We start from the raw sequence: 72089 nt of genomic DNA on the forward strand, positions 1-72089 counted from the left end.
ATTATTTTCAATTAAAATTTTCTTCTCCGACGAGACAGAGAATAAAAATAGCTAAATACACTTATTAAATAGAGATTAGTAGACAGTGAGTGGGTTTATTCCTAGAATAAATAAACAAAGAACATCGATGGAGAAGCTGATGAGTTGAGAAGGCTTGGACAAAGCCACAGAAGAGTAGAGAAAAAGTCATAAAAACAGTAATAAAATGATTTGAATATAAGTAGGTAAGTATGTATAAGAGTCAAAGAGTAAGCGTAAATGGATAAAGTGTCTCGAAGCTTTCATTCAAGCCCAACAACATAATGATTCATTATATTGGTTTCTTTAAAAAAACCATTTGCGGAGCGGATCAAACTTAATGACGTACATTTTTTTGTAGGCGTTATCAAAAGCACGCAAGTTACTTAAGTTTTTTGTGAAGTTTTTATGCGGACGTGAGAGTATGTATGTAGGTACTTTTATGGTTAAGAAGTTATCGCACTAAATGTAAAAGAGTTCTTATTGGGATAGGTCGGTTTCAGCAGCTGATACTCAACGACAGCAGAACTTACTCATGTGAAGGAAAGACTGCCAGATTATGCTGTGTCAGCATTTCTTTTCGTTTGTAGCGACTCGTGTGGGTAATTCCGTTGTGATTTGAATAAAAAAAATGCTCGTGAATATTTACTTATGGTTTATAAGTGCAGAAATATGAATGAATTAATAATGTACAATTTTTTTAAGATATGGCAACACTTTGACTATATCATTATAAACCATTAATAGACCAATGATATGTATGAAGTTGTCGTGAAAGCCTATTCTTCTAACTAGTTAATTAACTCTTCAACTACAATCCACTTAATTAATATATTAGCGTATGTTTCTTAGCGTTAACGGGTCTTCAAAATTTCTAATGTCTAATTTTTATAAAATTTATGACTTTAGCATTGCTTCGCGACCGTTAACTCTTTTGTTTTCTCTACTTGAAATTCACCAAAACTCAACTCACCTATTAACCCATAACTCAAGGGAGCTCTATACTATATACACTTATATTATATATAGAGATTTCTATATAAACATGAAACATGTTGTAGCGCTTAATCTGATGCTGATTCATGTTTTCGGAAACTGATCGAAGAAATCACAGCTGCCTGACTTTCACCACTACCGACCGGCTTAGGTGTTCGGGCATTAGCAATACATAGTTTCAGCTGAATTGACACTGATGATGATGCTGTGGTTTGGGAAATTAAAAATTACAAAATCTTGCTTTTTTATGCTTGCTGGCTTGATGACGAAAGCTTTTAAGAAAAATATTAACAATGAGTCGTGTTTTTTTTCATATTTATTTGCGCAACCGAAGTCAGCTGGAGTGAGACTCAGAAGCCGAAAAAATGAAATGAGCGCCAATCACGGCTAATTAATGACCGTAGGCAGATACTCAGCGCGTATGCCATTATATTTTGAAATACAAGAATTTTTATCGTAGAAACAAAATTATTAAAAACAAAAAAGAATTCTCCACTAATGTCTTCTTCAAGCATTGTTTAATTTATTTAAATGCGCCAAAAAACAATGTAAAGGTCATTGCGCGTTGTGAAAGATTTTACGAAAATTTCTGTACCGCTATAACTGATTTAACGCGACGCATACAGTTAGTTAGCATAACAAAGCTGAGAATTATGAGCCATTAAATTAAAATAAATGAAAAATTCTAGCTAACAGTTTACAGCGCCTTTTGTGCTCGCTGCGAATTAACAAATTCCAAAAAAGCGACGTCAGCATTATTGTAAAATTGCAAAAATAAAATTATTTACAGCTACAGCTAGCGCGCGTCGCTTGCCGCTCACTGTGTTGCGCGCGCGCATGCGCTGTTTACTCAATCAGCTTCACCTTATTCAGCGCGTGTACTGCACTCAGCTGCGCGCGACCGCTGGTACTGTGGCGCCCCATAAAAGTGCTGATCTCGGTTGGCGCGCATTAGCCGCTTTGGCTTGTTGTTTGGCCAGCACGTGGTGCAACTGCGCGCGCTGGTCTGCTGTCCGCTGGCCGCTGGTCGCACAAACTTTCCAAACCACATTCTTCGCCTGGCTTATTTATGGGCGTGCGTATTTATAGTTACCGCTGTTTGTATTTACATAGGTGGAATATGCATTGAATTTGAATATTTAGTTTCTTGTGTTTCTCTTAAACTCTGCTGTATTGTTGTCGCCGTACCGTAGAATTTTGTGCGCATTTTAAATAAGTTATTAATTAGCATATATTTAAACGCTGATTTGCATATGTCGCGCGTTTGAAAGTCAAACGGTTAGTTGTTGATTGGTTGGAGACCCCTTAGGAGCAGATTGTTGCTGTTAGAGAGACTGACTTTTCGCACCAAAGATCGGAGTTACGAAGTTTACTTTGCAAGGTGATCTTTAAGTGGCGATCTTCGAAAGTTCACATTTTAATGCAAAATTTAACCGTTTCGCAAAAAAATATTTTTAAAGTAGTACGATGTGTGTTCAAAAAATAACGGGAATTTTTGGAGTTTGAAAAAAAAATATTGACTCATCTTCAAAATAGTCCCTACTCGATTGTACGTCCAAACACTTCTCAAACTCGTATGTTCATCGTTAGATCGCTACTTATCCCGAATTAGAAAAAGGAAGGTCAACTATTTTTTTTAATATAATCGTTTTTCGAAAGAATATACATATATAAAGTAGTACGATGTGTGTACAAAAAATAACCGGATTTTTTGGTAAAAAAAATATTGACTGATCTTCATTAGTGCTGCTGCCTTTAAAATAGTCCCCACTCGATATTATTCGTCGAAACACTTCTCACACTGAGATGTTCATCGTTAGATCGCTACAGATCCTGAACTAGAGAAAAAAATATAAACTATTCTAGTTTCGGGAAGAAGGTCCTGTCTGTAATAAGTATTGTTTAGACACAATCTAAATGAAAGCATTAATTAGTTGCACAGAGGATTTTCTTAAATTCACATCTAACCATTTCACCACAAACTTTACTCTCGAAGAAAGACCGTCAAATTTTGATATGAATCAGTAAGTGAATGGGTTGGAAACAGGAGTGTGATCTATACCAAATATTTGATATCACTCAGAAATTAGTCAACTCTTTTCTATAAGTTCCCATGTTACATAGTGATCTCACAATATCGCTCATCAGAAAACATATAAAAATGAATTAAAGTTCATACTTATAAGAAACCTCTTGAGAACATAAAAACTTGGTAGGTGAAGACGATGGCCCTCGACACACTTGAAACAGAAAATGTGCTGATCCACATATTTCAAATCTGAACCAGTGTCGGATATCGATCAAAGATTTCTTGTTGAGATCACCAAGGAATATTTTATTGAGAATAATCTTAATGAAGAGTTCTTTGATTTTATAGCCTTCATGGAATTATGAAGTGAGATCAGTGAGACTTATCCTTCGATCATCTTTCTTAAAGTCGGTTAAATATATTGGTTTGCATCTGGGGATGACCAGATATTTGAAGTCAGATACTGTTTAGTATTAAGAATAAGTATTTTAGTAACTCATATGTGTCTAAAAACTAGTTCTATTACGGAATTAATCAAAGATTGAAAGATCAGTGATGAAAATCATTGATGCTACCAACTTATATACTTTTCAGCCGTATAGTGGAGCTTATGAAATGTTATTTCACTGATCCAAGTCTTCTGAGAACTTGTGTAATCAAGAGTACCTACCATAACCCGCCCATAAATCCGATGTTGTAAAATTTATATATATATATATTTTCCCAAATTTCCTAGTTGGAACACTGGGCCTCTCAGATTCAGTCTTCAAAATGTCTAATATAATTCATATGATATACACAGCCTCTCCGAACACACACCCTTCACTTTTCCTGCAGGGTATTCCATAGGTAAACTGCTTTGATTCAATTTCTTCAGCATCGATGATTGCTGTGATCCGCGATTAGCAGAACAAGTTTGTTTATGCCTGGGAATATTATTTTCATGGGAGCGTTTCTATTTGTACCGCTTGTTGTTGTTGTTGTTGCTATTGCGCTTGTGACATTTAAATCTAATGTTTGGCTATTGTTGACTGTATTGGAACTAATACGATTGTTGAGAAACATTAGTATTGTTGCTGTTGCTGTTGTTGTTGTGAACGTACGACAGAATTTGGGTGTTCGATAGCGACGGTGTTGTCACGGGTTTACAATGTTGGTGTGGTTGTTGTAGGCAGGTGATTATTTCAAATGACGCTTGTTGTAGTGTTATTAGTATGCGTTGTTGTTGTTGCTCATTGATATGTGTATTTGTTGTTTGAACTTATTATTATTGCAACTACAATGTGTTGAGCGTAGCCGCTCCGCCGCTACTTTGTAGTTGTAATGGCTGTTTAGCGTGCTTTTGTTGTTATTACTATGGTTGTTGTTGTTGTAGCTAATATATTTATATGCGGTGCTTGTGTTTGTGCTGCTGTTATTGATTTTGTTGTTGTTGTTCTGGCGGTGTTTAGTGAATATATTAAGTATTTTTGTTGTTGTTTTACGAACTTTTTTATTTATTTAATTTCTATTTCTATTTCGATTTCGTCTTGTCAACAACACTTACAAAACTAAAGCGGATGAGCGACAGTATTCAGCATTCAAATTCAAATGCAATATTCATATGTAAATTTGATTTTCGAAAACATTTGGGCCCAACCGCTGGCAGCATCATCGCGGCGCGTTCTCACAAATTTCGACAAGTTCGTTGCTTCAGTCTTCGGTGCCGCTTCGACGCGTCTGGCAGGCGTTTAATGACGCTTATTCACTGTAATATTGAAATTACTTGAAAGCATAGAAAAACATTTTGAAGAAAACAAGGAAAATACGAGTTCAATTATAATTGAAAGCAAGTAAACAGCCGGAAATAATGAGCTTAGCTTAGAACGCGCAACGCAAAAAAACAAAAAAAAACTGGAACATCATTAACCGCACTAACCAGCAGCGCCCTCGTAAACACTAGACAAACAGCGACTCAAAAGGAACGCACAACAACAACAGCAGTAGCTAATTAAGTCAAACAATCCAATCAGCAAAGCAGACATTGCGCATTAAACTAATCAAGAACGAACGCGTCGCCGCCTTCGCGCGCACAACACACATTTAGTACACTGTTTCGCCGCGCTAACCGCAGTTGAACGCGCGCCGCCCTCGTCAACATAAAACAAAAATGTGCAAAACGCCGAGTTCACGTCTGCTGCTGCGGCTCATAATCGATGTTGTGATTTTAATTGCGCTCTGCTGCGTCGCGCTGATTGCGCTGCCCAAACTATTGCCCACCACGCGGCGCGGCTTCTTCTGCAGCGATGTCGCGTTGCGCTACCCTTACACCGCATCGCTGTTGAGTCGCGTACACATCACAATTGCGGTGATCGCACTACCCGCCGCCATTATGCTGGTGGTGGAGATGTTGTGGGCGGCGGTGCGCGCATCACGCAAGTCTGAGACAAACACAATTTCGACGCGTCGCGCCGGCGTGCAACAATTCGTATTCGTTGGCATCAACATACCGACCTTCGTGAGTGAGTGCTACAAGATTGTCGGCGCCTACTTCTTTGGCCTGGCGCTGGTACTGATAGCAGCGCGCGCAACGAAAAACTTTGTGGGTCGCTTGCGCCCTTACTTCTTCGACGTCTGCCAACCGCAGTTGTTGGAGACACTTGGCGGTGGTTTGGCTTGTGAGCGCCCTAACGCGCCGCATGCGCTTAATGTCACCAGCGGTTATATTGAGGACTATGAGTGCTACGAATTGGCCGCCTCTGCGGAGTTGTTGGCCATGGCGCGCCAATCCTTTCCCAGCAGCTACACAGCCACTGTCGTCTACGCGATGTGCTTCATTGTGTTTTATCTGCAGGCGCGTCTCTCTAAGCGCGCGCTGTTGGTGTTGAAGACTTTGCTGCAATTCGGTTTTCTCATTTTGGCCGCGCTAGTCGCCATTGAGCGTTTCTATACGCACCAGAATCACTGGTCGGACATATTGGCGGGCGCAGTTTTAGGTTTCTTCATTGCAGGCTTTACGACGCTCGCGGTGGCGGATGTCTTCAAGAGTTTGCCGCTGAAGAAACGTAAGCCAAGAGATGATTCCAACCGTATTTATGGCTACTATGGTGTTAATCGTATTGCAAAATATTATTGATTTGATGGATTTATGTGTCAGTTTAGATTAGAAATTACGTTGGAAGTTGTGTATAGTTTTTAGCTTATATTACAAGTGCAATAAAAATATTAAAACAAAAAAAAATTGTATTTTTTATTTGATAAGTGAAAGATTTGAAAATTTTCAACGCACAGTGGGACCAAAAAGAAACTTTTTTAACAAAATTATTTTAAAATGCTTTGCTAGTTGCTGTTATTTTGTTGGGAAAAATATTTTAGAAAAAACAGGAGTTTTAAAAAGCGAAAGATGATAATCGCACAGTGGGACAAATTTTTGAATTATGAAAATAATATTTTTTTAAATTCATATAAAAGTTAAGATATTTGAAATGGATAATAGTTTAAAATTATATAGGCACAGTGGGACAAAATACCAAATTTTTGCATAAATATTTTTTATTATATATAATCGATTTATATAAATCTAATAAATACAGTTCTTTTTAAAAAATTTTAATTTCAAAAATTTTCAGCGCACAGTGGGACCAAATAACCTATTTTTTAATCAAAATATTTTAAATTCGTTTTTTATTTTATAGTAAAATTCTTTTAGAAAAGTAAGAATTAAAAAATATCAAAATTGATAATCGTACAGTGGATAAAACGAATAAATTTTATAAGAAAATATTTTTTTATTTCATATAAAACTTAAGATATTTGAAATGGATAATAGTTTAAAATTATATAGGCACAGTGGGACGAAATATCTAAGTTTTGCATAAATATTTTTTAATATATAAAAATTATTATATAGAAATCTAATAAATACAGTTTTATTTAAAAAATTTAATTTTAAAAATTTTCAACGCACAGTGGGACCAAATAACCAACTTTTTAATCAAAATATTTTAAATTCTTTTTTTTATTTTATAGTAAAACTATTTTAGAAAAGTAGGAATAAAAAATATCAAAGTTGATAATCGCACAGTGGGACAAATTAATAAATTTTATGACAAAATAATTTTTTTTTAATTTTTAAAAATTAATATATGTAGTTTAATTGAAAAATATGGTAAAATTCACCATGTACAGTTGATCGAAATATAAAATTTTTAACCAAATATTTTTATTAATTTTATAAAAATTTATTATTTTTAACTAATTCCTATAAATAATATTTTTAAATTTTTTTTTTAATTTTTCCTGCTAATATTATATTATCTTCCTAATTGTGTAGCAATTTTATTGTAATTAATATTTTACGCCACACAAAGTCACTTTTCAGCCCACTGTTTATACGGAAAAATATTGTATGCAAGTATTCAAGCAACTCAAGAATGTAAACAACTAGTCAAAAGCTTACTTATCGAGTTTCTACCGCCGAAGCTTTTCATTAAGTAGCAACACATGTGAGCGCAAGTAGAACAGCTATTATAGAACAAGAACCTAAAGCTTACGTTCCACAAGCTTCCGGGCGATCTGTTGAGACATTGAAGAAATTCTAAAGAATTAATAAAGCAAATGAACGTTAAGTAGGCACTTAAGCACAGACACATCAATTTTTTATGTGAACCGCGGCCCTCTAGCAATACCACATCTACATATATAAACGACTACTTAGACTTGAGTATATCTCATGTGTAAAACCAGTTAAACAGCAGAAACTACAAAATGCTTTAAAAAACGGCAGTTAACCAGCAGCTAGACAACAACAATACACAGTTACTTAAAACAACAGCAACAATAAAAAGCGAAGCATTTCTTAGTCAACGCGTAGGTTGTTAATGGACCCACAGTGACTTTGCTGGTGTTGACAAGTGTTCGCACGCCTTTCGGGGTCGTGGATTGTACGAAATACACAACTCAGCAGCTTATGTAAGACACATGTATGCATAATTGGCTGATCTTTTGAATGACCCGCCGGCTGCCCTAACTACACACAGTCACACACACTCGTCTGCAGCGCCGGCGCATCACTCATTGCAGCGACAGCGCCAACCAACGCCAGATGAAAGGAAGTACAATGTCAACAGCTGCGAAATTGCGGAGTTATGAGGGTGTAAATTAAGTAACGGCGGCCTTAATTCTTTTTTATTATTATTATTATTATTCATGGAGCGCTACGGAAGTCGGCAAGCCATTCTGCTGGCATTCACACAAACACACTTATGTATATGGACTGAGCGATTTGGCGCCATTGCAAAATTAATATTCTCAATGCATTATTCTCATATAATGACGCTATGCAAAAGCAGACAGCTCACTTACCAGCTTTGCTCAGTGCAGCTCATTTTTGGCGCGCTTCTGTCAAGCGCATGCAATTGTATGCCCGTGGTTGCATGCAACAAGTGACGCTGTTTACTGGTTTAGTCGTCAATTTTATTATTGTTTTTGTGTTTTACACTATGCTAATAAACAACTGAAACTTGATGATCATTTGTTGTTGTTTTTGTTTTATCGTAGTAGTAGTCTATAAGTCTCGTTCGCCGTGCTCTCGTGTCTTATGGCGCGGTCTTAATGCATAGATCTCGTAGTCAATTGAAATCTCGACAGTTTAGGCATCAAATTGAGTACAACAACAAATACATATGTATGTCGTAAATGAATTGAACGTAAAACTTAAATGGCTAGTTAAGCGCTTAGATTTGTGTGGAAAGACTTATTCAATAGGAGAAAAAATATATATAAAAAATAATAAATGAAAAAAGATTATGTATATGAAAAAAATATTAGAATTTAAAAAAAAATAAAAACAAGAGAAAAATCAAAAACAAAAAATTATTAAAAAATATGAAATACAAAAAAATTAAAACAATTTTAAATAAAATAAAGTAAAATAAAAAATATAAGAAAAAAATATTTTTAAATAAAAAAAAACTTATAAAATAATCAGAAACAATATTAAAAAAAAATCAACGAAATATAATAATTAATTTTGGATAAAATTGAAAAAAAATATTAATTAACAAATTTAAAAAGTGAATCCATATAAAGAAAAATATTTATTAAATTAAAAAATATTCAAAAACAATATTTTAAAAAATTAAATAAAAAAATGAATATATTTTGGAAAATTTCAAAAAGAAAACTTCTAAAAAAAAGTAAAAAAATAAAGAATAAAAAAATTACAAAAAAACAATTTTTTTTTTGAAATTTGAAATTAAAAAAAAATTGTAAGGAATTTTTTTTTAAAAAAATTTTTTTTTTGTCTAACAACCAGAATATAAATTGTATTTGACTATAGATAAAATGCCAGGAGTTTCATGAATAGTATTTCGAGTAGAATACCAATTTTGGAGTGAAAATATATTGCAAAGTTTATAGTGATTAGATAAAAAAATTAAAAATAAGAGGAAAAAAAAATTAAATAAAAATTAAGTAAAATAAAAAATATAAGAAAAAAATATTTTTAAACTAAAACAACTTATAAATTAATCAGAAACAATATTAAAAAAAAAATAAATCAACAAAAAAAAAAATAATTATTTTTGGATAAAATTGAAAAAAAAAATATTAATTAACAAATTTAAAAAGTAAATACATATAAGGAAAAATATTTTTTAAATAAAAAAAATATTCAAAAACAATATTTAAAAAAATTAAATAAAAAAATGAATATATATGGAAAATTTCAAAAAAAATAAAGTATACAAAAATTACAGAAAAATTTGAATTTTGAAATTTAAAAAAATTTTGTAAGGAATTTTTTTTTTTTGAAAAAATTGTTTTGTTCGAACAACCAGAATATAAATTTTATTTGACTATAGCTAAAATGCCAGGAGTTTCATAAATATTATTTCGAGTAGAATACCAATTTTTGAACATTTAAAAAATAAATATAAAAAATTATTTTTAAGTAAAAAAATAAAAAAAAAAAATTAAATTTCAAATTTCGAGTAGAATACCAATTTTGGATTAAAAATATATTGCAAAGTTTATAGTGATTAGATAAAAAAATTAAAAAATAAAAGAAAAAAAATTAAATAAGAATAAAGTAAAATAAAAATATAAGAAAAAATATTTTTAAACAAAATAATTATATAAAATAATAAAAACAATATTTAAAAAATTAAATTAATATAAATAAAAAATATAATTTTTTGTAAATAATTGGAAAAAACATTTCTTAAAACATTTTAAAAATAAATATAAAAAATAATTTTTAAATACAAAAAAATTTTAAAAAATTCAAAACAATTTTTTTTTTTAATTATATAAATAAAAAAATAACATAATTTTGAGCAATTTGAAAAAAAGTTCTTAAAAATCTAAAAATTTCATAAAAAATTTAATATTTTTTTTAATGTATAAAATTAATAATAACAAAATTAATAAATTTTTTTGGATCTTTTTTTTTATTTTTATTATTTTTTGTTCGAAAAACCAGACTATAAAAAGTTACAGGCGTTTCATAAATATATTTTCGAGTAAAAAAATACTAGTTTTGAAGTGAATATATATTGAAAAATGTATAATGAGTCACTGGTTTAAACCAAAAAAAAAAAAAAAAAAAATTAAGTAGTACATAACCTCAAAATCTCAAAAGCAATATATTTAGTGCTTTAATTTTTATTTATTTCTTTTATTATTAATAGTATATAGGGTATTTAATGATGGAACTGTTGCACAATTGAGAAACTTTTGACTGAAAAATGGATAAAAATAAGAAAAAATAACTTTAATTTTCAAAATTATTAAATGTGCCCCTGAGTAAGCACACACTACCACCACATATTCGATATCATCTATAAATTTAAGCAATTTTTGAAAAAAATTCAGTTTCATCATTTCAAAACCATTTTCTGATATTTCTTGGATAATTTTCAAGACACTAAATTAGTTGGTTTCTTATAAGAAATCGTTAATTAACTAACAACCACTAAAATGATGTAATTTTCCGCAAATTTTTTAAATTTTATTAAGGAAGTAAAATTTTCTAGCCTTCCTGCATATTTTCATACCCAAGCATACTTAAAAAAATATTAATACAACCTAAAAATAAAATACACCACCATAATTTCATTACAAACAATAAATAACACCGTGTCGATTAAATAAAATGAGAAAAATGCAACACAAGCCAAGCCTCAATACTAATTGATTAACAGACACACCGCAAAACTAACGAAAAACAACGCGCCGGCAACAATTGCACACCAAATTCCAATAAGAAGCAGAAGAAAAAAATCAGTTAATCAACAACAACGCGAACAATAAAAGCAATAAAATTGTTTGCGATTTTCCAGCAAATTATTGGCCAATAAAACGCTCATTGGTGAGCTGCTGTGCAACTTACAGCCACCAAAATCACTTTGCGCACTTGAGCGTGGCAGCTACAAACAACAGTAAAAACAACAGCGATGCTAATAAAACCAGACTACCAAAAAAATGTACTGTAGTATATACAAATAATAAATGTAATAGCATTGGAGAGAGTCGTAAACTGATACGAGGCAGTTGAGCGTGAAATACAGATGTACATATACGAAAAAAAGTAAAAGCGCTGAAGCGCATGTAGCGATCAAGTGCAAGGAAGCCGCTGCAGGTGAGCGAACACAACTTCATCCATTCATATTTATAAGAGTTTCCTACAAAGCGAAATAAAAATTCTGTTTAATTTTTATTATTTCTACACTGTTAATTGCTGTGAGTAAGCGACTTCGCCGCAAACACGTGCGCCTTAATCGATTCGAATTAATTGAGAAGTGAAAAATCATGTAATTAATAAGCTCTGTTGCGTTGGATCAGTGGAAAAGTGGTGATTACTTGGTTTCACATGATTATTGACTAAAATTTCAATTATTTTTATGTATTCTTTATCGGCTCAACATAACCTCAAAAGGTAAGTTGAGCCTTCGACAAAAATTCTTATAGACCCATTAAGTACTCCTCTCCACGGAAATCTTTAGTAAAAGGCGAAAGATTTATTCGACAACTGAAGAGAAGTCAAGGTAATTTTAACTAGCAAAATCGAAAGTTTATATGTTGCGCATAACATAAGTTGGTTGAGAATTGTTAGAATATAAGAAAATTATTGGCAAAATCCCTCTGAAGTATTTGCAACTGACATACAATTATGTAGGTAGGTTTACGATAACGAAAGTAGTAATGGACAGCAATAATCTTGCATATGTTTTAAGGGTTGATTTTCAGCTAAGAAAACGAAGATCGCTGTAGCTATATTCAGTTTTGCTTTTGGGGTGAGATTTTATTATCATTTTTTGCTTAATTTTCAGAAGTCAGGAAAAGAGTGAACTTTCCTTTTTATTTGAGACTGAGTGATGTTCAAAGAGCTTGTTCCAAAAGATTGTTCCAGAAGCTTGTCCCAGAAGCTTGTTCCAGAATCTTGTTCCAAGAGCTTGTTCCAAGATTTTGCTCCAGTAGTTTGTTCCAGTAGCTTGTTCCAGGAGCTTCTTCCAGAAGCTTGTCCCAGAAGCTTGTTCCAGAATCTTGTTCCAAGAGCTTGTTCCAAGATTTTATTCTAGTAGCTTTTTCCAAGAGCTTCTTCCATTAGCTTGTTCCAGTAGCTTGTTCCAGTAGCTTGTTCCAAGAGCTTGTTCCAGAAGCTTGTTCCAAAAGCTTATTCCAGTAGCTTGTTCCAGTAGCTTGTTCCAAGAGCTTGTTCCAGTAGCTTGTTCAAGGAGCGGTTTCTAAAGATTGTTCCAGAAGCTTGTTCCAGAAGCTTGTTCCAGTAGCCTGTTCCAAGAGCTTCTTCCAATAGCTTGTTCCACTTAGTTTACCACACATATAATGCTCCAGAAGACCTCGAACTTTATCGTTATTATAACAGTCTGTTTCCAACACATCATAACCAGAGTAAACCCCCTTATTAAGCAGTCATTTAAACACATCATAAAGTACTGCTATCAACACTTTATCATCGCGTTATCTTAGTTTAAACAATTCATAAGCCACTCATAATCTCCGTCGAAAATTAACGTCAAATTGCAGCGCATCAATTTTATCACGCCTTTGGCACTCCTCACCAACATTCGACATCATTAAATTTACAACTACGCTTTTTAAGCCTCTGCAAGCGTCATACACATACTATTTTTAATTTTCACATTAAATAATTTATATTTATTTATTTTTTATCCAACGTCATCTTCATAGCAACAACAACAATCAACAAACTCGAGTCATATATTAATTCAATCAAGCTACACTTATTCATTCAATTTGAGGTCGAGTTCAGTTTTTTAATCTAATTAACCAAACGGCTCACGCTCCCCATCATTTGCCATGCTCGCAGCTTATACGCCGCTTGTACTCGCTGTTAAACAATGCCGCTGTTCGCACCCAAACGCCAATTTACGTGTAGAAGACACACACTCAGTCTGTCAGCATTAGTAAAGAAGCCAGTAGCACAACAAAGTTAGATCGAGCGTTATGAACCACAAATTCTGACACACAAACTGGTGTTTCTCTGTAACTCGGTATGTGGTGTGTGTGTTCGTTTGTGCGCTCGTTAAAGCACTGTAGCCTAGTCACCCATTGACATTGGCGCGTATGAGCGCTCATTTACACACATCACAGTTAGATCAGCGACTTCGCACAATTATTTGTTTAGTAGTGTCGCGCTGAGAGCGTCAAGTGAGCGTGGTTTTTATGGTTGTACTTTGGTCTTCAATGTTTTGGATCTGGAAACGTTTCAGAAAGACTTCGGAATCACCGAATTTCCGAAGTCTCATATTTCAGACAAGGTGACCTATAATATCCTGAGATTCAGTTCCGCTATTCTAGAATTATTTAGAAATAAATAAACTGAAAGCTTTCCAAAGCTTTTGAATTCATTTGGTAAAGCTCTAAGCTCTATGGAATTCAAATCGCTTTAAAGTTCAAAGGTCGCTTGAAATCGCGTTATCACAGAAAGAGATTGAATATGATTTCTCCCCTTGAACGAACACATTTCTCTGGAAACTTTATTGGTACGAGAGATTTCGGAATTGCGGAAATCCGATATATTTCAGATAAGAAGATCTATAATCTACTGAGATTCAGTTCCGCTACTCCAGAAATATTTAAAAATATAACGAGCAGAAAGCTTTTGAAACACATTCTGGGGATCGCTTCAAAGTTCAAAGGTCTCTTGAGATCGCGTTATCACAGAAAGAGAAAAAGTGAGAGGTCAAATGTGATCCTCCTTGATCGTATCAATTTCAGACTTGATGTATTCTCCTAACTCTTCGTCAATCGCTTATAGAGTCTATCAAATGATGAAAGATAGTTAGGTTACAACCAAAAATAATGAAATTTCACTACTATATACCGATTAATGCAAATTTTGAGATCTAAAACTCACAATCGATCTTTTTGAGATTTAATCTCGATCAGTAACAGATCGTCTATCAGCGATTTCAAGCTACCAACAGTATTTTTTAAGTTTATAGAATCGAACGCTACGAAATCGTTGCTTTTAATGTTGAGTGTGTTGTCTGATCGATAGATGTTTTGTAGAAAAATATATATCTAGGAAGCATTGTATTTTATGATCGTTAACATCAACAAAGATCACTTTGGAGATCACTAAAGTCGCGTGAAACATTTTACTATTATTACACACCCATAAAACGATGACCATAAACGACAAGTAGGTGTGAAGTATTTATTTATAGAGGATACCCTTGACGATCAGGGCGATCAGTAGTCATAAATTTACGTATCAAAACAAACATGCGTCAGAAAGAGCGCACACACGTGAACAAGCAAAGCGCTATTGACGGAAAGAGAGTGGAAAAGAGAGCGAAAATATGTATTCGTAAGGCCAACAAGGGCATGGGAACGCATTACTTTGACTAAACAAACGTGTGACAAAGTGTGGGTGCGCGGTGAAGGCGATCTTCGGTAAGTGCGGGTGGCAGCAGGTGTCTGTTGTTAGCGCCATACATTTGTAAAGCGTCTCTTTGGCGCCTAATAGTGCGAAAAACGCTTGACAACTGTTGAACACTGACATTCGCATTTCATTACTTGCTTTCATTTTCATTGCGGTTTTGTTATGCGCGCTGCATGTGAGCTTAGCTACCATTATTTTTTTTATTTTATCCTATTTATAGCCGCTTATTAGTCACTATTGCTTTTTTAATTGCGTTCACTGCGTGGTGATTACTCATTACGCTTAGATAGTTGAAGTTATCTCTGTGTGTGCGATTTTATTATTTTCGCCACGTTCACTGCACACCATTGTGGGTGTTGTTTAACGTTTTTTAACTTTTCATCAATTTTTATTATTATTTATCATATTATTTTTACGCTTATGTTCAGCGCGCTGCTTTTGTTAACAACTGTGTGTAAACTCAAAGTTTATGATATTTGCAATGATTTGTTGTTTTTTCGCCACTGGCGCTGAGCGCGCTCAATTATCTTATCAAGCAAACTACAGTCGTAGACGAATGCACTTGATAGGTGTAAGCGAAGTGAAATCGCAAGTCATATAGTCAAAAATTAAAACCATGGATTTGTTTGAATAAGCAACGGACGATTAGATGGAGGCGCTCCGTCGACTATCGAACAGTGCGAAAGCTGAGAGAAGAAATGTACGAGCTACCACGACTAAACGTACTTTTGTACTCTAAGTTCTAAGCGCTCCCACCGTACACTCTCACTTCCAACGAGCTCTAACCGTGATTTTTGAGTAGGCAACGCTTGGATAAAATCAACGAATCCGGGTTAAACAACCAACAGTTAAGTTAACTTCACGATCAGCGGCAGTACGTTAGTCTCTGTTGTTGAATAAAAGTTTTACACACCGCCACTGAGCGTGGAGCGCGAAAAGAGCGTAACGTAAGCATATAAGCAGATAAGCACATAACTGACTGCGGTCAAAGTTTACTCATTTTTTGTTAGTAACGCGCTTATTGTTGTTGCTTTTCGTTATTGCTGTGAGCGCCGTCGCTGTATAATGGTTACGATTCTGAAATAAATTAGTTGAAAACAACTCGAATGCGCTCAGTCACAAAACGATCCTACGACGCGCATCGCTGAACGCGGAAAGCTTCGCGCTCAGTGAACGAAACGAAACGAAATACAAAAAACACAAATTGTTGTACAATATTTTTCGGCAGACACAATTAAAGTAATTAAGGAAAAATTGTAAACAACAGAATAAAGTGCCAAATTAACTAAAATAATTCATACAAGTGTATTAAAAAGCTACGTGGCAACAATAAAAGCATCACAGTGTTTAGTAAAAGACGCGCAAGAAATATAAAAATTAAAAAAAAAACAACAAAAAGATACAACGTTCTCAAGTCAACAGTTGTCAGGCGGATACCAGTTGATTCTCACATTCGTTTCGGATCCACTTTCGTCCACTAAAGCTACCAAACACAACGCCATGAAAGACACCAAACTCACCACGGACGATCGCCGTTTCCTGCGCAGCTTACTAACCGATCTGATCATCTTCGTTGTGCTCGGCTTACCGATTTTAATATGCGAGTTCGTCATCGAACCCTTTCGGCGCGGCTTCTTCTGCACGGACGAGACGATACGCTATCCTTTTCGTGAGAATACTGTAACAACCGTTTTGCTCGCTGTAATCATCTTGGTTGTGCCGGCAATTATACTTCTTGCAGTCGAATTGACGCTCTACTACCGTTGCGGCCGCATACGTGAGATGGTGCTGCTGTTCGGCTTCAAGGTGCCTGCATGGCTGGTGGAATTCGTAAAGCATGCGCTCTACTTCACTTTCGGTGGCCTGCTGACGATGGATGCCACGGAGGTTGGCAAGTTCACAATTGGGCGCTTGCGTCCACATTTCATCAGCGTGTGTCAGCCACAGTTGTTGGACGGCAGCAATTGTGAGTCGGCACAGAATTTGCATCGCTACATTGAGAACTACATTTGTGTGGGCAGCGGTTATACGCAGGAAGATGTGCGTCAAGCGCGTCTCTCCTTCCCCAGCGGTCACTCGAGCTTGAGCTTCTTTGCGCTCACTTATGTCGCCATTTATCTGCAGTACAAAATCACCTGGCGTGGTTCGCAATTGGCGCGACACTTTTTGCAGTTCTCGCTCGTAATGTTGGCTTGGTACACGGCGTTGTCGCGCATCATGGACAATTGGCATCACTGGTCGGATGTGCTGTGCGGCAGTGTGTTGGGCATTGCAATGGCCGTGATTACCGCGCGTTACATCACGAAGGAGTTTAACACGCCGCAATCGTGCTTAAGGGGGCACTTGCCGCGACAGGATACCTGCACGACGCTGAACGAGATCGTGCCAACGCCGCCACCGTACACGATTGCACATGGCGTGGGTGACAGCATGCCGTCGTTGCATCGGGAGAGTAATGGCAGCGGCACGCATAGCTTCAGTAATGATCAGTATTGCACGAAGGTGTAACTTTCGGGGGGCGCAAGTAAGGGAAGGGTTTCAAACTTTTTATTATGTGATAGTTTACAACTAAGTGCTTCAAATATTGTTACGTGCTGATAACGCGAAAGTGGAAAACAAACCACAAGAAATATGTATGTAAAGACTTGAAACGTGAAACCACATAAATTATAAGTGGGAACAGTTTTTCAAATTACGATGTAATATAAGCGTGTCATGCGTTGTAATTTATTTATAGTTTATAATATAAGTGAGAAGTTTTAATGTATTTAAAAGTGAGAACAGTTTGATTGTAACTTCAATGTACATGAGAAAGTTTTTAAGATAGAAGAAATAAGTCAAGTAAAAGTGAAATGTAAATGTTTTTTGTGTAATTTATGCAGTTATTGCCTATTTCAGTATTTTACTAGAAATAAGAAAATTTAAATGTTATAAAATAACCACTTTGAAAAAGTGGGAACAGTTTAAAATTAACATCAAACAAAAAATGATCGATTTTATACAGAAACAGTAATAAGCAAACAAGATTTGAATGTTGGGAACAGTTTTCTTAGAACTGAGAACAGTTTAAAATTAACATCAAACAAAAAATGATCGATTTTATACAGAAACAGTAATAAGCAAACAAGATTTGAATGTTGGGGACAGTTTTATTAGTGCTGAGAACAGTTTAAAATCAGTCAAATTAAAAACTATTGCAGATAATATCCAACTATTTGCAAACAACACACTTTGAAGACTGAGAACACTTTTCTTAGCGCTGAGAACAGTTCAAAATTCCAATGGCAGCTCTTAAAATATGCAAAACCACAACCGAATATGTTACTAAAACCAAAGATTTTTTAATTTTTAAGTAAAAATACAAAATATTTTCTCAAAGCTAAGTTTCTTATCATATAAATAAATAAGTTATCTCAGAATTTTTAAGTAAAAAATAGTACCGGAAGTATATGTTTTATTAAAGTAAGCAGTTTTTCGTGTCCGTGACTTTATATGGTATTGTTAAGCAAAGAAAGTATTTATAAATTTATTCTTAATTTCCGCCGTCTCAGATTAGTTCCTTAGAAATTTGTGCGATTACATGCTGGTGTTACTATGAACCATAGCTTTAATTTGACAACTTATTTATATATAACGCAGATCAGTTCAGTTTATCCGTTATTATGTGGTTATTTATAAAATTACGTTTTAAGTAATTATTTAAAAATAAAATTAATAAAATATAAATTTTGGGTTTTTTTTTCATATTTTACTCAAAATTTCCAGGCTACAAATATTTGAAGAATGCTTTAACCACAGCTTATGGCACGAGCTGTTAAAATTTTTGGCTGGAGAAACCCACTTCATTGCCTTGGAAGTTGAGTCAGGGCGTACTGGGCTAACTTAGACCCAGTTAATGTGAAAAATATAATAAAATATTTTGGTTACATTAGAGCATACTTAAAGCATTTTCTTTACTGCCTTGTAAGTAGTTAAACCAAGTATAAGATAAACATTTTAGTCGAGATGATTGCCTATATCGAGTCAAAAGTTCAAATTTTATCACCGAAAGTGAACTTCTAAAAATAACTCGCTTCCACAATTTTCCACCGGAATTACTCCCAACAAGTAAATAGTGCTTTACAACAACAAAACCAATACGAATTCCACAACAATTAACATGCCAGCATTGTTTGTTTGTCGGCGCTTAGCAACCGCAATACGATGCCTCATACTACTTCAGATGGCAATCAGGTGAATCATGCTGATTATAAAATGTTAAATTCCAATGTGCTTCACGCCTAGTGACGTTTAGCAGGTATCTTTTGTGTACGCAATATAAATGTATGCTTTCGCTTTGGTGGAGTAGTGTACTGTACCGAAAGTAACTAGTTAGTAACTAGTTTCATTTCATTGAGTACAGTTGAACAAATTTTTTATAAGCTCAAATTATTTTTAATAAATATAAACCATAAATTAGTTTCATATCGACTAGTAACAAAGTGGTCCGATCGGAACTAGTTCCCATGCAATGACCTTTGGTGTCATGTGAATGGAATTTTGTGTAAATAATTTAATTTCTGCATTATTGAAGATGGTTCAGAATCAATACAACTCTGTCTATATATAAATATGATGCAAGTAAGTGTATACATAAGCATAGCCGTACGCTCTCAACATACATAATACTCGTTTCTCACATTTCTGCTACCTGCCAACTTCAACAAAGAAGTTTCAACACACACACTTATACATGGCCACAATAATCTGTGTGTAAGTTGGTTTTAATTGAGAACAAAGCTACGTAGAAGCATTTGTGCATTGTGGTACAAAAACAATACGCTTTTATTGCGCCATCAACTTCCTGTTTTGTTCCCAATTTAATTTAAATGGGTTTTCGTTGTACTATTCTAAAAATTATATTATTTGTTAAACATCAAAACGCAACAGCCTTGAGAATTGTATTATCTAACTGCGTAAATATTTATTTAGCTCTGTTGGTGAAACGATCTAGCTGATCTAGTAAAGATCTTGCGGAATTAATTTGGATATTTTAGAAACTCTTCGGCGAGCCTTCTAATAAAAAATCTCAGGGTTGTTATATTATATGTGTACTTCATCTAAGAAGTCAATATGAGTAACTACTATTACTAGGGAATTTACTGGCGAAACTTGGTCTAAAAAAAACACCTAAACTTATCTGACACTTGACAACATCTATCGCTCGCATTAATCGTACACGAAATCGTGGTTTCATTAAATAGCACTAATATACCCCTTGTATAGCTTAGGATATTCATCAACATCAAGGATTGCTTCATTATACGTCCTATGTTACAAGAAATGGATCATCCGTGATAGAATTAAGGTAAGCTCCTTAACCATTCAGTCTATATAATTTCAAAAATCGGTTTAGACTTTGTTGTAATCCATAGAAGAATCTTTAATATGTCAAGCCGATAAGAACATAACTCCTTGATCTTAGTCAAATGGACGAAAAGCAATTTCTAACTGATAAATAACAAATCACACTACAGCAGAAGGACATAGAAAGTTGATGTGTATTAATGGTTCCATTGAAATCCCATTATAAGAAATAATCACAAGATTAGGTTAGCATTTTCGTATAATATACCGTGAAAGAAGGTACGAAAATCTCACACCACAAGCATGAAAACAATTGCTGTATGCTACTCAACTCATGGATGTAATTCCACCGATGAATGAGTTTCTTGTGTTCTCAAGTCAACTCACCATATTTCAACCCTTCAAAGATGTATTAAGAAACCGCTACAGATTCTTGTTGTGTGCGTTACTTTTACCTGTTATTCTATCTTTTTTGCTTGTCTTACACAAACACCCTTCGAAATGTTATCCTAGTGTGATCTTTATGCGACAAAATGTGTTTAGATTTCTTCTTTCACTGCTCAAAACAAAAAAAATTGTTCATAATTCTCAACCAGCTCATATATTTCTCGACTCATATACTTTACTGTTTGTGTTGTAGAATTACCTTGACTTCTCTTCAGTTGTCGAATAAATCTTTCGCCTTTTACTAAAGATTTCCGTGGAGAGGAGTACTTAATGGGTCTATAAGAATTTTTGTCGAAGGCTCAACTAACCTTTCGAGGTTATGTTGGGCCGATAATGAATACATTACAAAATAAGATTTTAAGTTAATATCATCATTAGTGGTCAATTTAGATGTGCTAACTACATTTTAAGATTCCGAAAAAAATTCAATAATTTTTGTGTTAGAGCTGTTGACCCAAATAAGTTGAACATTAATGCGATTTTTAATTAAAATTTATTATCCTACAGTACATCATTTTCAATTATATTTTGCTCGAACATTTTTAATAACTATTTATACTAAATAAGCATATATCAAATAGACTCCCTCAGTTCGCTTGTCCTTAAAACGGCCCTTCTACAAATCATTTGACAGCTCTACATGCAATTATTCATCTTCAGTTGTCTCCGCTCATTGTCACTCCACTGTCGAGCTGGGACAATAAAGTCAGTTTGAGTACTTCATTGGACCCCTGTGGTGTAAACCGCACACTCACCAACACACATTTCGAGCGACTATTATACACAGAAAGGCACATATACACATATACACACAGTACTTCACTCTCATTATTATCATTTCAGTGTGGCTTGTATGCCGAGCGTCCATTTCAATTGGATTTCGTATTCAATTCAATTACAAATTGATTTATTATTGCGGACAACCAACAGTCGGGTTAGTGGTTTATGTACAAAAACAAAACCCTTGAATTTGAGATTAAATAAGACATTAGAATGGTTAGCAGGTAAATAGTAGCCAACCTGTGGAGACATCACTTTGCGCATGCTCAGACATTCAATGAACAAAGTAGCTGCCTTGTAGTCGAAATGCAGTTCATTTGATAATCCCCATTGAGTTCAGCGGGTGGTCTAGATACTTACTACCAACTAATTTGATAAGAAAATAATGTTTGGTGTGTTAAATTTATTGTTGACACATTTGTTCTAATTTAGTTTTAAAGTGGCATTTACAAAGTGGTGGCTAATTAATTGATAGAAGAATAAAGTAGTCTGTTCCTGTCAAAAAAAACATTAATTTGATATGTCGTTCATTGATTAGTCACAATTCTTCAAAAGTACAACTGCTTAGCCTTAACAAGCGATCTGATAATCTTAGATGATTTTGAAAATAAATTTTAAATGATGTAAGTCAATTAAATAATTATTATTTGAATGTATTCATTATCGGCTCAACATAACCTCAAAAGGTAAGTTGAGCCTTTGACAAAAATTCTTATAGACCCATTAAGTACTCCTCTCCACGGAAATCTTTAGTAAAAGGCGAAAGATTTATTCGACAACTGAAGAGAAGTCAAGGTAATTCTACAACACAAACAGTAAAGTATATGAGTCGAGAAATATATGAGCTGGTTGAGAATTTTAAACAGTGAAAGAAGAAATCTAAACACTTATTGTCGCATAAAGATCGCAAAAGGATAGCATTTCGAAGTATGTTTGTGTAAGACAAGCAAAAAAGATTAAACTCCAGGTAAGCGTAACGCACACAACAAGAAACTGTAGTGGTTTCTGAACACATCTTTGAAGGGATGAAGCATGATGAATTAACTTGAGAACACAAGAAACGCATTCATCGGTGAAGGTAATAGTTGAGTTGCATACAGTAATTGTTGTCATGATTTTCGTGTGAGATTTATACACCTTTTTTTACGGGATCTTCTTCCAAAATTCTAACCTGAACTTGTGATTTTTTGCTACAATAGGATTTTTATTATTTCCAATAGCACCATTAATGTTCTACAACTTTCTATGTCCTTCCGAAGCCAATTAGAATCATTTCGTCTACGTCTTATGACTAAGATAACATACTTACTCCATATTATATTAAAACACCAAAAACTATATACTGCATTATTGTAAAACACTTCAAACTTTTCATAAGTTAAATATTCTGAACAGCATTTCTTAGTTACCAGACTTTTGCGCTACAAAGTTCATTTTACCACAGCGTGTCATATTTACTCTGCATGAGTCATATCTTCAACTCTTTCAGTTTTGTTTTGTTGGCCTACGACTTTAAGAGGCCCATATATCTTAGCCTTATTGCGTTTGTTTGCAGAACAGTTTGCCAGCTTGCTGTCAGCGTTAATCTCTGTGATTTTACGAAGATACAACGATGCAGATAATAAAAATTTTAAACATTTACTGCACAAAAACGAGATAAACATGTGGAGATATGTAAATACAATTTTTTTTGGGCTGAGTTATATATTTTTATACCCAAGGCACAATGAGAAATATATGAAATGGTAGCTGTAAGAATTTATATGTCTAGAAATATTGTTCTTAAGATATACTATACTATACTACTAAATAATTTGAAGGCTGATGATGTCAACTAAGAATTTAGCGTGAACTATTGGTAATAATTTCGCTTTCGGTTTAATGGAAGATTATTATCATAAAATGGTAAAAACATAACAACTCCAAAAAATGTTATTAATTTTTATATATAAGGAGACATGTATCTCAATGACGTACTTGTGATTTTGAGTTTGAATGGGTTGTTAATGTTTTTTTTTTATTATTTTTCTTACTAAGTCCAACCCTGAAATTAGCATCAATAAATTATGAGTGCACACCTGGGCTTGGCAAATTCAGGTAGTTGAATAAAATTTTTGATTATTGAACATTTATGAAGAAGATCATAACGTAATCTTAACACATGTTTCTACATATTATATACTCATATATATATTACTGTGTGTTTTTATGACTTTGAGGGGAAATATCTGCATGTTAGCGACAGAACAATAATTATGCCTTCTGGATTTATATACAGATCGATTGGAAATTATGAGTCACGGAATTCTCATAAAAGATTAGTTTCTTCAAAAATATGTGACTTTAATGTAATATTAATATCTAATTATTTCTTTCTAAGGTGGGAAAAATGTAGGATGACTAAGCATCAATTACTTATATTGTTTATGAACACAGTAATCTTTCACAATCAGTTAAATTATTATACGAGAATCAAGGTATGTTTCCATATTATATTCTATATATCTAATCAGTTAGCTAAAGTGGATTCCAATTGAGAGATCACCGATGGATAAATCGAATCATGTTTTTTGTGATGATAAACACACCTGAAGGTGCTAGTATATCAAGTCTGAATCTGACAAATCGATATATTTCGATTCTAGCTAGTTCCCAAGGATGATTAAAGGAGTAAAACTGTCATTGAAACTTGGTATAGCGTAAGCTTACTATCTCAGAGATAAGTGCTGAGCTTAATCTCGTTAACTTCTCGTCAATTGGTAACTACAAAGTGTATAGTTTAACCAAGGGGTTCCAGGTGGACATAGTAGATCATAGCACACACGTTATTTTTAAGGCACAAATATAGAAAAACACATAAAAAAATAGCTTACCAGTTTATATATTTGTAAACTGTACGTACCTGTAAATAGAAAAAATATATAGTTAGAGAATTCTTTGTAGAATTTTAACAATAAAATAAATATGTATATTTTAAAACATAAAAAATTAGATGAAAATATATATGAATATGAATGTATATTAGGTTAACTTAGGAGTATGCTTTGAAAATAAAGTATGATAGAACTCGATTATTGCAGTGAATCGATAGCGCAGTTATAAGCGTAATTAGAATGTAAGATAGAATAGAAAAAATTTTAAAAACACTGCTGTGGAAAGTGTTTCTTAGTTCTCGAAGACTTAAGGGGCTATACCAGTGTGACATTTTCATAAAATCGATTTTTTTTTTTATTTTTTGCTTATTCGACTGTTGACATCATAACTCAATGAAAATTTACCGATTGACTTCAAATTTAAACTGATATATATATATTTACTATACAATGACCTACAATCTTTTTGATTGGTTGAAAATTGTTAATTTGGCATTTAAGAAAATACCATTTTTTACTTAAAAAATGTAATTTTTTTCAGAACTACACCATTTTGAAATTTTTCAAAAATCGTAGGTATAGAAAATATATTTACCATTAATATTCTTTTTGAATTTTTTTGTTTCAGCAACTCATTCGACCGGATTCATGTCAACAGTTAGGGAACTTTGTTTTGACACCTCCGAAGGTAGCATATAACTCCGTTATTTTTCAGTATTTGTGTAAAAAAAAAAAATTTTAAATGTAGCTGAATATACCTTATTATGTACAATAAACTTCGAAACAATCGACTGAGTACTTTCTTTAAAAAAATTCACTAAAATCGCATAATTTTAGGTTTATTTACACTAGTCAATCTCTTAAATGTAATTTTTGAAAATTATTTCCGTAGTTCTAGGAACCTATATAACTGAGATGAGGAATTGGAGTTCAAGAAAGAAAGACGAAAACAGTTCCAATTCTTCAACTAAAGGCTACAACTCCAGAACGAAAGTTCAGAAGACATGTTTTTGGTTTAGAAGATATGGATACACCATCCATAAAGATCGTATATTCTAGAGAACGTTCATGATGGGTAAAAAAATAAATTCTATAGAAATTTAAGTTGGCGACTATGTTTTAGAAAGAGGGTTTTATCTAATTCGAGACATTCAGGAAAAGATTTGTCCGAGAAAGGAATAAGTATTGGCGTAATTGGCTATATGGGAACTTAAATAAAGGTTTTCTAATTTACTCTAGCCTTTTTGGTGATCACATATAGACATCTTATTCTAAGACTCAGTACCTTAGTAGCGTTCTGCGACTCGGTTTTGTCGGCAGCTGAACTTAGACCCTCACATAAAGTCTCTAAAATACTTATTAAGCTACTCCTACTCCCCACATTCCTATACATATGTCAATTTACTCGTATATATGGACTAGCTCCACTGCAAAGATTTTTCTCTCTACTAAACATCTATAAGCAGCATGTCCTGCTTCTGCACACAATTTATTCTCATTATTTATCTGCCGATTTATCCAACAATATTGGCTAATTTAAATTCACCTCACGCAGCGATAAAATATATCTGTTTGCCTTATACTTTTCAAATAAATTTTGCACATCATCAATTCAATTAGCCGACGCTGATAAAATGTTGTTGTCACATTGAGTGCAGCAACAACAACATGCAACATGGCACAAGGCAACTATTTGTTGCAACATCATTTGCATTTGTTGTTGAAGTACTAAGTAGAATGCGATGTTTCAAATGCAACGTGCGATGGCATAAAGTAGCAACAGCAACAACAAGAGCAAAAAGGTGAAACTACCAGGAAGACGGCAAAGTTAATAAAAAAGGCAGCAGCAGCAACTAAAAAAAATCGACATTCAAGATTGAAATAAATGAAAGATGAAAAGCGCAAAAATGAGCTACAACAACACAAAAGTTGCAAGTTGCATGTTGCACGCTGCAACTGCCAATTTCGCAAAGACAAATTGATTTATGTACAGGACCATAATAGTTCGACGACACGAACGAGGCGCTCAGTTTGCCAGCGGAAAATTCAGTTCAAAATTCATTGCCGTCGAATTGACAGCGGATTGAAGTGGCTGTAGCAGAAAGCAGGAGAAGAAGATGAAACGTGAAAAAGTGAACGAAATCACGTCAAAAGACATGAAACAGATATTAGTTAAGGTGAATGAAAAGGCGAAAAAAGGATGGCAAATAAATGACGCGCCTCGAGTGGGCAGTAAGTGTGGGGCCTGAGTAGAGTGTCGACCGATAGTCGTGTGGCTTGTTGACGCAGAAAATGAGACGACAAAATGTGCGCAAATGCAATTTACGGCAATGAGCCATTCTTATTTCATTCTTTCCAGCATCAACAGCAATAGGATTAAAAATCTAGATTGCAGCGTCGGATAAATGGAAAGGTGGCAGCTTCCTTGCACTCTCTCTATCTTCTACACTGGCTCAGCGCACACAGCGCGCTTCATTTAATGAGCGAAATTGTCGAGTAGCTCTGAAAAATTGCGCCGAAATTTATTTAGCAATAAATAAACGCTTTGAATAATGTGGCAACAAATTGTTGAAGAAATGAATGTACAAAGTGTTGCCGGATTTTAAATTTATTTATTTTTATTTGTTCTACCTTTAAAATTCTTTTAAAATTGTTATTTTGCGATTTAAGAACTGTATGAGAATTACATTTGCAAGCGAATGAAACAGCTAGCGCCTAAAGGTATGCTAGCTTAATGACACTGCTATCATAATAGGCAAACGAGACAAAGAGGGACTGATCTACTACACTCATGAAGCTTCAATTACAGTTATATATTATATATATCTTATGCAACGTCAGCAAGACACAACTACTCTCTAGAAGAACATCTCACCACATACAAAGCGTTAAATTCTGACAAATGATGTTGCTAAATGATTGTTGATTGCATTTTTATAGCTCCCACCAAGTACCAACCAGCAACAACTGCTTGGCAAGACAACATAAATTGCAGAGTTGCACGCAATGTCGCCAAGAACAACAACAACAGAAAATGGCATGCTTGTAAGTCAAAAAGCTGTCACAGTCAACGGTGGATGAAGAAACTGTTTTAGATGCTGCAACACGTAGTCACATGGCGCCGGACAGTGTCAAAAATAATTGCGCAGGACAACGGTAAGAGAAGACAAGAACTGCATATAGATATATGGAATTGGGAGACTGGGTACGGTGTGCCGAGACCTTTATATAAACAAACAATTACGACGACTGCTTCTAGGTATGTTCATTCGTTTCGTGGGTGGATGGAAAGCGGAAGTCATGTCGGTAGTTCGTGCTGTATGACAATCTGCGGACTGTTTGTTTGATGCACTTTTGTCGCAGCTGGAGTCCGAAGTAGGTGCTGGGTCATACAGCATTAGATAATCTGTTGTGTTTAAAGCGAATTCGTGAAGCAAGCTTGGAAGCTGGAATCTGATTTAATAATACGAATACTAGAGGTCTTGACAGAGGAATGTGGATCTAAGAACTTCAGAAAGTGGAGGTCTCCATGTACTAGAGTTAGGATTTAGTGACCGGAAGGAAACTGAAGTCCAGCTGATGTGTTCCCATTTCCGTTGGGAAGAGCTATGTCTCGACGTACTGAAAGAACCGGACTCTTTAGCTTTAAATGCGAGTTCCTTTTCGTTGGATATACCAGGAATGGAAGGACTTGACTCTGCCACACTAATGGCCTGCTGGATATGGATTTGGAGCTCGAGTCTTTACACAGTGTTTAACGAAAGATATATTCTCATGACATCTCCCAATGAATTCAAGACTAACGGTTCATCCATAAGCAGTCTCAACTTATTGGAGGAATAATTCATTTAATCCACCTAGAATCAACTGGTTTTCATTGCATCGAACCTGATTCCTTCAAAACTTGCTTCGCACAACTGAAACCCTTTAATTTCACTCCCTCCACAAAGACACATCCCTAAAAGGCTGGTAAACCTGCGCTCGAAATCAATTTCAGGAGTTGTCATTCTCGACATTTTTTCCAAATGATTTAATTAATAAATCTGTAACCCGCTTAAGGCATAAAGCGCTGTCAGCAAAATTTCCACAACTTTACCGTTAATGGTCTGGCAGGCCACCTTCAATTAGGGCGCACTCCAACACGCTCAGCTCACACAGCTGCCACTCAGCGTGCCAAGGTGAAAGTGCGCTTAAATTAGACCGAAATGGTTATACGCTACACTTTCACCTGCCACAACACACAAACACACAAACACGTGGACTTTGCCACATTTTCCCTTCTCACTTTTTTATTGTTACATTTTCACTTGATTTTTTGCACCCTTGTTACCTACCTTGTGTTGTTGCCAATTAATTAACGCGTCTTAGACGCAGCTGACGTTTACTACCATCATTTAGTAAATTGTGCACTAATTTATCACACATCTGACCCAAAGAGGCGAAGCGCCATTGGAAGTGCAACACTTCAGCACAGCGCCACTCTTTACCAATAAGGCGTTGAGGGTTTCCCTCTGTGAGTGTGTGTGCCACTGAAGACCATAGTCAACCGCAATTTGACTGCCACAGCCGCAGAGGCAGAAGGTGTAAAGGCAAATTAATCATAATAACTGGAAAACCGAAAAAAGGAAATACCGCCAGCAAAGGCGAACCAAAGTCAAAGCGAGAGTCCTGAAGTGGTAAGGCCGACGACGTCGACAGACAAGCGCAAGCTGTAAAGAAGGTGTAAAGGCGGACGCGGATGGACGCTTTGCGATGGATTTATGTACCGACGACGACGACGACGACGGAAGGTGTGCTTGTTAGTGTGCGCGTTGCGGGGGCGCGTAGGATCTTATAGCGTGAAGAAAATGATCCAATTAAGGCAAAGCAAACAAATGCAAACATACACACCGCTGAAGCTGTGCGAAGCTGAGAGGATGCAGCGAACGCAGCAGTGCGCGACAAGTAGGCTTTCAAGCAGTCAGCCAGCCAGCGCAGGCGAGATGTTGATAAGGGTGTCACCAATCCGCTATAGCAAGCAGCAAGCACCAAAGCATTGCTGGCAAACAAGGTAAACAGAAATATGTGACGTAAAAGAGAAGAAACAGCGCGTGAAGACACATTTAATGTGGTCTGGGCGTGTAGTCGCTAAAACTGACAGCATCAGGTGTGGCAAGTTAACGCACAGTAAATTGTTGTCAGACTCTGTTGGGCCATGCAAGAGGTCGCGGTGCGGCACAGTTGTTCGAAAATTAGGCCAAAATTAAATGCGAAAGTGTGAAAATAAGTTGTTGTTTGGCGTAAATGAGCGCCGAAAAGTGCTGCCATTTGATTGGTGGACACGGCGGCGGTTGGGGAAGTATGGAGAATTAATGAGTTGAGAAATTGTTGGAAATCGTTTTCTTTCATTAAATATGTTTCTGTCATTAGCGAAGTTTTTCCGAAGCTTTAAAGCACCGTTAACCGTTTAACTGACTCTCTGGTAGTTATTTCACAAGGAGCTCCTTTGGAACCTGTGTACCTCAGATGTTGTGTAGAGTTATCTTTAATTCATTAGGGTCTGAGACAGAAGAGGAATACTGGCGGAGCTGTGGTTTTTGTGACCAGAAGAAGAAGATTCGGTTCAAGGCACAAATCCTTCGCCAAAGACACTATTTTGAGATAGGTACAGGATAGACAAATTCTTTCGGAGCATCAGTCAACAGATTCGTAGATCACTTCATTCCAAAATCAAAAAGAGTCCAGGGTAATCCAAGACGTAACATTTTTTGACAGGTTTCCAGCTTAAAATATCGGAACGTGTTGTCCGTCAGCCGACCTTTGACCTTAAGGATACTCAGATCATGGAGAAACATGTTAAGGCTTCAATTAGGAGGTGCAGATATCTATATCGCTCTATATCTCTTTGGAAACTGGGTACCTCAGATAGTGTATGGACATCTCTGTAATTCATTAAGATCTCAGACAAAAGAGTATTGTGGTTTTTGTTTCTAGAAGACGATGCTTTAGCCAAATATGTGGATGAAACCGCATTCTTCGTATAAGACACTACTTTGACACTATTTACAATTACAGGCTCGACAAGATCCTTGGTAGCATCCGTAATTAGATCCAAAGCACATTTTAATCCAAAATAGAAACCAGTCAAGGGTAACCCAAGACGCTAAATTTCCTACTTGAAGCTTAGTTTGATCTGTCACGCAACCAAAATCAGCATTTTGACCTTTAGGAACCTCAGATCGCAGAGACCGCCAATGGGTAACACCTAAATAGACTAGGAACAAGTTCAGAGCCTTCGTTTCCCTCTGCTAACTATAGTTGATGGCTCATGAAATGCTTTTAAAGCTGAACGGTTTCCAGACACGCGGACTACGTGAACTCTTCACTGTATCCGTTTACTTACGATTCCCCGAACTGAGTGAACGTGCTTCACTTCAATATGACAAACACCGATTTTCGTCATCTTCCACTTCCGTCATACATCTTATTTCAGACCTGCTTACTCAATTCACGGAAAATCCGACAAATAGTTTTCGGCAGAATTTCCTTGGAAAAATGTTGGCCTTCACTGATTACATTAAACATTAATTTTAGACATCGACAGGAAGTACCGTTATATTTAGAGTACTTCAACAACCAGCTGATTAACTCGCCACAGACTTCGCGCCAGCACATACCGCTAACTGCTGGAATTGCCAAACCACAAGAGCGCCTAACTTATCAGCGATACGAAACACTTGCCGGTCCAAACTCAATATTTCAATGAGCGTAGACTGGCATTGCGAGAAAACCCACAATTTTGCCATTACAGTCCGAGTTCAATTTCAACTTCAATTGCTACTTCAGCAACAACTTCAAAATGAGACTACAAATTTGAGCTTCAACAGCAGTCAGTCTACACGTAAGGCTAGAGGGGAGGTGAGGCGCGGGAAAATGCGCTTCCGGGTTGCGGGCACAGCGAAATCAACAGCCCGGCGCTTCAATGCCGAAAGTGCTGCAACGAAAAAAGAGCACAAAATACATAGCAAAAAAACAAAAAAATAAATCCCTGAAATGACTTTGAGGCCTCGCCGGTCTAATGGTCAAAAATATGACTAACTTCCAGCAGTGAATTGCACGCAATCATAGATTTCGCAATTCGGCGCAACGCTGCCGCGGACAGCTGGCATGACTGAGCGCGCGAAACGGAAGTGCAAGCGCTACATGCAACCAAACACATAGAGTCCACCTCGCGTGTGTGATTGTTTGACGTTTGGTATCTAACGAAAATGCCTCGCGTATCGCATACAAATGTGTTCTGCTTTCGGCCTTTTGCCTCGTCTTTGCTTTGCTTGCGTTGCACGTCGGTTGGGCTGCAGCAGGAACCGGCCGCTGCCACACTTCAGCTTCACTACGCCATTTGGTTGCCTAGTTTTTGGCGCTGGCACGTTAGCTGCAACATTTTCGGCGAAACACTTTAAATATGACCATGACCAATAAGTGCCAGTAGGGTCTTCCTGCAGCAGCGCCATGCTTGGGTTTCTATTTTTTCCACGCCTTCCATTGTCTATGGTGGAATTTGTGGTCGTGGAGCAGTGGGTCTTTTCTAAATAGTTGTGGTTAAAATTAAAAATAACAAGAAAAGGGCTTCAGAAATTAGATGAAATGAGAAGGTCTGATAGTTTTTTGTTCCATTTCAATTGGATTTGTTTTTTTTTGTCCGCTTTATACTTTGGGCGAAGTATACCTTTAGGCGATGTGTGTTAATCTATTACTTGATACATTAGCTCTATATCTTTTTGAAATAAATGATGGTGTATCTTTTGAAAAATTCTCTCATTTAATGGGACCTAAAGCTTTATTGTACTACATATTCGGAAATTTAATAGCCGGATCCGTAAATCCTAGATTAGATGCTTGTTTGGGTCCGCTAGTTGTGAACAGACTTTCGTTGGATCCCTTGTTAATGTTTTTAATGGAGTCGGTCCTTGGTTTAAGGATCCCTAACTAAAGCAGTGTTCCAACCTCTCTGGTTTCCAAATAAAGGTATGGGTGTACCTTTCGTTTTCTGTCTCCTTGTTATGTTCTTGTCACTCAGAGACACTACCGCAATCCACACACTGTGCGCAAAACTATTTTCACTGCTCTGGCGGTCCGTAGTAGCAGGCGGCTCTACAAATTTGTTAGCTGCCGGCACAGTAACACGGAAGTGAGCGCTCGAGGAAGAGCCAACCGGCGTGAATGGCAACGAGTGTAGGCGAATGGCGTTGGAAGTGCAATGACGCTGCAGGCGCAGGAAGTAGTCGCTATTACCGCACATAAATTCAGTAATTGCCGCATTGCACACCCGCGCGGCTCAGTGGAGAACACAAGAATATCAATATCTCCACATGTATCTCTATACTCATATATGTAATTGCAGCTGCGCGACCGTTAACGTTTTGACCATGGCCCCGTTCCATTTCGTATACTAATTCTACTACGGACTGGCATTGCGATGCCGTTGCGCTGATTGTTGTTGCCAAATGCTGGTCATTAATATTGAAAAGTCGGCGGTGGCTTTTTTGCTAGCACAGCAATTGTTGTTGGCGCTACTCGTTAGTCGCTGTCGGCCAGCATATAGCAAGCGGCGTTTCCGTTGCGGCAAGTTTTGGCACATTTTGTTGCACATTGTGTTGTATCGTCGTTTGTGTTGCAAGTGTTGTTGCAAATTGTCTGCGCAATCAGTTGGAGTGCAAGCTGCTGGCAAGCGGCTGGGAGTTTGGGGCGCGCGCGCAAACAAACGACTCGCTGTTGGCAATGATTTTTGGTCAACTTGCTGGCCGTTTTTAGCGCAACATGTAACAGCGGGGAGAGTGAGTGAGGAAAGGAAGACGCCGTGCAGCAATGCGGCAATGTGGCAAATTGCAACACCCGCGGCCACACAGCAGCGCTGCTTCGAGCTGTCTATGGTCGAGTGCGCTGGCGGTTGGTCGGCGGTAGCGAGCGGTGATTAGAAAGCAGAGCGCAAGTGTGGCGCATGAGGTGGGTGGTTGCCACATTGTTGCAGGCGCTACATCCCAAGCGAGAAATTAGGAAATTGCATTTGGCGCTGGACTGTTTTTCTGTTTTTGCGCGCGCTGATACTCCATATGTTTTACAGTCGCTCGTTTGGCGTACACACTTGTGTGAGTTATTAGCCTCTATTATGGCAGACGGAAGTCGAAACAGCCGCTACACAAACCGCCACTGCCACTGGTCGAAGCCGCCCACTCAGACAGCTGGAAATTGGCAAAACGTAAATTTTGCATTCACTTAAAATTTATGGCATTTCACTTTTTCCACATACTCGTACACTTCATGCGCTAGCTCACTGCTTTTCGGAAACTTTTTCGGGGAGCTCGTTTGTATGGCGCGCGCATAGCCATTTACATACTTAAAAATTCATAAGTGGCGAGTAGCATTAACATTGGCATTGAGTGGCTGGGTGTGTTCCGCCCATCCACATTTAGAGACTCGTATATAGAAATTCACTAATGGGATTTATTGCGACATACCGACTTATATGGTTGGATTATGGATTTATGGTTGTGTCCTTTGAAGCATTTCTAAATGCGCTAATGAAGTTATCTCGACGCAAATGTACGAAAATTTGCTTGATTTGCTGGGAGCGCTGGAAAATTCAGATAACAGTAACAGAATTTTTAGTTTGAATAATTCACATTCACTTTTGTATGAATGGATTAATTAAATAAACAGGGGTCAGGTTTTACATTTCTAATCATGCTCTGCTTTCATTTCGTTTCTTAGCATCTTTTTGGGGTTCCTCGCTTCCCATTCAGACATTAAATCGATTATTATTACTTCTAAAAGCTAAGGTTTTCACTAGAACTTATACTAATTTTTATATGAATTCGTTGAGAATTGCAGATGAACTTAAGTGTTCGAAAGAAATTATGAATTAAAGGCTGATTGAAGTAAAATCGGAGTTTTCTGAAAGGTAACAAGAAGTGGCGTCCAAGTAGTCGATGTTGATAACAAGTTGTTTACGACAGAATAGCATAAAAATCATAGTCTTTCCGGCCGATATGACAGTCTTCGCCTGCTTCCGAGCGTATTTCTAGAGTCAAGTCCACTGTTGCTTAGTCTCTGCTCAGAAAAGTAATAAGAAGAGTAGCTCCAATTAGTCGATGTAGATCACACATTGAGATTTCCAGAAAACGATAACTATAATCTCTCCGGCCGATAGGACAGGTTTTTCGTCATTTTTGGAACAGGTTTGTCGGCAGAAGTCCACTGTTTCGACTGTTCCGTGGTATCTGGTATGCATTAGAGGATTGATATTTGGTCGAAGTTCACAAAAAGACGCCGAAGACGTGGACAACTCTGTGAACACATTGAAACTACTTAATAAATTTCGGACAGACGTCATGGAAGAAGAAGAGTGCCCGTATATTCATTTTAAAATCCTCGTATTTGCTGAACAATCTATCAATTCTTTGGCAATAAATCCCACATGTGTGAACCAAACCAGCTTGATCGGGCTGTACCTCCCTGAACCCCACGCCACATCGTTTTCGCCAATTCAATTCTTTAAGCCAATTCACTACTTTTACGGCTAAGCTTTCGCTCAATTTGCTAACAGTTAGAGGTGCTTTCATGCCACAATCCCACACACAGACACATTCCACATTCCGATACGATTTTATTCCTAGCACTGCATGTTGATTGTCGGTTGTACCGTTATTTTGCTTTATTGCCGACCATTAACATTGTTGTTGTTGTTACTGCTGCAAGCAGTACAACTGTCGTTCTTACTTCCAAACGCCTTTTGATGCTCTAGCTTTTTGCTAGTTGATTTTCGCTCCTTCAAGCCATTAAGTCAATTGAAAGGTGGCTGGTGGTTAGTTAACGATTAGGGAACTCGCCATGCTTCTATTGTACTGATTTGCATTCAGTTGATGTGTGGCGGATGGTTTTGTGTGTGTCGATTGTAAAGTGAATAAATGACTGCTGTGTGAATCAGCATTGAGTGCTTACTTGTGGCAACTTGGCTACTACTTGGTTCCCTATGGACTTGAAAACTACTTTCCGAGTTTTGTATGTGTGTGTGTGTCGGTGTCCGCTGAGACTTGGCTGTGTATGAGTTATGCAGATTTTTGTGGTTCATGGAGGTGGCTATGTTATGTGGCTGCTCCGGTCTGCCTTTAGTACAAAAAGAGCGTTTCAAGCGTCAGAGTATTGTTGGAAAAATTGTGAATATAGGAATATACTATATTAAGGCTACCACATGGAAATATATGGCACATATAAAAATATATGTAAGACAATATAGCTTAAATTTATTTAGAGTCCTTACTGGAGCTCTGAACTAATACGACAAAGTTGAGGTAGGAACTCTAGAGAAAATTTTTAAATAATTTTTTCTGATAAAAGATTCTATCGGTCCGTGCAATACCTCTCGTCAAGAGATGGTAATACATTTTCCCAAAAGTTCCTTGGTGGAATACAGGGCTTCCTTATTCATTTTGATTTCATTACTCTGTTTAAGATAAGTAGGTGATTAGCATCTGAATCCGCGGCTGCCAGTCTGTACCCTCTCTGGCAGGGCTGGTGCTTAAGTTATACCGCCTTAAAACGGTCGTCAGAGCCTCGTTTGTATAGAAAAATAGAGGTAGCGCGCGAAGGCGATGTTGACATTAGAGAGGGATAAGCTGTGTGTTCGCCTTACCAACCCCATTAGCCCCCCCAGTGATGGTGATACTTTCCACATATTGGTTGAAAACTATAGGAATCCTTTCATGATCCAGTTTTGTACTGATTTTTTAAAAGAATTTTTTGTTTTCGCAGAGAAGAGACTGAAGATTGCTCGCTTTCATAGTTTAACCTTCAGGACTCTGTTTTGATACCTTGAAACTGTTTTCTAAAATATATAATCTACATAATATCTAGCAGACCAGTGAATATTTCTTCACTGTAAAGCAGCCTTTAGATGATTTTGTGTTCTTATCTCTTTCATTACAGAAATACGAACGCAATTTATCCAGTAAAGCCTTATCTGGAGGATCTTAGATGCGTCTGCTATAAATGCTCTTAGTTCCAGGAGCCATATGGTTTTCTAATGAGATCAAGAGAGTAACGAAGAATTGATACTAGATTTATATCCAAAGAGAGTTCGCATAATGGCTTCTTAAAATGACTCAAGCCATCTCTTCATCTTCCAGATACCCAAAACGTAGGAATCTCATATCAGAAGACAGCAAGCTCAGTTGAAATTATTCAAACTAGAGCTATGTTTGGTGGGACAAGGAATGAGCAATTATTTGCCTACCTAGTGAGACTATAGATGACCATTTTAGTATAAAAGTCCACGACAGAAATGGGTTTGGATATCTATTCGGCTAGGGACTGTCACATCGACAGAGTTCCCCAAATTACAACAAAACCAACCTGTAGTATATAAAAAAAACACTCTAAGTACTCCTCTGTCCTCCGTAATCTTAAGGAACCTTCATATATTCGTCGCAGAGAAGACCAACTAAGTTCATCACCGAGTTCTTGATCTCCCAAAATTGATGGAAACTTAAATTTTAAATCTCACTAAAGGATTGCTGAAAAGTAAAGTCCTCTCTCGACGAACAAAAACTAAACTCTACAAGTCCCTCATCATTCCCGTCCTACTTTATGGTGCAGAAGCGTGGACGGTATCAACATCCGATGAGACGGGACTAGGAGTTTTCGAGAGAAAGGTTTTGCGGAAGATTTATGGTCCCTTAAGCATTGGCAACGGCGAATACCGCAAAAGATGGAATGATGAGCTGTATGTGTTGTTCGACGACATAGGCTGGCTGGGTCATGTTGTTCGAATTGACGAAAATGCCCCAGCTCTGAAAGTTTTCGATGCAGTACTCGCAGGTGGAAGGCGAGGAAAGGGAGACTTCCACTCCGGTGGAAGGACCAGGTGGAGAAGGACCTGTCTTCACATGGTATTACCAATTTGCGCCAAACTGCCAAAAGGAGAGATGCGTGGCGCGCTGTTGTGGGCTCGGCTATAACCGCGTAAGCGGTTTCTACGCCAGTCAAAAAGAAGAAAGGATTGTTGAGTCATACTATAGTTCCTCTTGTGTGGTAAGAAGTACTACATTGATTTCATTCAGGTATTTACCGTTATAGAGTCATATTTTAAAAAAGAAATCAAATTATGTTCGAGCTTTTTGAATTCTTCCAGCAAATATTGCCATATATAATAAAAATAAGTGCAAAATACTTTTCAATTGAGCTTGTACAACCATATTGACCAGCACATAAGCAGCGAAGCACGCACACATTTAAAAAAGGGATAGAAGCTTCGAAAGTACACATAGCATTTAACCCATTTAATTTAAAATAAACGCCATAAGCAACGAGTTATACTTAAATACAATGAAATCGACAAAAAAGCATACGAATTTCGAGAAAATATATACATACATACATATATCTATCTATATATACATATGTCTGTGTTCTTTCATTGGCGCGTTGGGGCCCACCACGCAGTCATGCTGAAATTCAAAATGACATTTCAAAGGCAAACCAAAAATATTTCGTTCATGTATTTTAATGAGCGCAGTCAGCCGACCATATGGCAGCGGTGAGCAGCGCCGATAAGCAACAAAAACAACAACTAAAAGCAAAAACAAAAACAAAAATACCGCAAAAGCGCCAAAAAAGCGCGTATTAACGTGCAACGTGGGGTCAGCCGGTCGATCGGTAGCTTGGTCTGCTAACCGCAAAATAGCGCAGCCAACGGCACATTTGCATGTGTGAACGGTGCATATTTTCAGGCGCAGTAATGCGCGCGACATCTCATTAACAATTAGCGCGACGCTACAACGGCAGCGGCGAAGTGGGGTGTGGAGCGCAAGCGTTGCCACATGACGGCGGCGGCGGCAGCGGTGGTGGTGGCGGCTGCAATACGTTGTGTAAAAAACAAGCGAAATGCTGACCGACAAATGCGCTGACAGACAAACACACACAGGCATACATATACAAAGCTTTCTGCAGTAGAAGTGGTGTCAAAGGACATGAAGTCAAATCGACGGGTCATTTTGAATGAAGTTGATGACCGACTGTACGTTATTACCACATGTTGCACGAACACAGACACCCATTTCCACACACACATCGCCACATAAAGGCTCGTTTTTGTGCAATAGCGGCTGCAGCCGCTTCATCGACGCGTTAACAACGCAATAATGATGAAGTGTGGCCATTTTAATAGGCAACCAACGAAGCGATGCATGTTGCGCGGCTGCACACAAGTGGATGCAAGTACCTGCATACATACTTTCATATGTGTGTTTGTATTTCTCCACCATTCATGCAATTGAAAATAAATATTTTAGCATATGTTTAGGCGCGTCACCCATTGTGCGCCGCTTAAATTTAAACTAACTGTGAATTTAGGCAGTGGATGCAAGAATTTGATGCCACATTCTTAAATATTTTAATATGAAAATTTTAGTTTATGTTTTTATACTACAGAATCTTAAGATTTCATTCCTTTTTTTATTTTTTTGAAATTCTCAACGGGTTAATAAAAAATGTATTACTTATAACTTTTATAAAAACAATCGGACCACTAATAATATCGAAATAGAAGAATATTCCCCGCACTAAGGAGACTATTGACCGATTTTTTAATCTTAAGAGACTAACTGCCTTCCATAAACAGAAGCGGTAGCGGTAGACAACACTGACCAGTTGAAAAATTCGATTTTGACAGAGCGTTCACAAGTAAAGTTGGCTGCGAAAAACGAAATTTCTCCGTACAATAAAATTTCACAACAACAATTCAAATAACCATTTTGATATATGACGTAAAGCTGCCGCATTTATTTAGGGATGGCACATCGACGATATCGCTGAGCGGTAAAAAAACGTTCCGCTCAACGCTTTTATTTAGGGAATGCTGTTAATCTCCTGTCATCAAACAAACAGTCAGCGCATTCACGTCTTGGCTCCCACGTCACTGTTGACAGTCATAACTTTGAAGTCGTAGATATTTTCGTATACCTGGGAACCAGCATCAACACCAATCAGCCTTGTCAGCCTTGAAATCCAACGCAGAATCACTCTTGCCAACGGGTGCTACTATGGACTGAGTAAAGTCCTCTCTCGGCGAACAAAAATCGAACACTGTAAGTCGCTCATTATTCCCGTCCTACTTTATGGTACAGAAGCGTGGACGATTTCAACATCTGATGAAACGGCATTAGGAGTTTTCAAGAGAAAGCTTTTGCGGAAGATTTAGGGCCCCTTAAACAGTGGTAACGGCGAATACCGCAGACGATGGAATGATGAGCTGTATGTGTTGTTCGACGACGTAGACATAGTCCAGCGAATAAAAAGACAGCGACTACGATGGCTAGGTCATATTGTTCGAATGGTCGAAAGTGCTCCAGCTCTGAAAGTGTTCGAGGAAGATCTCCCTCCACTCCAATGGAAGAACCAGGTGGAGAAGGACCTGACTACACTTGGTATAAGCAATTGGCGCCAAACTGCCAAAAGGAGAGATGCGTGGCGAGCTATTTTGGCTCGACTATAACCGCGTAAGCGGTGTCTACGCTAGTCAAGAAGAAGAAGAGTTTTCTTTACTGAGGACTGCAATAGAAGGAGAAAAAGAGAGAGAGAGAACAATTGATTACAGTCGCACCAATGATTAACTATTCCTTTTTTCTTTCATTCTTCCTTTTTATATTTTTTCATTTGAAAGCCTAACAACTCATATTTATACAGCTCTCGACTGGGAAACATCAACAGAATAACAGCTAGGTCTGACGGTCTGTAGAGTCACAAATCATCGAACCAAAGCGAAAATAAAGTGTAAAGAGACTATACAGAAGACGAGCTTAAGGCGTTATCTGGAAGTCATGATCTGATATTTGCGTTTGCTCTGCGAACGGGTTGTGGTGGGCCTTATAGAGTGCTTAAGAACAGTGTTGGACAGTGATATTCCAACTAACTACTCAATTAGTTAGTTAAATAGTCAAACATATTTTTTAGAGCATTACCTGGGAATCGATGAGACAATGTCTTAAAGTATCAAAATCACCAGATTTAATTTTGAAAAATAAAAATCTATAAGCTATTGACTACCCTTGTGCTTTCCTCTTAGCCTTTTTTAAATAATAATATACAATTTGAACTCATTTCCACTTCATATAAATTAATGCAACCAATCCTCTACCGTTAACTTCATTCGAGTTACGCCCAACATATCACAAATTATATAATATCCATACTGCATTTAAATGACTTTCTGTTTCAAATGCCACAACTCACATCAGCGCACATTTCTCTTAACCAAATATTCGATGGCTGTCCATTCAATCATTCATAACAGAGTTCATAGCATACACTTGGGAGTTGCGCACTGAGACTGCACTTTCTGCCAACTCAAACCAAAGCCACTTCAACTTTCCATTTGCGCCGATCACTCATTCTACCGCGCGCTCTTCGTTGCACAAACCAACCAATACACAGTTATATATAACCAATCTACAGTTATATATGTATATACACTCGTATCAAAAACGCATAAAACTGTAGCATACATTTGGGGATATTCGTTAAATGTTTGCCTGTTTGCTTTTGATTGTTAATTGCGGTTAGCTGATGACTGTGAACCTTCGTTTTGGATTTTGCAAATAATCTTTTTTTCTCTTTTTCTCTCTTTTCTTATATTTCCTTTTAACTTCGTTTGTATGTGCGTCTGCGATTTTTCAGCTTTTAGCACTTGCCAATATGCTCCGTCTTCTTCTGTTTTTGCACTTTGCCCACTCAACGCCAAATGTTTGGCGCCCAATTTCCAGATTTTCATAGCACTTTTTAGCCTCCGATTTATTGCTTTGCTGTGTGGTGGTGGGGAATTCATTGGAGATTGGTAAGAAAATATTGCCGCTGTTGCTGCTGCGTCGAATCGCTTTCGTTATGTGGCTGTGATAGCATTTTGATTGATATGGAGTGGCTATCAACTGTGCAGATAGCCAAATAAAAGTGAAATGTAGGGAAATAATAAAAAAGAAGGCAAATTATTTCTTGGTGAGTAAGTGCCGTTGTTATTTGGTGGGTGAGAAGAGTACTTTGTGTGACTAGAGACCTAAGAAATGAATGAATTATGGATAAAAACTGGAGCTTACGGACTTCAGAAGGTGCTGTACCTCAATCTCAATCTCTATCTCTATCTCTATCTCTATCTCTATCTCTATCTCTATCTCTATCTCTATCTCTATCTCTATCTCTATCTCTATCTCTATCTCTATCTCTATCTCTATCTCTATCTCTATCTCTATCTCTATCTCTATCTCTATCTCTATCTCTATCTCTATCTCTATCTCTATCTCTATCTCTATCTCTATCTCTATCTCTATCTCTATCTCTATCTCTATCTCTATCTCTATCTCTATCTCTATCTCTATCTCTATCTCTATCTCTATATCTATGTCTATCTCTATCTCTATCTCTATCTCTATCTCTATCTCTATCTCCATCTCTATCTCTATCTCTATCTCTCTCTCTATCTCTATCTCAGTCTCAGTCTCAATCTCTATCTCTATCTCTATCTCTATCTCTATCTTTTTCTCTATCTCGGGATCTCAAAGCCTTAACTGGTCTAAGTGATCTCTGTGAGATAAACTTATTCAAGTGAGTTTACTCACACTAATTCTTGAACTAATTTACTAACTCAATTCTCCAAACGGCCGGTTCTGCGGTACCGGAATCGATCCGATCCGGGCTGTCCTTTCGATAATCCAACCTTTGTTCGGATCAAAAAGTTGTTGTTGTAAATTGACCAACTGGGTGCTAAAATATTTTTATTGACTCCCTAGCTCTCTCAAGAACTAACTACTCTCTCCAAATTTCAACGTTTTGTATCTTCTACAGTCTCCACTCACAGTTATAATCATCATGACCCCGCCAATTGCCCGCTTAGATCCATAGCCACGCGCCAAATTAAGTGCCAGAGGTCCTGCGATGCCACTTTACTAATTCCAAGCGCTTTTTTCGAGCACAATTCGATCTATCGCTGCTGCATGAGTGGCCAGACAGAATGTGAGCTCAGCCGGGCTGTGACCGTAACTGCGGACACTGATGTTGGTTTAAGCGCCACTCGCTGCTGTTGTTGTTGTTGTCGTACTTTTTGTATGCTCTTCGCTTAAATTCTCGATATTTTCTTTTTAATTTTGGTCCGCAAATCCGCATACGCAGCTGCGTTTAATATCCTGCTGCCCCAAACGTACCGTTACGTCGGCCATTGCGGGCTCTGCGTACGCTGCGAACGACGAAAAATGACGAGTTATCAGTGCGCCAAGCGGCCAGTCCGTCGTTCGCAGTCGCAATCATGAATGGCGGCCGACGCCATTGTTCATGGGCTTTGCTGGCGCGCCAGTGTGTTTTAGTAGAGTGCATATGTAAATGTGTGTGTGTGTGAGTATGTAAGTGTAATGGCATTTGACGGTGTAAATTTCTGTGCGTTAATGGCGCAGCGCTGTGAGACTTATGCCCTCCCGATGTCTCGGCCCTTTAAATGCTCACCGGTTGCCCTACAACGCAGCTTCTGCTCCATCTATTTTTGTTTGCTGTCGCTGGTGTTGTTGTTCCTATCGTGCCTGTTGTTGTAGTTGCTGTTGTTACTGGTGGTAGCAGTTGGCCACTGCGCCGTCTGCTGGTTGCAACGTTTTCAGCTCCGTTGACTACGATAATTGCTGTCATTCAGTCATTCATTCATTCGCACAAATGACAATGACGATAAAGCCAACGCCAAAGCCAAAATGACAACAACACCAGTAATAACAACAACAGCAGCAGTGAGCACATCATATGACAGCGCACCAAAAGCCTCGGCACACATTTGCCACACTTGGCCGGGCATTTCTGGCTGCTCCGTAGCTAAATAGCGCTGAGCAGCCAGCCACCTTCTCTTCGCTTACGTTCGCATAACAACAAAATAATATGCTCATGTACAACAACTAAAACAACAACAAGCGTTTGTTGATTACATGAAGCGCTGTTATTTTGGTCGTTGCTTTCGGTTGTTGTTGTTGTTGCTGCATTTTTTTATCGTTTCGCATTGTTCGTTAACGTCCTTTTCACGGCTTGTTCGGCTGTGTGAAACGTGCATGTCCTGAAGGACAACATCGTTAAAAATGATGATTATGCGTTATGCCTTTTCGCCAAAACTAGTCGGCGACTTTGACTTTCGCTGGCACATTGGCTTTTTCGTTCATCTCCCGTGTGTATTGCGATTTTTGTTTTAATTTTTGCAGCAAATCAAGTGTTTTTGCGCCATAGGCTGGCTTTTTAGATAAAGAAGAGAATATATCTTGAGGTTCGTGTGGGTTAAAGTATATGAAGTTCTTTATCTTTATATTTATATTTATCTTTATCTTTTTCTCAATCTCAATCTCAATCTCAATCTAAATATCAATATCAATATCAATATCATTGTCAATCTCAATCTCAATCTCAATCTCAATCTCAATCTCAATCTCAATCTCAATCTCAATATCAATATCAATATCAATATCAATATCAATATCAATATCAATATCAATATCAATATCAATATCAATCTTAATCTCTATCTCAATCTCAATCTCAATCTCAATCTCAATCTCAATCTCAATCTCAATCTCAATCTCAATCTCAATCTCAATCTCAATATCAATCTCAATATCAATATCAATATCAATATCAATATCAATATCAATATCAATATCATTATCAATCTCAATCTCAATACCAATATCAATATCAATATCAATATCAATATCAATATCAATATCAATATCAATATCAATATCAATATCAATATCAATATCAATATCAATATCAATATCAATATCAATATCAATATCAATATCAATATCAATATCAATATCAATATCAATATCAATATCAATATCAATATCAATATCAATATCAATATCAATATCAATATCAATATCAATATCAATATCAATATCAATATCAATATCAATATCAATATCAATATCAATATCAATATCAATATCAATATCAATATCAATATCAATATCAATATCAATATCAATATCAATATCAATATCAATATCAATATCAATATCAATATCAATATCAATATCAATATCAATATCAATATCAATATCAATATCAATATCAATATCAATATCAATATCATTTCAATCAATATCAATATCAATATCAATATCAATATCAATCTTAATCTCTATCTCTATCTATATCTCTCACTATCCCCTCTCTAAATCTAAATTTTATAAAAAAGACTCTCTCTCTCTGATATTTTTCGAAATTAGAACTTGTCTCTTTCTAAATTATAAGCTCTTTTAATTTTCTGAACCTTAAGACACAAATTTATTTTTTTCTGAAGCAAAAACGTTCAATTTCGAGACCAAAGCACCCAAACGTAATTCAAAATAATTTCGCTTTAAAGGCAACCAACAAGCCTCATACCGGTCCATTAGGTTAATTAATTAAGTGCGTGCATGCGAATGACAAATTCGTAATAAAAACAAGCACGGAATAAAAAAGAGATTCGCTCAAAGCCTAGTCGAATTCGCCAAAAAAGAACGTGAGCGCTGAAAAGGGTGAAATAATTGCGAATGTACGACCAAAAAAAAAAGACTTCCCATGCATTGATGAGTAAAATTTTTGAGTTTTGCACATAAAACCAAAAAAGAAGAGAGAATGAATGAAATTAAAGCGAAATAAGCCAGTCGGGTCTGCCATAGTCAGCGACGCATTGCACACGTCAGCAGCTCATTAGGAGGCCGAAAGTCAAAAGTCAAAATGGCACAAGCCAGACGGGTCAAGTCGACAGCAAATCAGGCGAAAAAGTTACAAAGCAAAGAAGACACTTGGGCAATGAAGCAACAAGACAGTTGATAATTTTGCTGATTCAACCTAAATTGCGTAAAATTGTTGTTATAGAAGAGGCAGAGCAAGAAGTTTGCTCTGCTCAAGAAATTAAGTTCAACAATTCATACTTTTGTGATTATAAATCATCGATTATGTATTTAATAATATTAGAAGAACGAAAGTGGAAAGTGTAGACTCTAGAAATAAGTGTCTTTATAAAGTTGGAATCCGAAATAAAGGACTGTAATGTCTGCGTTAAGGAACTTAAGGACTAAGAAGAAGAGAAGCAGGAAGGACATTTGAATGACATAACAAGATCAAGATCTCCACATCAAGTTCAATCCTTTGGACTCTAAAAGATCTCTGAATATCACGGATTATATTCGATATCCATTTGAAGGACATAACAAGATCAAGATCTCCAGATCAAGTTCAATTATTGGGACTCTTAAAGGTCTCTAAATAATCCAAGATTGAACACCAAAAAAAAAAGATCGGTAAACTTCGAGTATAAATCGTATTCTTTGGAACTTGAGATCAAAAGATTGCTGAAATAATGTTTTGAAGACTTCTAGTGAAGCAAAATTTTCTGGATCTTTAGAAAAATGTTGAACGATTATTTCGAGGACTTCCAGCGAGAGGTTCTTAGGAACGTGAGACTAAAAACAGATCGAACGAAGTTTCCGATGACCTTCGAAGACTTCCAGAAGGGATTCTTAGGAACTTAAGACTAAATTTAGATCTAACGAAGTTTCCGATGACCTTCGAGGACTTCCAGCGAGAGCTTCTTAGTAATTTGAGACTAAAATCAGATCGAACGAAATTTCCGATGACCTTCGAGGACTTCCAGTAATAGCTTCTTAGGAACTTGAGACTAAAAACATATCGAACGAAGTTTGCGATGACCTTCGCGAGGAAAGTACTCTATTTTTCTGAAACTGAAGGTCTGAAATTTCCAGAGGGAACTTTATTCTGTCGAATGACTGAAAAAAGGTTGAACGAGTCCAGAAAAAGAATGTGTAAGGTTTCACAGTACACCTTCAGAACTGTTTTGAAGACACGACGGTTTCCATGTCGCCTGGCGGCAAGAAGAGACCTACATATAAGGCAGCATTTTCATTCGAAAGCGAAGAAAAACCTCTACTGTAGAATTGTCCGACTGACTTTTTTTGGTCAATAGTTGATTTCTGTATTTTAACCGCAAGACCGTTTGACACAAATGCAAATCAAATTATTCAATTTATTTTCAATTTTTTTTAAATATTTTTATTATTAGTGTAGAGTTATGTTGGCTGACCGGCTACTGCCCACAAACAGGTGAATTGCAATAAAGTCCACTCTACAAGCAGATTGACCTATTATGAGAAATAATCGAATTAGGCACTTAAGCGAGTAAAGGTTTACAAACATATTAATATACAAAGCACTCTTTGATATGGAAGCTTGGTGGTAAAGAGAACACATTTTTTTATTTTTATTTTTTTTTGGAATAAAATACGCTAAAGCGCGTCACATTGATGGCCAATTAAAGTAGTGTATGCATGCATTTTGCGGATGCAAACATTTATTATTGCATTACTCTTAGCCGAGCGCCAAATTGAGTCAAGCCGCGATGAGCTGCCGGTGCAGAGGCGCATACAAACTGACACAACTGAGTGGAGTATGTGGAAAATAGCGCTACTATGCGGCCCATACAGCAGCACAAAGCGCTGGCCACTCCAGGGAGAATCAAATTAACGCACAAACACAAACACATACACGCCAGAGTGTACAGGAGCATAGCGCCAGCGGCCGCTTTTAGGCGCAACGCTGATGATATTGTGAATTTTGTGGTGAATGCGGCGTAAAAATGGCGGCCAACATAAAAGCTAACTGCACTGAATGATGGCGCATGAATGGACGCACAGCCACAATGCGCCGCGCCGCACTTGACTACCCACTCCTACAGGCCTATGCCCGCTTGAGCACTTTGTATGTGCGCGCGGCATTATTGTTGTTGTTGTTTCATGCATTTATTTATTTTATTTTTTATTTTTCCTTTAGTTTTTTTTTATTTATTTATTTATATTTACGCCACTCGTAAAGTTTAAAGCAAAGTAAATTAAATAAATGTACGTACGCGAACTTTTCAATGCAATTTGCGTACAAAAACACAAACTCGCGCCACCGCAAAGTGAATGTAAAAGTCAGGCGAGGCGGAAAAAACCCAATACCACACAATTTGTATGGTGGAGAGGACAGAAAAACGAACTATAAACATACATATATTCTGGCATACAGTGGCTTTCAAATAATTTTAAATTGTGGCAAGTAGCTGTCCAATTAAAATGAGCGAGTGAACGTAAAGCGAGTGGAAATGAAGTTGCAAGCAGTTGCAGGCCAACAATAAAAACAACAAAATTAAAAAAAAAAATACTGTAGAGAGTTTAAAAAATTATGTTCATTTTATTAAAGCAACACGGCGAGCGGCTGGCGTGCATTTAATAAATAAAATAATTTAATAAAGCAAACAAATTAAAATTTAATTTGAAAAAGTTGGCAACGCTGGCAAGGATGCTGAGATAAATCGCGCTTTAAATTTGAGCCAAAGGAATTTAAATTACCGTGAGTGATTCTCAATATGAGAAAATCATAATTGAATGTCAGCTATAGCATTATTGCTTCAGATTTCCAGCTACGAAGCCATGAATATAACTTTAAATATGGTTCACTCTCACTTTCGAGCGCTCTCAAGAGATCTAAGTACGAATAAATGAAAAATGGGCTGTCTATATAAAATTCAAAACAAAGAGTTGCCAGAATTCCAAAATTCTTAACCTCCATATAATATATATGGATTAGAGTCGAAAGTACGGTCCACAGTACAAACATTGTTTCCTGAAAATACATCCGCAATCCCTGACTGTAAGAAGAGTCAAAAAGAAATCAAAAATAAAGTCCTATAAAATCTGAGATGGCAACAGAGAGACAGGCATGCAAAATGCATAATCTCTATAAGCTATTTATAAATAAGTATCGAAAAGCGGCCTTAATCAAGTTCAAAGTCCTCAGCACAGAAATTTTCCATTGACAAAATTACTCAATGAAGTAAACCATGACTGTAAGAAGAAAGAGTAGGTGTATCCATGTCAAAAAGGAAGCTAAACTCGAAAGCTTCGAAAGCAGAAGCTTAATTTGCAGCAAAACCGCAAAGCTTCACCTTAACTGCATTCAAAGCATCCATTTACTGAGTATACTTTCCAGTTAATTCAAAAATGTAAGATAAAATAATGCCAAGCGCAAGAAAGTATACTAAAACTTCTACCTTTCGCCTAAAGGTATGCTACAAATTTGAATTTTGCTTATGTTTTACTAAAAGGACGTAGGTTTTTTCGTCATAGCTCTCGATGATCCAAAAGAACATAATCCTGGTTCTACGATAATTCTAAAATTTAAATTTAAGGATTTGGTCTACATCATTTCCCTGGTAGGCAGTACTGATATTCCAAGAACTACGCTAAAGTATTCTTATCACCTCAGAGCTTAAGAAGGAAAAAATAAATAAAATAAAAATATAAACAGAAAGCTTCGAAAGCAGATGATTATTTTGAAATTTATATTAATGCTTGGCGCCTAAAAGTATACTAAAAATGTAATATTTGCCTAAAGGTATGCTATAAATATAAATTTCTTCATACAAATTGCTAAAAGGACGTTGACTTTCTCCCATAGCTCTCCACGCTTTAAAAAATAATAGTCACGGATAGACGAAAGCTTTAAGATTTAACTATAAGGATTTAGTTTAGGTCAGTAGACAGTACTGCTATTCCAAGAAATACTCTTAAGTACATTTATCAGTTCAGAGCTCAAGCACGGCAATATAAATAAAATAAAAATAAAAAAAAGGAAGCATCGAAAGCAGAAGATTAATTTGGAATTTTTATTAATGCTAGGCGCATTAAAGTATACTAAAAATGTAATATTTGCCTAAAGGTATGCTATAAATATAAATTTCTTCATACAAATTGCTAAAAGGACGTTGATTTCCTCGTCAAAACTCTCGATGATCCAAAAATACATAGTTCCGGATCGACGATAATTATAAAATTGAACTGTAAGGATTTCGTCTTGATTATTTTGCACACCGATAGGTAGTACTGATATTCCAAGATATACGCTAAAGAATTCTTATCAGCTCAGAGGTCAAAAACGGCAATATAAATAGAAATGTTCTTAAGCAGAAGATTAATTTGGCATTTATATTAATGCTTGGCGCATAAAAGTATACTAAAAATGTAATATTTACCTAAAGGTATGCTACAAATATAAATTTCTTTATACAAAATGCTAAAAGGACGTTGACTTCCTGTAAGGCTTTAGTTTAGGTAAATTTCGCACTCCGGTAGGCAGTACTGATATTCTAATATATACTCTAATGTATTATTATCAGGCAATATAAAAAATATCTTTATATGATACTCGCAGGGTTGGGTTCAAAAATCACCTTCATTACTCTGGCAAACCTACTTGTGGCACATTTTTAGCTTCTGTCGCACTTTTCCTCTAACTATAAATACCTACATTAAAATATTACTTTCCAGTCTTGGAAAAAAACTACAAAGCACAGAATTTATGTATTTTAAATTCATAGAAAAGCAAGAACGGATTCTGCCAGACTCAGCAAATTGCACAGCAGAGCCGTAGAGGCCAGCAGCATTCCTAAATGTCACCGTTAGCAATTCTTTTCCGCCCTTTCCCCAACCACTAAGCACTTGATTTTAATTAAGTTTTAATCCCTACAATATTTCTGGCATAAAGTGCTTGCTGCAAACGCATGCAAAGCAGCCTAGAAGGAAGACAGCATAGAAGAAAAAAATTTGCAGTAATAATATTGTACTAAGAGGCGATTAAGAACCTTACTTAATGCAAAAATTTCCAAGGGCGCTTCGGGCAATGCGTGAGTGTGTGACACAAGTGAGGGGTAGCTAAGCGGATGGCGTAGACAGCGAGCGACTTAATGCAAAAAAGGAGTGGCGAAGGCAGAGTTGAGAAGTGGAGAGTGAATATATGCTTGTTTAAGTTATAGTATTAGAGATGACTTGAAAGTGTATTGTACGAAAGGCGTTCACGCACAACCACAAATCGATTTATATACGACAGGTGGTCGGGTCGGGGCGGATGTGGACTTTAATACGTCTTTTGTATAGATTTCGGTGTATGCTGTCTTTTGAGAAACTACAACGGCCCACCTTATTGCCAATTTATATATTTATTGCAAACGTAGCGAGTCAGAGTCAGTCATTCCCATGACTATGAAGCCGCTTAAATTCTTTTTATTAAATATTCAAAATAAATCCGACAGCAATGATGGCGCACATGCCTACTCACACATGTTGAGCTCTCACAAAGTCACGCAGCAAAAAGGCAGCAAGTCCCCGGATACACCGACATATGGAAGAGCGGCAATCCCACAATTTGACTGCCAGCACTCGCACCACTTTGACTTCATCTCCTGTCTGTTCGTATGTGTTGTCTGCGTAAGTAAGGCTTTGCAAAAATGATTATTAAATTTTCATATTATGAATCATGAATCCGTAGCATTTTCATGGCGCTCGCACTAACCGAGTACCATGTAAACGACTTGCCGCAAACGAATGGCGAATTTCGGCGCAGCCTTTCGACTGAAGCCGGGCGCTGCGAGACAAAAAAGGAATTCATAGAAATTGTCAAAGGCATACAACAACATCATGAAGTATGAGTAGCACGACGTCGGCGACCGCTTGGAATTCCCAATGGCATGCCACAGCTTAGACGTCGCAACTGTGAGCTCTCCAATGGACGAACCGCCAGCGCGTCATACATAGTCAGCCAGCCTGCCAGCCTTTGCCTACTTAGGCATAAGAGTGAAATCAATAAACCTAAATGAAGGCTTAGCTGCCAAATTGGATTTGTGCGAAATATGCGGGCGAACGCTGTGCTGCATGCAACAACCCACAGCCATCGGCTTGGTCACCCTCAAATGGATTAGTGTTGTTGAAAGGGTTTTAATACGGCGAAATGCTTAAATAAAATTACGCGACAGATTTGCGTCAGCCTTTTTCTACACAAACACATTGGCTTGTTGTTGTTATTATTATTATTTTTATAATAACGCTTTGCTTTTTATATCAACCGCTATATAGATCTCAATGTATGAGCTTTCCTTTTTCTATGTCCGTCATAAATGTTGATGATATGATTGCTCCGCTGTCGTTGCTTCGATCAGCTACCTCAGTAGCTACTGTGTTTTTGTTGTTGTTATTATTTGTCAAGTGTCTTTTCATTTTGATGACAGCGTTGATGTCCACTTAAGCCCTATGATAAAGTCTGCAAATTGGCCCCGCCGGGATAAGGCCTTACAAAAAATACAACAACAAAGCGGATTAAAATAAAAGCAAAGACGACGAAGCGCTGGACTAATGAAGGATGTATAAGCGAAGGTTGCCGGCAGTTTGCATGAAAAGAGAGTGAAGCTAGATAATATTGCTAATAATATTTGGGCTTTAAGTCGTTGCGAAAAGGTTTGCAAGTCTTCAAGATTACTCGTTTGAGGAGCAGTTGCTATTAGATGATAACGTTTATAGTTTTTTCGAGGAGATTTCAACCTATACCTCTTTAATGAAGGTTCATGAACTGAATGGTCGGTCTTAACTGTATCTCTCTCTGTTTCTCTTTCTCTCTCTTCAAATAACTAATTTGGAACCAGTGCTGGGTTCTTAGTAATATTTTTGAGTTTGAAATACTTAATACATAATTCAAAGCTTGTTATCTTAAATCTTGTATACTCTTCTGTTAGATCCTCAAGACAATTGGCTGAAGACCGGGGTTAGCTTCTGGTATGAAAGGTGTATGAATTGGATGAGAGAATGGGATTCAATCCCTGGTCACCAGTCCAGAGCTGTATGGAAGCTCAACTGGTAGTAGTTTCGGCTACGAGGTCTGACCGGAGACTTAATTCTGGTACCACGGGGAGCAGGAGCCCTTGGAGTTCGCTCCAACCTGCTCGTGCGGACTGGCCCCTCGGGGAGTATCGTGGTGTTTGTGGTTCAATACCCAAATGCGGGGAGAGTGATTTTGGTCACTCAATGTGGAGTTGCATTGCAACCGGGTGCCGGACCCAAAGTACGCCAGAGGTTTTAGATAGGCCTCGAACCCCACCAAGGTGGTTAGTGTGTCCATTCCACACGCCAATTGGTACCGAATAATGCATTACATTTTCGGTGCGCTGATCATCGCATTGATTTGATCCGCTGTGCTTTTGAGCACCGTGGAGTAAGGCCGTCGTCGGCAGGTACCCATGTTAATCCCACCGGACGTTGTCTACTGTTTGGGACGATTCACCGGCCTTCGACCACGACCGTTTTCCCTTGATATTGTCATATGTGATAAAATTTTCGTCGCCAGTCACCATCTGTTTCAAAAATGGGTCGAGTTCGTTACGTTTCAGCAGCATATCGCAGGCGTTGATCCGGCCCAGTAGGTTTTTTTGCGTCAAATCATGCGGCACCCAAACATCAATCCTTCTGCGGATAGTTTATGGTGAATAACTCCCATCTCCTGGGCAATGTCACGAGATGCCACAAGCCGGTCTAACTCGAAGTTTTCCCTGATTTGATCGGTATTTGTATCGCTTTATACATAGCCGCGAAATCCAAAGGACAAAAAGGCGGTAGGAAGTCATTTGCCAACCTAATGTAATAGCTAACTTTATTCTTGTGAAGAAAATACTCTTTGCATGACCAAAAACAATTTCGGACGCAGTATTTCCACTACTGAAAAACGAGCTTGGTCATTTTAATAGTGCTTTCGAATATATATGTATTTCGTATATTTTCGAATAGGAAGTCAAACAAATGAATATTCAACAAACTGCTTTTCTCCACACACCAACAATATAATAATATATGAAAACATGAAAAAAATATGTTAGATGGATAAATTTCGACTGTTCGCTTCAGGGATTTCCTGCTTATATGCTATTTTTGCATATTAGCCACACACAAAGAGCCATACTAACACACTTAAATGCACGTTTGTGCGTCTGTGTGCGAGCGCATATTAGCGTCACGTACATGCCTTGGCACTTTATCAGAGATTAGCAAATGAATTATTTATGATCAACATTGTTGCCACATACGCGAAATAGCAACGGCAACGACAACAACAACAACAAAATCGTCATCGCTATGACAATTGACACAAAAAAAAAATAAAATAAGGCGCAAAAAAAGCAACGGTACAAAATAACATTTGAATTCAGTAAAAGCCACTAAGTGGGCGCTCAGGGATGCATGTGAGTGTGTGTCTAACTAAATACTTGTATATGTGTGCGTGTGTATGTGTTTGTTGTGTAATTGTGGCACGAGTGCAATAGATATGTGCCACCACCGTGGGGACCAACGCCGCTGCTGCTGTTGCAAGGTGTCTACTGGCAGCGGCGCGCGGCATGCAAAGGAAAGTTGTGCCACTAAATATCGTTACACATTTGTCAGTTGTGCATATATTTTTTGTTATTTACCGTTATTTATTTATTTATTTTTTTTTTTTCATTGTAGTAGAGGATTTTTATTTATGCTTCTATACACCATCATATTTGCAACATATTGTGTTTTTTTTCTTTTCATTCGTTTGTGATTTCCATATGAGCCATAAATATATTTCTTGTTACGCTTGTAAATTTGTCTTTTACATTTAATATTTCATGCCATCACTCACACTGCCCGTCATTTGTGTGAGTGCAGAACTCATATTTGGTGAAAAGGTGGAAGATTTGTCTTGATAAGGTCGCGAATATGCTGCGGGATTGGTGTTGTGGGTGGGTTGAAGAATTAGAAGTAGAAGAGATGGAAAAAGAAACATGTTTTATATAAGAAAAATAATACACTATAGTACTTGTAACCGAAATCTTTTTAAAACGGGAAGAGTAGTCGTCTTTCATACATACATTAATACATAACTGATCTCCATTTTCCACAAGGAAAACTAATCTCCTTTTCTCCAAGTATAAGTGCCATTCTTTAAAAGTTTCCAAGAAAATGTGTCCACCCAAGGGTAAAGCCGTCAACTACATTCAAATGGAATACATATACTCTTATTTGTACTAAGAGCTACTCTAATTTCATTCGGGGTAACTGAATAATATCTGTATATACCTAGATTTAGATCCTTATCAAGAGCTTCTAGCTATATTGCCATCCGACTAGTGTGGGTACCCGGTCACCTCGGAATCGTTGGTAACTGTAAAGCGGAAAAGCTTGCAAGGGACGTTGGTCGTCCATGGTCCACCTGCGCAAGAGCGCTGGACATGTAGACTACGCATGAGCTCATCGAACCCTGGTCAACAACCAGCACTTGTGCAGTGCGAGGTCCTTTTGGCACTCTGTGGAGCGTAAGAGGTCCTTTCAACAGCTTTCACTGGGCTAGGTCCATCTCATTAATGTGCTTACTGTACATTATTCAATGGGTACCCATGCGTTGAGACTTGGGATTGTGGCAGATGCAAGTTGCCAAAGCTGTATGGAGGAAGGCGAGGTGGAATCATCTAAGCATTTCCTTCTCCATTGTCCAACTTTTGCCAGACTGAGGTTGAAACACCAAGCATTTTGCTGAATCTTAAGGGTCTTTGATCTACTGGGAGTTTTACTAGTATCACAATGGACTGCGCTCTAAGCTGTCTAAGTGAGAGCTTATGTTTTTTTGCAGAGATCTGCCTTGAGTCAAATATTAGCCATCCTGATATAAGTAATTACCCATTTCCACGACAATCGGTTCTATGTAAACGGAAGGGACCCAGAATTTTATCCCACCAAGGTCTATTAACTCGATAGGATTTCTCAAAATTTTTTGGAGTATGTTTTAAGCGGATACAACAACAACAACATGACGATAAACCTTCTTGAAACCTTTACTCCAAAAAAACATAAAACAAGCCTTACTTCGGGATGTTGGTTTTTAGCGACTGAGGCTCAAACTCCGGAAATATTTGTACGAGTCTCACCGAAACAATCAAAAATTGTGAGACATACCTCTATCAGATCTTCCATTTTTCCACAAACTTTCTTTGGACTAACAAAACAAAGCCTGCGGTTCTGAAAGTTTAATAATAATACCAAGAAGGTACCGGAAATGAATACTGGAGATACTTCGGGACACTTGGGGTATTAATACTGAGAAGAAAGCATAAATTTTTAGAGAGAGAGAGAGTCATTGTAATGTCACTAATAATCCATATTGAGATATAAAAACATGGAGACTCTCACTTGAGTTGAAAAGAGCGACACTTACATAACATATGAGCTCTAACAAAGACTAGAAAATTGTAAATCACCATAATTTGTAAGTAACAAAAAAAATGCGAAAAATACACGCTAATCCAAAGTGCTTTTTTAAATATCCACACGCTGAACATTCCAGAATAATGCATTTCGGAGCATGCGAGAGATTTAGTTAGAAATGTGTGAAGCGTAAAAAAGCGTGGGCGGAGTAGTATGGGTCCGAAGCTGTGAGGAGAGAGAGACACATGAAAGGTAAGCATCCTCTTGCGACACACTTAGAGGCATACATATATATATTTCTCTAGAAAACATTGTGCAGCTAGCGGAAAGATGTGGGAGTGCTGACGCTGATGGGTGGATCACGGTGTTACTTGCTGTTGTCATTGTTGTTGTTGTTGCTTATGTTGCTGTTAGCGCGACCAACCTTGTCAGCAACGGTGCGCTGACAAGCAAACGCCAATGTTGACAGGCCGCCTGGCTGGCGATCCACTTTACAAGAAGTCTAAAATTTCTGCAATGTAAGCAAAGTCAGTGGAGTTGGGGGTGGAACAACAACAAAGCAACAATAGCGCATAGCTAGCATTTTGGGGGCATGCCACAAGCGTATGTGCCACGTCAAGCGAATTGTGAGCTGTCAACTGTGTAACAGCTGAAGAGGCAAGAAAAAAAAAAGAAAAGCGCTGTTACGTATACGCCCTCGTTCACCAAGCGCTGGAGCATGGTTGAGGGGGTCACATGTTAGCAGCAGGAAAAAAAAAAAACAAAAAAAAATTAAAATGACAACAACAAATTCATTGCAGTACAGCCTCTTACATGCGGTACAACAAGCCTGGTGACAGCTGCAATAAAAGCAACAACAACAACTAAGCGCATATGAATAAATATTAATATGAAAATTGCTGTGACTGAGTGCGAATGCGAATGTGTGGGGCATTTGAATAGTGTGAGTCGCTAAATATTTATTGCCAACACCCGACGCTTTTTTCGGGACCCTTTGTTGATTTTTTGTGCCAAGTGAATATTCAAATGCAAGATACGCGCAGTTACTCTTACAAGTTAGAGAGAAAGAGAGTGAAAGAGAGTGGAAGCTTGGTGTGACAGGTTAAAGGTTACCCACATCGAAATCATAATATGTACGCCATCTGCAAATGATTTATACTTTCTTGGTTCTATATATTTGACAGGATTTATGCATATCGCTTGGCAAGCAGAGCGCAAGCAAATAACTGTTCATGCGTATTTATTACGGCTGAGGGCAGTTGGCTCGGCCCGAATTTTACAACAAAAAATTAGTTCTTTTTTCACAAACCAAACTGCCATTGCATACTCTCTGGCGCGCCGACGTTATATTGCACACGCCTCTTCTTCGTTGGCATTTCACACTCATTGTCTGCCTATTTAGCATTTATATGCTGGAGCTAGTTGTCGCGCATTGTCGATTGCACCGCACTTTTGTTCGGTACTGATTTTAATTTCATTTGCAAAACGTGCATGAATTTCAATAATGTCCTTCCGGGCCGTCGTTAGTTTAGTGCCCAGTGAAGTGGATGCAGCAGGCAGTTGTGGAGTGTGAGAGAGTGAGAGAGTGAGAGAGGAATGGAGAGACACTAAATCAAAGTAATTGTGTGCGGCGATTCGTGCGAAAGTTGAGAATACACAGGGTTGCACTGTTCTACGTGGAGATCAAAGGCAGAAAATGGATAAAAATGAAAAATATTTTCTTTGACCTTAAATTTCGGAGAGATAGAGAATGAGAGATACTAACTTAAAGGAATAGAAGTTTGGAACACGATCATGAGAGAGAGAGAGAGAGAGATTAAGTTAAGGAAAGAGACAACGGGTCGGGACATATTCGTGAGAGAGAGAGGAAGAGAGAGATTAACTTAAAGAAATAGACAATGGTTCGGCACACATTCGTGAAAGAGAGAAGGAGAGAGATGTTACTAAAGAAAGAGATAATGGTTCGGGACACATTCGTAAGAGAGAGAGAGAGAGAGAGAGAGGAAGAGAAAGATTATATGATATAAAGAGGCACGGGACACGTTCGCGAGAGAGAGTTTAAGTTAAATATAGAGACAATGTTAAATATAGAGACATATTCGTGAAAGAGAGAGAGAGAGAGATGTTATTAAAGAAAGAGATAATGGTTCGGGACAAGTTCGTGAGAGAGAGAGAGAAAGATGTTATTAAAGAAAGAGACAATAAATCGGGACACGTTTGTGAGAGAGAGAGAAAGATGTTATTAAAGAAAGAGACAAATGTTCGGAACACTGTCGTGAGAGTGAGAGTTGGATGTTATTAAAACAAGAGGCAAAAGTTTGATACACATTCGAGAGAGAGAGAGAGAGAGTGAGTGTGAGAGATTTTGTTAAAAAAAGACAGGGCGTTTCGGGACACTATCGAGAGAGGGAGTGACAATTATGTAGTTAATGAGTGATACAGAGCTTCAGGAGTCTAAATACCTGAAAAACATGGTTGGCTAAGTCCAGTAAAATCAACTTACATACTGCCAAAGCTTAAGCAATTGTTTTCGCGAAAATTTTGACCGTATACTCAGGAAGGCATATAAATTTGGATTCTTTGATCAAGAATAGTCTCAATCACACAGAATTCGAGGCCGAACAGCTTCAGTTGAGAACTCCAGAAGCAAGCGATGCTCCTTCGAAACAAAGGTTTTTAGAATAGGACTCTCTTATGTCGGTTGCATAACATCTCTCGATTTCTTCTTAAATCTATCGAGGTATTAACGGAACCTATTGCAATTGGATCTCTACAGGGTTCTGACCATTTTTTCAAAGACTTAGTTCAAAGAAAAGCTGTTACACAGTTGGATTAAACGCAATACAAAGTTGTCTAGACTATATATTTTCCCCAGCGCTTATGGTAGGAGGTTCAAAGAAAGCTTCAACCGCGAAAATCTTACTATAATTGTTACCAATCAGTTCGCGCAAAAACAAAGAATTAAAAAATCTGTTCCGCATTATCTACAAGTACACTCCTACACATCTCCACTTGAAGTCATTGCAATTCCACTCGTCATTATGCAGAGTAGTTCGCGACTTTCTCTCAACAAAATTTATCTTCTTCACTTTCCATTATTTCACGCTAATTCATTGGTGAAAAAAATTTAGTTAAAGCAACAACGAAAAATTGTACATGAAGAGCTTGAGAAAGCGCTGCGCTGCGTAAGCAAACAGGATATGTCATTTGGAAGCGGCAGAGTGTCGTTGGCGGCGACAAACAAACATTTCATTAAATTTCGCTAATGAGAAAATTCTCACGTAGTAATTGAAAGGAAAGGAAAGTAAAGCAAAGTTGCACACCGTCCAAACCCTCCATCTTTCAAATGCCTGCCTGCCAAACAGCCATGCCATTAAGGCTGACTGAGTCTCCTTTAAGAATTGCATGGCCGAGGGCACAATAAGAAATGAGAAAAAAATAGAAAAAAAGTGTAGAGAAAAGAATCATTTGCAGCTGCCTTGGCATGCAACTATGTTGTAAGGCGGCGCGGAAACGTGACGAGCGGATGCGAAAGGATAAAAATTCCTCGACACCTACGCGCCACTCTTTTTCTACTTTGAAAAAATATTTTAATTTTTTCCAACCTTCTCGATTTGGTTGCTCCTCATTTGTTGGAACGGTTGTAAATAATCAAAGCGTAATAGTTGGAAAGCGTAAAAAGAGGGTTGGGGTTAACAAGAACATACCAAGAGCGGGTTTAAGTGAAGTATGCTGTGCTCGGATCTTCATAGCTCTGAGAGTTTTCTCTGCATTCCAGCAGCAGAAAATTTCAATTTCATTACACGTTGCTTAGCCCAAAACGGATGTAGAGATGGAAATTAATTAAACGCTTTACAACTGGACAGCGGAAGAAAAGAAGGACACTGACAAGCATATTGGAATATTAAAGGAAGTCAAGGCAGGCGGATGTAGAAAGCGCGGAGCTTGGGTTGAAAAACTGCAGATAAGAAAGCTAATTTGTTGAATTAGAAGCGGTGAACTGAGTGCTATTGCGGTTTAATTGGAGCTCAATAATTTCTTATTGTATGATAAATGCAGTTGTTGTTGGTCATTTAGAGACTTTAGAAGTCGAGAGATGCCTTCATGTTAGTCAAACAGCAGTTCTTGATGTAAGATATGGCTGTTTCAAACTTCTATCTCTCTGGTTCTTCAGTTACTTAGTCTTCTTGATTCTATCTCTTCGAATTAGATCTCTGAACTCTTTCCCTTGCTTGCCTTGAGTCTTTTTGATTCTATCTCTTCGAATTAGATCTCTGAACCTTTCCCTTGCTTGCCCTGGTTCTCTGGTTACTGAGTCTTTTTGATTCCATCTCTTCGAATTAGATCTCTGAACACTTTCCCTTGCTTTGTCTTTGCCTTGGTTTTTGGGATAAAAAAGAGTTTAAGGACTGTAAGTAGTACAAGTTGTAGACGGGAGGGTAGAGATTATGGATTATAATTTGGATAGTCGTGAGTTCGGATCCTGATCAAAGAGAAATATGAGATATAGTTCTAACCTTACACTGCTTCTCAAAACAGCCGTTAGTCATTTCTAAACTTCAGAAAAGAGCTCGACCATTTGTCTATGGAAGCTTTTAGGTCTAACAAATTAGAAGGAAGGGCTACGATTTTTATATTGAACCTCATACCTCAGAACCTTGCTTCCATATTTCTGAAAACTGTTGTTTCAGATTGTAAACAACTTTCTCTAGAGCTTTTCAAGCATCCTAGCGGTAAAAGATGGGTTAGGGATCTCGTTTTGTGTCATAACGTTACCTGAAGAAACATTATTACCATCCTTGGACTAGTCTGAGCTCACAAGGGAATTGCTTACGTCTGTGCCAAATAGCTAAATCGGATCCAACCTCAAACCATGAATTTTAAGAAATTGTCTCTAACTGCCTCCTCTCAACACTAGAGCTACATATACATGTATACCCTTCTGATGCGAAAGAATAAAAACCAAGACGTTGGCTAGATGCCCAAAGTTCCACATCTGCCTGGAAATTGGCAATAACTTATATGATTTGTGTGAAGCCGAGAAAAGAGAGACGCGCTCTCGTTCGAAAACGATTTCAGTTATTAACACAAATGAAAAATGCAACAGCAACAACAACTAATGAACATTTTCCTAAAACAACAACAATAAAAACATTTGTACGATTAAGGAAAATAAGAGAATAATACCGTTATGTTTGTAAGTATGAGGCTAACAGCAGCAAACCGAGAGCAAAATGTATAATAGCAACAAGGATGAAACAGTTATGTGTGTGTGTGTGTTTGAGTATTGCATATTTAAGAGATAGTTGCTGTCTTCGCCACAACTGCAGCTGACTGCATTTTTACGAGGTGTTGGCAATAAAACGCCAAACGCCGGTACGCTTGCAACATTTGGCACAAGAACGAAAGTGAAAAAAGAAAATAAGAAAATAACGGTTTAATCTACATATGTGTGTGTGTATGCTTGCAACAAGCAATTGAGCTTGCAACTAATGCTTGTTGCTATATAAACTGCTGGCAGCAGGTGTTGCACCAACGAGGATATGCATTTGTATTGTGTAGGTTTTGTTGCACAAATAAATACGCCTTGCCACACTTGCCGCATGCAATATACTACATATAAATGCAATCAGCTCCACAACTGCGCTGCAAAAACACCGTTATCGCCAGAACGTAGGAAAAAAAATAAAATAAAAGCAGCAAATTCAAATGTTGCAAGCGGCTGTTGCAAGACCTTTTTGCCATTTTCTAGCCATTATATTTGCGAACCTTGGCTATGCCTTGTGTTGCATGTAGTATGCATGAGATACTTGCTGTTGCTACTGCGCTTGTTGTTGTTCAGCGGCAGACAGGCTCTAAATATATGTGTTGCCACACAACCCACATTCATGCAACAAAATTAAATTTTCTATTCATTATGAGTTTTGAAGTGGCATTCGCCGTCCTATAGCCATTTGGGGCGCATATATAGGCAACTGGCTGTTGCATGTTGCCACAGCGGTGAGTTGTAAGAGATAGTGCTGCAGTTTGGAATGTGCGGTGTTCAAGTCTTATTTTTTTTTTTTTTTTTGGCTTTTTAATTGACTTTTGCCTAAAGTCCACGAAAAATGTGGAGTCCGGAATAGGTCGAGGAGATTCCTGAGTATGGAAATCAGATATATAATTCACTAATGAGAAGTAATCGCACGATAAGCTTTTGTAAGTTCGATTTTAAAATGATTTTTAGTCTGATTTCAGGGTCCAGAATCATCTACTCTAAAGCCTCTTAAACTTGGGAGACCTGACGCTCAGAGAACGTATTCCTCAGCGAAGGTATTACAGGATCGCTTTTAGAGCAGTAAAATACCTCTGAGAACACTTTGGGAATGATTTTTCATTCGCGTCAAATTTTTTTGTGTAATTCTCAACCGGTTTATAAAATAGAAAAGAGAAATCCAGTATCCAATTAAACATTGTTTCGAATGAATGATCTTTCAGACAAACGTAGTGCAGTTATTCAACAACTGTGTTCCGTTAGAGAGTCAATTGATTTCATGAGGATCAGCAGAGAGTTCCTGAGTTCAAATCCTAGCGACAAGTACAAATACGATTAAGCAAAAAAATAATCTCCGAGGTAAACAACAACGAGGCAACAGCTTGCGAAAATTTCAAGCACAAAAAAATAGTCTCACCCAACAGGCTGCACTTTGTGGCATAAATTGCAACCCCTGACGAATATTTTTTTCTGAAATAAAAACTGATGAGTGAGCGCGCGGCTATAGTGCAACCCGAATTGCCATATGTTGCAAGCTATATTTAAAAATTTTAAGTGAAGAGTTTTCCAAATATGACAAAAGTATGGGAACCTTGATGAAGTGCATGCAGCTGACGGTGCAAAGATTCGAATTAAAAAGGTTAAAGTGCCATATTGGTTGGATGAAAAACAGTTGATGGATAGGCAAAAAAACATTAAATTAAATGCAAAGCGAGAGTAGTTGCGCCCTTTACTCAATAATATACGCTTTTGTTTTTAACTAACGAGGGGTTCAAAGTTGACGAGTGCAAAGTGACGAAGGAGGAAGGAAAGAAAATATTTTATGCAAACAAATAATAAAAATCGATTGCTGTGTACAAAACGAGCTGAGAGAGGGGAGCTAACAAGAAAAGAAAGGAAGGAAGACTGCAACTGCCGACTCGGAATGTGAACAACGAATGACAGTAGACAGCTGTTGTCAGCGTTCTTCTCAATGTGCGAAAAGCTTTAACGGTTTGTGATTTTTAATAATATTTTGGTGTTTTTGTTTTTGTAACGCCTTTGTTTTCTACAGCAAGCTGGATGCTTAAGAGAGCAACTGAGCAATACTTGAATGCGAAATTTTTAAGAAAAAAGCTTAAACAGACCATTTGTTAAGCAGCTTCACATACTTTTAGGCGTCAATCACACTTTATTTTACTTGATTTACTTGAGAGCATAATTTTATAAAAGAAATTAACTTGATATCTAAAAGCTTTAAAAAGCTTCAGAAAACTGAAAACTGTAACTGAGAACAACCGGTTGGGCGTGTATCATAATAATACTTCTGCTGTTAACTCTCAAATCACAATTTCAAGCTTTAAGTTCCATTAAAGCAAAAACCTTGAGATCTGGAAGCTTTAGAAAACTTCAGAAAATCTGTAAACTATTTGGATTATACGGTAGACCTTACGATATGTCTACTGTTATCTCTCAAATCACGATTCCATCTCAAAAAGCTTAAAGCTCCATAGAATGATCTTTGAATCTGGAAGCTTTTGGAAGGTTTCAGAAAATCTGGGTTGATTATACGTTATACCTTACGAAACTAAATGCTGTTTCTGCAGATATCTCTCAAATCACAATTCCATCTCAAAAAGCTTAGCCATAAAAGATCTGAAAGCTTCCGAACATTCGAAAACTGTGACATGTCTGCTATTATATCTCAAAATCACAATTCCATCTCAAAAAGCTTAAGGCTCCATAGAACCAATAACCTCTGGAAGCTTTAGAAAACTTTAAAAAGCCCGAAAACTGCATTGATAATTCGTTAGACCTTACGAATCATAATGATGAGCCTGCTATTATCTCACAAATCACTATTCCGTCCCAGGGAACTTAAAACTATTAAGCTATATTAACTCTCAAATTACAATTCCATCTCAAAAAGCTTAAAGCTCCACCTAACAAACGCAATCAACCGCTTTTAATGAAAGAAAACTTAAATTTTAATTTCCAAACATTTACAATTAGCTACAGTTCTCTAATTTCAAGCGGACAAAATAACAACAACAACTGTCAACAAACCCGAGCTAAGCACAATTTCTGCAGGACGAAATTGCAGCATTTAATAAACTATTTTGCTTTCATACTAATTTGCAATAAAAGCGTAGCCTTCGCAGAGACTAGAGCTAGTGTGTTGCTGTGTTGCGAATGTGAAGAAATGAAACGGCAAAGGACAAACCGACATCATGTAAGTGTATTAAAATTATGTCCTGCAGACATTTTCAAGCACATCCTCAGCAACAACGCAAGAGTGTAAAAAAAGTAGTAAAGGCTGAAGCTGGCAAAGGATGAAGCTGCCATTAAGCCAGTGCAGCCAGTACTAGCTACGCATGTGAAAATACATATACATATCCGACTGATCCCAAGTCCTTTATTTTCATAACAAAATGTCATAGTAAATTGTCCAACCAAACTGCCACTTTTTACTGTCAGCCTTGCTCTTGTTGCATGTTGCATGTGTGGTTGTGGTTGTTTTTGTATTTTTCATAAAACTAAGCTGGCATAGTTGTGCGCGCCCGCAAAACATCGTAGCCACAAATGGCTGCTAGGCGCGCTTGCACTAAAATCTGTAAAGGTGAACAACGCTTGGCTTGTTAGGACAAGCACACATGTGGATTCATATATCTATATATGTATGTTTGCATGATTTGTAAGTGCATGCATATATTCATGAAGTAAATGACAAAAGTCCCCAGCGACATTGTCGACGTTGACAACGAATCGACATTGGTTGAAGGCAAGGAGCTGTGGAGCTTCGAACCGAGTGGAGGCTGTTGCTGAGGTGTATAAGGCAAGTGTGATTTGCCTAAGGGAATGGACGGCTGGAATAAGGTAGATTGGTACTTCATGATGATACACTGTGAGATTGTAGGTTTGAATGTTGGAAGAGCGAACACTTTTTGCTTTCATAAAGAGTAGCTGTAGGCCGCAGTTTCAGTTTGTCCTTCACTAGATCTTGTCAAACGTAAGTAAGTATTTTTCTTCTTCTCACAAGGAGCTGGTCAGTACCACTAGGTACTTTCCGATTAAGAAAATATCTGGTCATAAATTCTCTGAGCATCGCTGATTTCATCACAAAGTCCACTTATAGATCAACAAGTCGTTCTATCAAACAACCTAAGAGTCATATATCGGACTGTGACAGCGTCTATGTCTCTTGAAACTTCGAACATGTCTTTTTTATTCCTCAAGAGGAGACTATAGCTCTCAATTGTACCACGGACTTAAATATAGACCTCTTTGTTGGTTTTATGCTGATTTCAAGTTCGACGTCTGAATAGAGGAACGAGTGGCGGCCTCTCAATCCTCTAGTTTTCTTAATCAATCTATAATTCCAAACTGGATTAAGGTATTTTAGAGCCTTTCATATTTCGAATGATCTTCGATTTCGACTTGAGTTCTTCTAGTTTTAGCTACCTTGTTGAAATTCGAGCCTCTTTCTAAGCAGGTTATTTAATTATGTGGGAGACAGTTCAGTTCTTTCCATTACCCTGGACGTCAGTCAACATTGTCTCCCTCTCATTTTTGAAGAAATTTGTGTGGGGTACAGTTCTTTCCATTACCCTGGATATCGATCAACATTTTCTTCCTCTCACTTTTAAGGACATTTGCTCTGGCATTCAAAACTGAAAAATAACTTTTGGATTTTCCTCGATTCCGATATTTTTGGTTTCTCGAACTCAACTTTTTGGAGCCCTGTTTTTCGTTCTACAAGTTGTTCTTATCCCGATTAACCACACACACGGACTTCGCCTCCCTTTTTTCATTTAACACATCGGTATACGATTTGAGGTCCAGATATCGTTGGATAGAGATGTACTCGATGATGGCTTTCGATAGTTCCCTAAGGCCAGAGATTCTTATCAAACGACTCACATAAGTCAATTCAACAAAAGTAGGGAAAAATATTCTCGAATAGATGGAGCTAAACCTGGAGCTAGAGTGAAGTAGAGATTCAAGTGAAGTATTCTCGGTTGGAAGCTCTAAGGACAGTACGATCGAAGAACCAAATTCTTGAATCCAGTAAATTGTTGTTATAAATGACCTGATCAAGGTCTATTTTGCTTACGTAGACCTGAAGTTCTCCTCGAAGAATTTCGAATCTCAGTTTTCTTCTGCCTTTTTCCTGGTTCGAGTCCTTTATGCGCTATTTTTCTCCGTGCAACTAAACCACTTGACTATGCTCTACGCACACACGGGTACACTCAAGTAGACACCCATTTCACCGTCGCTGACTTAATTTACCCTTCATCACAACGCAAAATTTTACAGTTAGCTGCAAAGTTGTCAAGTTGCATGGCTGCCACACCGTTGCTGCTGCTGTTGTTGCTACTGCTGCTCCTGTGCCATTGTGAACTAAGCGACCAAAGAGTGTTGTTGTTGTTGTTTTTGCATCGTACTTTGTATTGTCGTTGTGGTGTTTTTCTTGCATAACTGCAGTCGCATTGACATTCAATTCCCAATGCGTCGTGCAAAATGGGCGTCTGCGACGGTGGCAGCAGCAACTGGCAGCCATGCAACCAGCAGAGGCATTGCTGTTGTTGCCACCAAATTGCCGCTTGTTCGTGTTCGTTGCTCCGTATGTATGTGAGGGTGTGTGTGTGTCCTATGCGCCTAAGCGTATGCAAATGTTTAGCTGTGAGTCCGTGTGTGTGTGGGCGTTTTTGACAATGTTTATTTAGATTTTGTTGCCAATTGCTGACGTTGCAGCAATGACAAGTGGCAGTAAAGGCAGCAATTGCAGTCGACGTATTGGCAGATTTGTATTTTGCTTGTTCGCCTGTTGGTGTCCAATGCAGTTGCAACTCGGACACACACACAGACGCAATTGCCATTGCAAATTGCACGCATGACACACACATATACAGAGATGCGTGCATATATTAACATTCATTTGTCCGTTGACAGCTACATGCCGTACAAGCTTTTCATGTGCGCTGCAGCGGCCCCGGGGCACTTTGCTGCTGCTGTGCTCTACTGTGCTGTGCTATGTGCTCTGCTCTGCTGTCACTAAAGAGTGGCTCAATTCTGGTCTCTAGTTTGCTTTTTTGCTGCTTCACTTTGGCCATAAGCCACGTCACTTGTTTTCGGCAATTTTTGGTCAATTTTTGGTCATTTTAATTTAAAATTGTCAGTTGGATTTTCTGGGCGATATTATGCGTCATGAAATATTTGGCAGCTCTACATGGCTCGCATGACAGTGGCAGCAGCGTGTGGCCGGCGTTTGGCTTGGCTTCACTTGCCTCATATAGAGAATGTGTTGTGTTGTGTAGTGCAGTGGAGGGACGGACGGACGGACGTTGCTGGCTATTGCACTGCTGGCTTTGCTGCAGCTAGTTGCACTTCAAGTATTCTCGTCTGATAAGCATCTAGGGTAAAATTGTCAATTACTTGAAAGGTTTAATTTTCTACAAATTGCAAAGGCGAAATCTTTAGGTGTGACTGCATAGTCATAGAAACTTAATTGGTTTTATGGGTGAATTTTTTTTTTTTATTTTCGGTTAAAGATTATGCATTATTTAGGGAAATCTTAAAGGTTTGGGTTTTCTTCAAAAATACCTAATTTCTAAGCCAATTAAGTATTGGAGCAAAGTAAGGAAGAAATATAGACATAGTAGAGAGATAGAGTTATAGAGAATATAGGTGATGATAATTAACGAAAAAAAGAGAGAGAGAAAATGTTATATATGATTTTAGAACAAAGAAATAAAGCGAGGCAGATATATAGTAAATAAATGGAGAGAGGTTAGATAGGTATAGAAAAATCGAGAGTATGAAAGAGTAAGGGAGAGTCCAACTGAGTACGGACAACAACCACAATTCCTCATTTGTTTTAAAATTTTAAAACAGCTCGCAGACTTCTGATCTTCATTCCTGAAGAACTTTTCAGCCATGACCCGAACCCACGACAAGTTTTTTAAGATTTCTGTTCTTGGAAGATAACTTTTTTGGAGAGAACAATGATATTTTTCTGGCCGATGGAAAAGCTATTCAGGTGGCTCTGTTGGATATGTTGATGAATAGGCCTGTCATCGATTAGGGACAGATTGGGAGTGGTCTCAGGGAGTATTTCGAAAGAGCGGGACCAAACAGTTGCTAATAAATAAAATTTGTTCTCAAAATCGCAGGTTCATATGGTATGTGCCTAATTTTTGATTCGTCCAATACAAAAAAAATTACAAAGAAAAGAGAGCCAATATGGGAAATTCAGACTTTTCTAATTTATAAGGGTAATTGTGGCACGATCACCTTCAGAATGTACTCAGTCAGCTCATAAACACCGAAACCAAGTTTCCTAATGCCTCTTGGTCTCAAATAACCTCAACAACCCCGGTTATTTAAATGGCTTGGCCTGGTGATATCACCTTAACAGCATTCCTAAAAAGTTATATTGACGGGCAAATATGTAACTAAACCCACCGAAAGTCGCATATTCTTTTTAGGTCTCCTACGTTATAATTAGTCTCCTAGCTCTAAATTATCAAAGAATCTGACTTGGGGATAGAAACTCCACGCTATAGATGGATGAAGATGAGAAAGAGGAAAGCTCAAGTGATAGGACTACATACATTCAGATTTCGAGATCCGGAGGAAGTTTCGCCGTTAAGGAGACAAACCGATAGAACCGATGAACTAGCAGGCGTATAAGATAATCTTTATCCCACTTGGAATTTTAGAGCCCATAGAGTGAGAATATTTTTCAATACTTCGCTTAAAATTACGGTAATTCACAGTCCTTTAAAATTTATTTATATCGGTTGGCAAATATCTGCTTTCCGCCTTTTTGGCTTTTGAATTCGCGGCTATGTATAAAGCGCTACCGAGCTCGTATCTGTGACTCATGATTTGACGCAAAAAAACCTTCAGGACCGAATCAACGCCTGCGATATGCTGCTGAAACGGAACGAACTCGACCCATTTTTGAAGCGGATGGTCACTAGCGACGGAATGGATCACATACGACAATATCAAGCGAAAACGGTCGTGGTCGAAGGCCGGTGAATCGTCCCAAACAGTGGCCCAGCCGGAATTGACGGCCAGTAAGGTTTTGCTGTATGTTATGTGAGATTGGAAGGGAATCATCCACTATGAGTTGCTCAGATATGGCCAGACGTTTAATTCCACCATGGCGATCGACCAGATGCGTCCAAAATTGTCCAACAGGAAGGGTATAGTGTTCCACCAGGACAACGCCAGACCACACACTTCGTTTATGACTCGTCATAAGCTACGGGAGCTCGGATGGGAGGTTTTATCGCATCCACCATATAGCCCGGACATTGCGCCAAGTGATTACCACCTGTTCCTGTCCATGGCTTGGCTTGAACTTGGTGTTGTAAAGTTGAACTCAAAAGTTGCTTGTGAAAGGTGGCTGTCCGAGTTCTTCGCAAATATGGATGGGGGGCTTCTACGAGATTAACAGATTATCGAACGAAACGGCGCATATTTGAACTGAAGAGAGATATTTTCCAACCTAATATTTTAACACTTCTCTTAAAGTTATAGTCAATTCATGTTACTCTAAGCAAATTTATTTATCTCTTGAGTTTTTCTAACCTTCGAAATCTTGACTCATCAGAGATATTTTCACAAAAAATCTTGCTATACTGATTAAATTCTCTGTTCCATATAAGAAAGCTTAGTAAGCCTTTTCTACTTTCATTAAATTCTAAGCAGTTCCTGCTTTGCCAGCGAAGACAAATAAAACAACTCACTAACAATCAAATAAATTAGACGAAAATAGCAAATTTCAACCGTTGAAGTGTTGAGCTGCAGCTGTTTGTGTCAGAGGTGGCTACGCAAGCAGGCAAACAAGCGTCTTTCGCGCAAATGAAAACCAAATAACAACACGAATTTATAGACAATTAAGGAAAGAAAAGCGCGCAGCCAAGGCGTTACCAAAGTGAGAGGTGAAAAACTAATTTTCTCCTTATACAACTGGTTTTTAAAGCAATTGCAATGGTTGTTGTTGTTGTAGCGCCATTGCGAGCCTGCTAACCGTAACAAATCGCATTTAAATTTACCCACCTGGAGAACAGTCGACTGCCAGTTGCTGAATGAGCGTTGCCACCGCCGCCTCACACTCGATATAAATTAAATGCATTGCGGTGCGCACACACATGGATAATTTATTTCGTTTCATTTTCATAAGCGGACTAACACCGACGAAGTGGGTTGCAAGGCATTGGAGGTTACGAGCTCGGAGCCCGACAGCCGCTTGTGGTGATACTTAGTGCCAGCAAAGGCAAGCGCCTGTCGCAGTGGCAGCAACAGCAGTAGCAGGGTGTGGCAGCAGGCAGACAGCAATGTGGCAAGGCGTTGTCGACGGCCAAGTTCGCGGGTGAGCGTAAATTTTAATTTAAATTTTATTCGCGGCAATAATAAAATAAATTCATTCTTGCACGCATCATAAAAGGGGCTACGATATGGAACTTGCCCGCCGCCGTGTGGCAACATACGCGGATGTGTGTGCGGGTAATATATTTGTGTTCGTAAGCAAATAAATTAGTGTAGAAAAACTGCTAAAAATCGTTCGTGGGGTGGTTCGGCAACCATGTATGTTGTGCTCAGTTACTTTTTCAAACTTCCTCCATCCCTTAAATACCTGAACTAGTGCGCGTTGCATGCCACATATTCGATCAAAAAAAATATTATTTATGTTTTCACATTTGTTTAGCGTGAAACTGTTTTTATTGCTATTATTATTGTTGTGTTTTATAATTGTAAAATTGTTGTCATTGTTGGGCATGCAAATGTCACAATAATAATGCGAACAGTGCTAACGAGGTTGCATGTATTTGGTAGGGGTACCAAGCATGCCTCGTTATGAGATCGGAACTGAAAAAAATACTCCATTGAAGGTTAATAGTTCCTGAAACTAATGTGTAAATTTAAAATCTAAGACACAACTGCATAATCGGTAGAGAAAAGCAGATTTCAGAACCCTGTTGGAGGTTCGGAATTTATGGGATCTCATCTTGTATATAAAGAACTTGATTATCTCCGATAGTATTTCCAGAATTAGTCTTCAAGATCTAATCATCTACAGCATGTTCTCTGATTTCGATTAATACCGCTCTATATAGACCAGATTGAGAATTTCGAGACCAATAGAGCTTACCCCTCTGGAAGTCTGAATATCATTAGGACTGAGTTTTGTCCAGCGACTCCGAAAACTTAACCTGCCTTTTGTCCCTCTACCTTTTTCTTTCTCCGGATGTCTGAGAGAAATATTCACGAATCCACTACCACTTCGATAGCGGTTCCAGCATCTTTTCGAAATGGAACCGGAACCTATCTCATGCGATTCATAATATAAAAGTACCGTTTTCTAGAATTCTAGATCTAATCATCGTCAGCATGTTATCTGAGTTCGACCGTTCTATATAGCCCAGATTTATATTCCGATACCAATTGAGTTGACCCTCCGAAAGTCTGAATATACATAGGACTGAGTTTTGTCCATCGGCTGCGCACTTCGTCTATTTTTTTCTTTCCTTAGATGACTAAGAGAAACATACACGGATCCACTATAACTTAGATAGCGGTTCCAACATCTTACCGAAATGTAACCGGAACCTATCTCATGAGATTCATAATATAAAAGTAGCGATTTCTAGAATTCTAGATCTAATCATACTCATGTTCTCTCAGTTCGATGGATACCGCTCTATATAGCCCACAATGGGAGTTACGAGACCAATAGAGTTTATCCCTCCGGAAGTCCGAATATCCGTAGGATAGAGTTTGTCCAACAGCTCCAGAACTTTAACATGCCCTTCGTCATCTCCCCTTCTCTTTTTCTTTTTCCGGATGACTGAGAGAAATATTCATAGATTCACTACCACTTAGATAGCGGTCCCGGTATCTCACTGGAATGGAACCGGAAGCTGAGATCATGCGATTCATCTTATAAAAGCCTTTCTGGAGCAGTCTGAAGAGACTGAAGATCTCTAGTCGCCGAAAGAAAAGGTACGTAGTCGACTTCAGCCTGTTGACTAACTGTTTTAACTATCCTTGTCCAGATGACTGAGAGAAATATTCTTGGATCCACTACCACTACTCACGGGAATGGAATCGGAACCTTATCTCATGCGATTCATCTTAGAGCCTTTCTAGAGTAGTCGGTAATGACTGAAGAACTCATGTCGCACTGTCTCCTTTCTCTGAACCCCTTACAAGCTAAACTTTCTACCGCCATAAAGCAAATTTCTTCACATTCAACGCGCGCGTCTCTTCACTAGTTTATTAAAGGCGTTGTGTTGATTTATATAATTTTCAT

General features: G+C 37.6%; 2 protein-coding genes and 3 non-coding genes across 5 annotated transcripts; 3 read left to right on the forward strand and 2 right to left on the reverse strand.

The window, feature by feature from the left end:
- Window positions 1-4557: 4557 nt before the first annotated feature.
- LOC105220728 (putative phosphatidate phosphatase) lies at window positions 4558-6263 on the forward strand. The gene has a single exon (XM_011197196.3). It carries the CDS (start codon window positions 5193-5195, stop codon window positions 6156-6158), a length of 966 nt encoding a protein of 321 aa, XP_011195498.2. The 5' UTR covers window positions 4558-5192; the 3' UTR covers window positions 6159-6263.
- A 5692-nt stretch (window positions 6264-11955) lies between these two features.
- On the reverse strand, window positions 11956-12073 carry LOC114803788 (U5 spliceosomal RNA). The gene has a single exon (XR_003752204.2). It is a non-coding gene; the product is annotated as a U5 spliceosomal RNA (small nuclear RNA).
- Window positions 12074-16011: 3938 nt separating this feature from the next.
- LOC105220717 (putative phosphatidate phosphatase) lies at window positions 16012-17557 on the forward strand. Its single transcript, XM_011197186.3, has one exon. It carries the CDS (start codon window positions 16455-16457, stop codon window positions 17460-17462), a length of 1008 nt encoding a protein of 335 aa, XP_011195488.2. The 5' UTR covers window positions 16012-16454; the 3' UTR covers window positions 17463-17557.
- Window positions 17558-20942: 3385 nt separating this feature from the next.
- LOC114803778 (U5 spliceosomal RNA) lies at window positions 20943-21060 on the forward strand. Its single transcript, XR_003752196.2, has one exon. It is a non-coding gene; the product is annotated as a U5 spliceosomal RNA (small nuclear RNA).
- Window positions 21061-22208: 1148 nt separating this feature from the next.
- LOC128921849 (U5 spliceosomal RNA) lies at window positions 22209-22326 on the reverse strand. Its single transcript, XR_008471154.1, has one exon. It is a non-coding gene; the product is annotated as a U5 spliceosomal RNA (small nuclear RNA).
- Between the last annotated feature and the right edge of the window lie 49763 nt (window positions 22327-72089).

Source organism: Zeugodacus cucurbitae, chromosome 4, assembly GCF_028554725.1.
Source record: "Zeugodacus cucurbitae isolate PBARC_wt_2022May chromosome 4, idZeuCucr1.2, whole genome shotgun sequence".
Classification (NCBI taxonomy): domain Eukaryota; kingdom Metazoa; phylum Arthropoda; class Insecta; order Diptera; family Tephritidae; genus Zeugodacus; species Zeugodacus cucurbitae.

Coding starts and splice junctions, on each gene's coding strand:
- LOC105220728 (XM_011197196.3), top strand. CDS start 5,193: ATGTGCAAAACGCCGAGTTCACGTCTGCTGCTGCGGCTCATAATCGAT.
- LOC105220717 (XM_011197186.3), top strand. CDS start 16,455: ATGAAAGACACCAAACTCACCACGGACGATCGCCGTTTCCTGCGCAGC.